The sequence below is a fragment of the Onychostoma macrolepis genome, chromosome 18, assembly GCF_012432095.1.
Source record: "Onychostoma macrolepis isolate SWU-2019 chromosome 18, ASM1243209v1, whole genome shotgun sequence".
Classification (NCBI taxonomy): domain Eukaryota; kingdom Metazoa; phylum Chordata; class Actinopteri; order Cypriniformes; family Cyprinidae; genus Onychostoma; species Onychostoma macrolepis.
Genome location: NC_081172.1, coordinates 18,709,438 through 18,781,526, shown reverse-complemented (window position 1 = coordinate 18,781,526; position 72,089 = coordinate 18,709,438). Strand labels below are relative to the sequence as shown.

The following is a 72,089-nucleotide window of genomic DNA, read 5'->3' as shown; positions in this document are numbered from 1 at the left end:
AGCGATCGTGAACGGCTACCGCCGCCTCGGGAACCTTGTGAGCGCCACCGCCGCTTGACGATCGTGAGCGCCACCGCCGCTGGGATCCTGTGAGGATCGTGGCGGCCACCGCCGCTTGGGATCCTGTGAGGATCGTGAGTGGCCACCGCCGCTGGGATCCTGTGAGGATCGTGGCGGCCACCGCCGCTTGGGATCCTGTGAGGATCGTGGCGGCCACCGCCGCTTGGGATCCTGTGAGGATCGTGAGTGGCCACCGCCGCTTGAAGCGATCGTGAACGGCCACCGCCGCTGACGATCGTGAACGCCACCGCCGCTGACGATCGTGAACGCCACCGCCGCTGGGATCCTGTGAGATCGTGGCGGCCACCGCCGCTGGGATCCTGTGAGGATCGTGAGTGGCCACCGCCGCTTGGGATCCTGTGAGATCGTGGCGGCCACCGCCGCTTGGGATCCTGTGAGATCGTGGCGGCCACCGCCGCTTGGGATCCTGTGAGGATCGTGAGTGGCCACCGCCGCCTCGGGAACCTTGTGAGCGCCACCGCCGCTTGGGATCCTGTGAGGATCGTGAGTGGCCACCGCCGCCGGACGATCGTGAACTGCCACCGCCGCTGACGATCGTGAACGCCACCGCCGCTTGAAGCGATCGTGAACGCCACCGCCGCTTGGGATCCTGTGAGATCGTGGCGGCCACCGCCGCTTGGGATCCTGTGAGGATCGTGAGCGCCACCGCCGCTGGGATCCTGTGAGATCGTGGCGGCCACCGCCGCTTGAAGCGATCGTGAACGCCACCGCCGCTTGAAGCGATCGTGAACGCCACCGCCGCTTGAAGCGATCGTGAACGCCACCGCCGCTGGGATCCTGTGAGGATCGTGAGCGCCACCGCCGCTTGGGATCCTGTGAGATCGTGGCGGCCACCGCCGCTTGGGATCCTGTGAGATCGTGGCGGCCACCGCCGCTTGGGATCCTGTGAGATCGTGGCGGCCACCGCCGCCTCGGGAACCTTGTGAGCGCCACCGCCGCTGGGATCCTGTGAGATCGTGGCGGCCACCGCCGCTTGGGATCCTGTGAGATCGTGGCGGCCACCGCCGCTGACGATCGTGAACGCCACCGCCGCTTGGGATCCTGTGAGGATCGTGAGTGGCCACCGCCGCTTGGGATCCTGTGAGGATCGTGAGCGCCACCGCCGCTGACGATCGTGAACTGCCACCGCCGCTTGAAGCGAACAATTATTTCACCAGACAGAGTAGCGGAGTGAGGTGTATAAATAGTCCATGGTGATGGGGAACAGCTGGGAGTGTGATGAGTGGCAGGTGTGTGGAGTAACGGCAATTGAGTCCGGGAAGACGGGAAGTGGCGACCTCTGGTGGTGAGAGGGATCATTGCGGACCCGGACTCATGACAATAGTAAGACAGAAACTCACCTGTTCCCCACTCATGTTGGTCTGCTGTATTCCCTGAAAAGGTAAAGAGGTGTTTCGGGTCTCGAGAGACTAGCGTAAATTGACCAACAGCGCCATCTGCTGTTTTTGGATTGCATTTGTGAGAAAATCTGTTTGCACACATGAGAAAATCTGCCTGCACGCATTTGTGAGAAAATCTGCCTGCACGCATTTGTGAGAAAATCAAGTCACATTTCGTCATAAAAAGGCAAATGAGTCTCACAGTTGTAACACACAATACATATTTGTTCATACCTCTCTCAAATAGAGTTTTGTATTTGCAAATCAGTTTGCGTTTGTTTGAAAGTCGAGTTTTTCTTTGCAAAGCAGATTGTGTTTATTTGCAAAACGCTGGATTTGTTTGTTGAATATTGGCACAAAATTACTAAAACCCTAACTACTAAAAGAGGTGTTTCCAGAAGTCAAAGATCCTCTTTTGGCTACTATTAATCCATCATTGTCATTAGGATATGTTCACAAAACCTTCAAATTGGCTGTTATTAAAAAAAAACATTACAAATCTTACTGTTTAAATAATTTGACTGGTAGTGTATGTATTGTCACCACGTTTGCTTTGTCTTTGTCCGTTCATTGTGTTGCTCACGTCTGTTTTGTGTTTTCTCATGCAGTTTCTGCTGTCTCCGGTTTTCCTGGGTTCCAGTTTCCTGCCACTGTTTTGGATATTTTGGATATTGCACCCACGATGTCTTGACTCTTCTGTTATTTATTTATTTGTTTGTTCCTAATAAACTGTTTAACTGCACTCGCAAGTGAATCTCAAGTTATTTTATGTGATAGTTGTAGCGGGGCTGACGAGACGTGAGACGTGCGGATCCATGTGCAAGTTTTTATTAGGCAGAGACGTGGTCGTACAGGCAGGGTTGAAACAATGGCAAACAGGTATGGCAGAGACAAGACAAAGAGTAATCCTAGGGCAAGCAAAGGTCGACGATCGGCAACAGTATCCAGTGGGCAAGGCAGAGAGATAATCCAGGGAACACGGGCTAGAATCCAATGGGGTGCAATCAGAGTCCAAACGGCAAGGCAAGGGTTAATCCAGGGAAACACGGGCTAGAACAAACACGGGAAAACACAAACCAAACAGGCAGGGGAAAACAACAGGGGCTCTGTAGAGTAGCTACGGCTATGGAAGCGGTAAACGCATACAATACTCGGCAGAGAGGCAGAGAAAGTCCAAGGCTTATAAAGCGTGTGTGAACAGTATGTGCGTGGGATCAGGTGTGCGTGTGATTAGTGCAATGAGTGATTGGTGACAGCTGTGATCAGTGTTGGATGATGGGAAATGGAGTCCATGTGGTGTGTGGTGTGAAAGTCCATGTGGTGAGCGAGTGACCTCTGGTGGTGAATGGACGGAAGTGCAGACCAGATTCGTGACAATAGTTATATGTGTCACACTACGGACTGTCCAGCAGAGGGAAACAGCGAGCACAAAGCCTTCTACAACATTCTCCTGAGTTCCTGTTCATTATTAGTTAAATGATATCACCTGTGCCTGGCTTGTTAGAGTGTGTGTGTATATAAGACCTGCATTTGTTTGTAACTTTGCTCAGTCTAGAAACTCTTCTGTCTAGGCAAACTTTGGTTAATGCATGGTCTCTTGGGATCCAGGCTTGGATTATTTAGAAGGACTTTTTGCCTACAAGTCACTGTGGATTTGTACCTTCCTCAGCCCAGCTTATGATGCCTGATTGTTGTGTTTTCAAGAAGGACTTTAAGTAAAGACTGTTTGCTTTCCTCAAATCCTGCCTCTTGTAATTCTCTGCAATTTGGGTCCACACTGCTCTATAGTACAGTGGTTAGTGCTTTGATGTTTCAACACACTCTGCTTTCAAGTTCTGGTTGTGACAGCAAGACTGAGCCATAACGATGGACCCAGCAGAGGCTGAAGAGATTCATGGAGTCATCAACAAACAAGGAGCCTTGATTGGATCACATGAGACACAGCTTCAGAGGCTAAAAGAGGCTGTGACTCAGATTGCAGATACTCTGCAACAACTTCAAGCACTCTTGCCTCGAGAACAGGTGGTAGCGCCAGCTCCAGACCTTTCACCATCAGTAGTACCAATGTCTCCGGAACCCAAGATCCCAGCACCTCAGCGCTATGATTGTAAACCTGGTACCTGTAAGGGTTTCCTGACTCAAGTTTCTCTCGTCTTTGAACTTCAACCCTCCACCTTTGCTTCTGAGAAGGCCAAGATTGCGTACATAATTTCCCTGTTGTGTGATCGTGCACTGGATTGGGCCTCAGCCCTTTGGAGACAACAGTCTCTTATTTGTTCAAATCTACAGGTGTTCACAGACACTCTTCAGCAGGTGTTTGATCATCCAGTCAGTGGTCGTGAGGCGGCAAGAAGGTTACTAGAGCTACGTCAGGGGCATCAGGCTGTGGCTGATTATGCCATTGAATTTCGTACTCTGGCATCTGAGAGTAAATGGGACTCAGAGGCTCTAGTTTCAACTTTCTATCGTGGCCTTTCTGAAGATGTAAAAGATGAACTAGCCAGTAGAGACGGGTTCAAGTTTGGAAGAACTTATAACTTTGGCCATTCGTATTGATAACCGTGTTCGTGAAAGGAGAAGAGAACGTTGCACTCCTCGAGTTATGCCCATGTTAGCATCTCCAAACATCCCTGAAATGATCCATCTTAACCAGCAGACAGAGGAAGAACCAATGCAGCTGGGAAGGACTCGCCTGTCACCTAAGGAAAGAGAGAGACGCATGAGAGAAGGTCGTTGTTTCTATTGTGGGGTGTCTGGTCACATGCGTGCCTCCTGTCCTGAATTGGCGTTAAAAGCCAAGGCTCACTAGGGGGTGTGGGGACCCTAGTGAGTGGGTCTGCCCAGATTGACACTCCTCACTCCCTTTTACTTTTGCCAGCTACCCTTACTTGGGGGGATACTAAGGAGAGGATGATTACATTGAAGGCTTTTGTGGACTCAGGAGCAGCTGATAATTTTTTGGATATTGAACTGGCAAAGAAGTTGTGTATCCCCTATGAGATTTGTCCTTCATCTTGGAAAGTTGAAGCCCTGGATGGCAGACCTATTGGGTCTGGAGTGGTCAAGTTTAGAACAGTCCCTCTTCGGTTAACTATTGAAGATAACCACCATGAAACAATCTCCTTTTATCTTATTGAATCTTCTAAAGAACCCTTGATTCTGGGTTACCCCTGGTTGCGGCTTCACAATCCTCAGTTTTCTTGGGCCTCAGGAACTCTTTTTTGTTGGGGATCTGCGTGTAAGGACTCCTGTACCTCTCCTGCTTCCTTTGTGGTTGGGAGTAAAGAAATTCTGGCAGTAGTCGACGAGGTGAGTGCTTGTTCCTTGAATCAACTGGAATTGACATCTATACCTCCTGAATATTATGATTTGAGAGAAGTTTTTAGCAGACAAAGTGCTACTAGGTTACCGCCCCATAGACCATATGATTGTGCTATTGATCTTCTTTCTGGCACACTCCCTCCTAGAGGTCATTTATATTCTCTCTCGGCCCCTGAAACTAAGGCCATGAATGAATATATTCAGGAGGCTTTACGGACTGGCTTTATTCGCCCCTCAACTTCACCAGCTAGTGCTGGCTTCTTTTTTGTCACCAAGAAAGATGGTAGCCTTAGGCCTTGCATAGACTATCGTGGGCTTAATAAAATAACTATCAAGAATCGCTACCCTCTTCCGCTTATGTCATCTGCTTTTGAATTGCTTCAGAAAGCTAAGATTTTTTCAAAGTTAGATCTGCGAAGTGCATACAATTTGGTGCGCATTAAGGAGGGTGACGAATGGAAGACCGCTTTCAGTACCTCGACTGGCCACTGGGAATACAGAGTTATGCCCTTTGGGTTAGCAAATGCCCCAGCAGTGTTTCAGGCCTTTATCAATGATGTCTTGAGGGAGATGTTAAATCATTTTGTGTTTGTCTATTTAGATGACATATTAATCTTCTCAGACTCTCTACAGGAACACATTGATCATGTCCAACAAGTTCTGAAGAGGCTACTTGAGAATGATCTCTTCGTAAAGCTAGAAAAGTGTGAGTTTCATGTTCCCCAAGTCTCATTCTTAGGCTATGTTGTCTCTCAAGAAGGCATCCAGATGGAACCAAGGAAGGTATCTGCCATTACCAATTGGCCCCTGCCCAAAACACTGAAGCAGGTACAGAGATTTCTTGGCTTTGCCAACTTTTATAGGAGGTTTATTTACAACTTCAGTACAATTGCAGTACCCATTTCTGCTCTTGCTAAGGGTTCACCCACTCGTATTCAATGGACTGATGAAGCTCTGGAGTCCTTTGACCGATTAAAGAAATTGTTCTCTTCTGCCCCAATTTTGTTACACCCAGACCCTGAATTACCTTTTATTGTTGAAGTGGACGCATCTGAAGTGGGAGTAGGAGCAGTTCTCTCTCAGAGATCAATCATTGATAATAAAGTTCATCCATGCTCCTTCTTTTCCAGAAGCCTGTCTTCAGCTGAAAGAAATTATGATGTGGGTAACCGAGAACTTTTAGCAGTAAAACTTGCACTAGAAGAGTGGCGCCACTGGTTGGAGGGGTCTAAGCATCCATTCATTGTGTGGACAGACCACAAGAACTTATCCTATTTACAGCAGGCAAAGCGCCTTAACCCTCGGCAGGCTAGGTGGGCCCTCTTTTTACCCGTTTTAATTTTGTGATTTCTTACAGACCTGGATCTAAGAATGTTAAGGCTGATGCCCTGTCACGCCAGTATGATTGTGCCCAGACTAATCATTCTCCAGAATTCATCATTCCCAAAGATCGAATTCTGGCACCTATTCGTCGGTCCATTGAAGATTCTGTGCGTGAAGCCCTACGTGATGCATATATTCCAGATGATGTTCCAACAGGATGCTTGTTTGTTCCCAAGGAAACTAGATCTGAAGTTCTTCAATGGCGACACACCTCTCCTCTTGCTGGACACTCAGGGATGGACAGGATTTTGGATTTTGTTCAACGCCGATTTTGGTGGCCAGAGATATCAAGAGATGTTCGATCTTTTGTGCAGGCCTGCCCAGTTTGCGCTCAGCAGAAGTCTTCTAATCAGCGTCCTGCCGGTCTTTTACACCCCTGCCTATCCCACAGCGTCCCTGGTCCCATATATCCATGGATTTTATTACTGGCTTGCCAGTATCTGAAGGTAACTCCGTTGTTTTGGTGGTGGTGGACCGTTTTTCTAAAGCTGCACACTTCATTGCTTTGCCTAAACTTCCTTCTGCTAAAGAAACCGCTGAGATTGTTCTTCAAAATGTAGTAAGGATCCATGGAATACCAGTGGATATTGTTACTGATCGGGGTCCTCAGTTTATGTCTCGTTACTGGAGGGCTTTCTGGTCTCTATTTGGCTCCTCTGTCAGTCTCTCTTCAGGTTTCCACCCCCAGTCAAATGGTCAAACAGAACGGGTAAATCAGGAACTTGAGAAATATCTTCGCTGTTTTACATCTCATCAGCCATCCTCCTGGAGCCAGTTCTTGGTTTGGGCAGAGATTGCACATAACACCTTACGTAGCTCCTCTACTGGGTTATCTCCATTCAAGTGTCAATGTGGGTTTGAGCCACCCTTGTTCTTCAGTCAAGAAGTAGAGGTAGGAGTCCCTAATGCTAAAAGGTTCATTGAACGTTGCAAAAGGACATGGAAAAGAGCTCACTTGGCCTTGAAACATGCTTCAACTCGATACAAGAAGCAAGCTGATAAGAGAAGGAGGGTGACTCCATACTTTAGAATAGGACAAAGGGTCTGGCTTTCTGCTAAGGACTTGCCTTTAAGAGTTGAATCCAGAAAATTTGCCCCGAGATTTGTTGGCCCATTCAAAATCACCAGAAGAGTCAACCCTGTTACATATCAGCTTGCCTTACCTAGATCTATGAGTGTAAGACCTACCTTTCATGTATCTCAATTGAAACCTGTAATAACCTCTCCTTTGTCTTCTCCAGCTCCTGTCCCTCCCCCTCCTCGCATTATAGAAGGTGGTCCCACGTATACAGTGAGGAGGCTGTTGGATTCAAGACGGCGTGGCCGAGGTTTTCATTATTTGGTTGTTTGGGAGGGATATGGGCCTGAGGAGCGTACCTGGGTGCCAGCACGACACATCTTGGACCCAGACTTGATTCAATCATTTCATCGCCTGCATCCTGACCGTCCTGGGCCGTCTGGAGCCGGCCGTAAAGGGGAGGGCCCTGTCACACTACGGACTGTCCAGCAGAGGGAAACAGCGAGCACAAAGCCTTCTACAACATTCTCCTGAGTTCCTGTTCATTATTAGTTAAATTATATCACCTGTGCCTGGCTTGTTAGAGTGTGTGTGTATATAAGACCTGCATTTGTTTGTAACTTTGCTCAGTCTAGAAACTCTTCTGTCTAGGCAAACTTTGGTTAATGCATGGTCTCTTGGGATCCAGGCTTGGATTATTTAGAAGGACTTTTTGCCTACAAGTCACTGTGGATTTGTACCTTCCTCAGCCCAGCTTATGATGCCTGACTGTTGTGTTTTCAAGAAGGACTTTAAGTAAAGACTGTTTGCTTTCCTCAAATCCTGCCTCTTGTAATTCTCTGCAATTTGGGTCCACACTGCTCTATAGTACAGTGGTTAGTGCTTTGATGTTTCAAAACACTCTGCTGTCAAGTTCTGGTTGTGACAATATGTATACACATTTCTTTTTTCCTCACATTCTGTCTTGTAGCAATTCTCTCTGTCACACACCTGACTCAATGGCTCATTATGGAGCTCATTATGCGGGCCTTTGTCTTCTCAGGTGTAAGTCACAGCATAATCCAGTATAGGTCACGCTCTCTCGCATAGACCCTTTCTACTCAAAAAGTGACTTAGACAATTTAAAACAATATATTGTTTTCTCTGAATGAGTGAGTTAAATTATTTTCAGATCATTTTGAAGCAAATATTCTAGGCTACAAGATCCAGTTCTCAAAAGTGTTTTATGGCCTTATTTCAGTTACTTTAAAATTTTAGTTTTTTTCTAACCACGCATAAACATTGTTTTCTCAAAAACACAATCACGTACGTACATGCTGCTCACATATTATTGTAGCCCAGTTTGTGCTGAATACGGTGCTTTTAGACTTTAGCCATTAAAATGTTTATAAGCAACTGAAAAAAGCACAAATGTCAGGGCATGTCAAAACTTCTCCGGGGCCCCAAAACATCCTCAGACCCCAGAGGGTTAAAGAGGATTATCGCTCTTTTGCGTGGGTTCGAGATCCGTTTGTGTGCACAGCAAACGAGCTATCAATTGATATGCAGGAACAGCTTATTGAGCTGAAGAGTGACAGTAGACTGAAGGAATTCTTTAGCTCCTGCCCTCTTTCGTCATTCTGGGCAGCATTGATGCAGGAATATCCTGAACTCTGTGACGTCGCCTTGAAGATTCTCCTTCCTTTCGCGTCGACATATTTGTGTGAGGCAGGATTCTCAAAAATGACTGCACTCAAAACTAAATACCACAATTGTGCACAAATCGAGGATGATTTGAGGCTATGTTTATCAAACATTGAGCCAAGAATTGAGGATCTTTGCAAGGCAAAGCAGGCTCAGGTCTCACATTAACATCACCTACCTGCAAGCTTCTGTAAAAAATTACTATTACTATTAGGCCTAGTAATAATAACAATAATAAAGCATAAATTAATATCAGAGGTCTGGTTTCAGTTGGGGGGCCCCAACTGCAATGAACCAGCTTTGGGGGGGCCCAGCTTGCAAAAGGTTGAGAACCCCTGATCTAGGTGTCCTGGTCTCCGCTGACGATCAGGGCTGTAGATATCATCTCTTGGTGCTGATCCACCATCTGATCGGATACGGACTGAGAAACAGAATAGGAAAGAAACAGACAAATATAGATGCCATTCTACTTACGATGCAACGAGTTCATCGTGTGTTATGGGGAGTGTTCCCGGTTCCGGTTGATCTAATTAATGCAGCCTAACAATCCTTTAACGGATTTGAATAATAGAAGCGTAGTAGTGTGTTATGTGTAAGCCAGGCTAAAGAGATGGGTCTTTAATCTAGATTTAAACTGACAGAGTGTGTCTGCCTCCCGAACAGTGTTAGGTAGACTGTTCCAGAGTTTGGGTGCTAAATAGGAAAAGGATCTGCCGCCTGCAGTCGATTTTGATATTCTAGGTATTATCAAACGGCCGGAGTTTTGAGAAAGCAGTGGACGTGGAGGACTATAGTGTGATAAGAGCTCGCTCAAGTACTGAGGAGCTAAGCCATTCAGGGCTTTATAAGTAGTTAACAAGATTTTAAAATCTATCCGATGTTTGATAGGGAGCCAGTGCAGTGTTGATAGGGTCTAAATCCTTACTGTATATCCTCACAGATACCATTTTTCTCTAAGAACGAATATAATTCTGAGGATACTACCTTATCTAGTATCTTTGACAGAAAAGGGATATTGGATATCGGTCTGTAATTAACTAGCTTTTTGGGGTCAAGTTGTGTTCTTTTAAATGAGAGGCTTAATGAGAAAATGTGATGAGTTGTGCAGCAGTAATAACGTAACAAAAACATATAAAATTTCAAGCAAAATGATCATATTTATTCAAGCATTTAACATTTATAAGTTTAATTAAATGTCAGTAATGAACTGCATAAATTATAGCGATCACGAAGGTCCTATTTCCCAACTGCGTACAGTAAGATTTAGTTGATACAGTATCAACTCCCCATCAGTAGTAGCTGGCGCAGTTGTGAAACTTAGAGAACAAGTTTTGTTATGTTGAGTTTGTGAGAAAAATAAGTCGTGATAACTAGAAAACAACTTTTGTTATGTTGAGATCACGAGAAAACAAGAAGAAAAAAAAATGCATGGTATAACTTCCGTTGTAATAAAGAGTGCATAACCTGCCTCAAGATCTTTTACTGTTTGCACTCCGATTGAGGCACATAAACAAACAGACAGTGCAAATCTGCACGTATTTACCTATTTACCACCTATATCTTATTGCTATCTAATAATAGAGCACCTGCCTCAAGATCTCTCAGTCTGTTTACACTCCAATTGATGCATGTAACAAAACAAAAAATGCTGCTACTCTTACTCTGCCTGCCCTAGATGAGTCTTCACACCAACGATCTAGGCACAGCTGTCACAGAACATGCCACGGCCAAAGTGAATTAATATTAAAAATCATGTGCATCAATCGCAGTGTCAGGTGGCTGTACACAGTGAGAGATCTTGAGACTTGTGCGACGCTTTGGTGCCACGGCCCATGGGACGCGTGCTCCATAACAGATTAAAACTGTTAAAATATGAAATTATATATATATATATATATATATATATATATATACACACACTTTATTTGAAGGTCATTTAACTAGTTGCTAATTAACATGCATATTAATAGAATATTAGCCATTTATTAGTAGTAATTAAGCACATATTAATGCCTTATTCTACATGACCTTATTCTACATCCCTAATCCTACCCAATACCTAAACTTAACAACTACCTTAACTATTAATAAGGAGCAAATTAGGAATTTATTGAGGGAAAAGTCGTAGTTAATAGTTAATATGTGTTCCCTATTCTAAAGTGTTACCATATATATATATGAGGTGGAAAATGGATAAATAAATATAGATTGGCACTGAAATATATTGAGGCAGGTGTGACACGCTCTTTTACAGATTAAAAGAAAGGAATAAAATGTACTGTCTGTTTCGTCTGTTTACTCATCGCATCAATCGGAGTGAGAGAAGTTGAGACAGGTGAAAAGCGTTTCGTTAATAGTGAATATTGACCTATTGTGCGTACCGCATTTGGAGTAAAAAAGACAGAATTAATTATCGTGCCAAGAAGGTTGTCTGTTCATTCACACTGATTGACAGCTGCCTTTAGCGGAGCCTTTATCGATTACCTTTACCTTTGATTACCCCATTAATCAAAGCGTTCAGCACGATCGTCTGTGAGTGATGTCACCTCCCAATACAAACACGCCCCCTCGTATAGTCCCGCCCCCTCACATTGATTGACAGCTTTCCGTTTGGACATCGTAAATTCAAATGCAAAAGGAATTGTGATTTCATTTGAATTTTGGCAGGTTACATGCGCAACGCAGAGAAAGTGAAAAAGCAAATGTGGTAATTAATATTGCTATTTAAATATGACTGGCTCATAACTCGTAAGACATGGGAAATACAGTTGCAAATGGACTTTGCTTTTTCATTTGAAATGTGGCAGTCAATGTGCGTTCGCAAGATGCAAGATTTGCAAATGCATTTGGATTATGTCCCAATTTACGCTCCCACATGTGGAAAACGCAATTGAAAATACAATTTGCAATTGCTTTTGAAAATTGTCCGGAAAATCCTTCCATACACTTCTGTGGCCAGCGGTTTAGACATTAATGGCTGTGTGTTGAGTTATTTTGAGGGGACAGGAAATTTACACTGTTATACAAGCTGTACACTCACTACTTTACATTGTAGCAAAGTGTAATTTCTTCAGTGTTATCACATGGAAAGATATAATAAAATATTTACAAAAATGTGAGGGGTGTACTCACTTCTGTGAGATACTGTAAATATAGGAGAGTGATTAAAAATGCAAATTTTAGAAGAAAATTTCAGATGGCACTTTAGAGGCTTTTGCATCTGAACTCTTCATATACAGTTTATATATATATATATATATATATATATATATATATATATATATTGGACCTGTTTTGTCATGTGTTTCAGTTCCTGTTTTACCTTATTTGGTCTTTGGTCCACCCCTTGTTTAGTTTGATTATTAGTTGATTGTCTGCACCTGTCTGTCCCTCGTTATCCTGTGTTTATAAGCCCCAGTCTGTTCAGTTAGTGTTTGTTGGGTCTACTTGTTTTCTACGTGTGTTGCTCAAGCTTCTGTTGTGATTATTCCCAGTGTTTCCTTGATTAAAGACTGTCAAACATTTCCTCGTGCCTCCAGCGTGCTCCCTGAACAGCGTACTGTGACAGAAGACCCGACCGAATAAAGCTATCTCCGTGTGCTAACTCCATTTTTGTTTCCGTTTTTTTCGTCAGTGTTTTTGTTTCCATTGTGTGTTCCCTCATGGATGCCCTCCTTCGCCCGTAATATCTCCTCCTGCTCGAGCAGGGGGAGAGATCGCTCGAGGACCATACGAGACTGTTCCTGCTCTTAGCTAACACCACCAGCTACCCGGACGACGCACTCTGTGCGTTCTACGACGCCAGTCTAAACATCACGTGCAGAATGCCGTCATCCGAAGATGGTCCTCGAGCGGATTTCGCTGCATCAGACCCAGACCCAGACCCAGTCCCTGTGGTGCGGTGCGGAGCATCAGCCCGAGCCCACCGATGACAGAGAGCCCATTACCGCCACGATAAACGAGCCAGTGCAATGCCGAGCGACTGAGCAGAGGATCGCCTCGGAAGTAGAGCCCAACCCATCAGACCAGGTGCATGAGCTGGCTGCAACGCCCATCGCGAGGGAGAAAGCCACGGACAGTGTGAGCGCGGAGAGGACCTCCGCCCCCTGCACCGTGGCTGAGGGTGAGCTTATGATGGACCTGGATAGAGAAGAGGTGGAAAAATACTTGATTGACTGGGAGGCTGACCTGCTTCCTCTACTCCGTCCTTCCTCTGAGCCATCTGTGACCCCTGTTCCCATATCCAGTCCAGAGAGGGCTGTGGTTTCCACGTCCTGCCCGGAGAGGGCTCCGGTTCCCTTGTCCAGCCCAGAGGGGGCCCCCCATCCTGAGCTTAGCCCTGAATGCCCCGAGGCTCACAAATACCTGCCCTCCCACCTGCTCTTGCCTCCTCCTCCGCTGTCGTCTGTCAGCCCCTCTGCTCGCCTTAGCCCACCATCTGTACGGTGCGAGCTCTGTCTGCCATCCTCCAGCATCGCCGTGGCTGGAGTATCCAAGCATGGTGTGTATTATGGCATCCAGAGAGTAAAATTTTTGTCTCATCTGACCAGACTATATTCTCCCAGTATTTCACAGGCTTGTCTAAATGTTGTGCAGCAAAGTTTAAACGAGATTCAACATGCTTTTTTTTTTTACAGGCCACGGTGGTTGAGTGTATTACTTATTGTTTTCTTTCAAACAAATATGCATGCTAATTCCAGGTCTTTCTGAATCTCTCAACAAGTGATCCTTGGCTCTTGGACAACTATTCTGATAATTATTTTTACTCCTTTGTCAGAAATCTTGCGAGGAGCACCTGGTCGTGGCTGGTTTATAGTGAAATGATGTTCTTTCCACTTCCAGATTATTGTCCCAACAGTGCTCACCGGAACATTCAGAAGTATAGAAATCCTTCTGTAACCAATGCCATCAATATGTTTTGCAACAATAAGGTTGCGAAGGTCTTGAGAAAGCTCTTTGATTTTACCCATCATGAAATGTTTCTTGTGTGGCACATTGGTCATGAGAAACCTTTTTATAGGCTATCAGTTGGGACTGAACCAATTAATATTAATTTCCACTGACAAGGGGCAGGATTGCTTTCTAATTACTTATAGATTTAAGCTGCTGTTTTGGCTTTTAATGCCTTTTCGCACCTCCCTTTCTTTATGTGTTCAATACTTTCCCCCCTGTGTTATTCCATTTTATTACACTGATCTTAATTTCTGAACTTTTTCAGAAAGTTTTGCCTCTTTGTCGCCATCTCTGTTTGAAAACCTTGAATAGCAGCTCCGTGTGGAATTATCTTCCATGCGTGGAGTTGTGAGTCGGCACAGCTCCAGCGCGGATGAATCTAATGTTTTGAGGAGTATGTGTGTCAGTCTATCAGTCACTGGTGTGGAGACTGTACTCAGAAATCACAGATTATAGCCTACGTCTTGGAATATATGACCCAAATAAGAATTGTCACCATATATTGCCATCTGAACAAGTAAGCAACAAGTCTGCCATATTTGTTCTGACCAGCTGAGGAAAAAAGCATTACAATAAATTATGCTACCAATGGTGATTAAATCTAAAGATCGGTTAGCTCATATCACATATAACCGTGCAAATTATTATTATTGTTATACTTTATTCTCAAATTATTAATGTTAACAACATCAGCATTGTGTGACTATGAGTATAGTGTGTATTAGTGTAAAGATTCAGTTCAGGCGAGCATAGTGAGAACCCAAGTGCAGTTTATTTACAAAGTGATCTAAAATTCAAACATAATCCGAAATTTGACTTGACTTGACTTGAACAGACTTGACCTGAACAGACTTGACTTGGCATGAACAAACTAGATTCACCGACAGCGGGTTACAACTTCAAGACACGACAAGGAACAAAGGCAATGACATGGCTACTTATAGCAAACGAGAGTCACATGACATGAACAAACCAATGGAAAACAAGACACATGACTAAGACAACCAATGAGAACATGACACAAAGAATAAGAGAACCAATGGCATGAACACATGAGGGCAAGGGAAGCATGACACTAACAGCATGAAACAACTACAAAATAAAAGACATGAAAACAAGAACATGAAACAGAACCCCAAAACCTCACGTTACAATTAGCGTGTAGATTTTGATTTCTGTACAGTCTAATCTCTAATTGTCATACCATTCAAATTTCATATTAAGAAATTATTTTAACCCAAAAAGCAAACTATTCTCCATTCAAACTAGTTTTCTTTAAAATACAAATCTTGTGTAATCCCAGGCTATTTGTAATCAGAAGAACATTTAAAACTGGAATATAATTTAATTTAATTCACATGTGTTTCATAAACACATAATCCTTTCTGGATTACAATCCACCATCAAAATGATACATTTAATTATTCTAGCTGCTGTGAGAAAAGACTAAATGATCCGCCATCTGCAGGATCCTCACATGCGATAGCCTAGTAGCTGGGACAACTTCTTTATGTTTACAGACGTGATGTAATAACGCAGCAGCATGCTTGAATTTCCCGCGAAATCCTACCCATACCACTCAAATTAGAAAACATTATTATAAGCTTAGCGTTGTGAATCGGGCTAAAGTAAGGCGATAGTATTGAACACTGGCTGGTTATGTACTTACTCAGATATTGATTTTGGATCATTTTTAACCCAAAAAAGTTACGGACTGCAGTTTTAAGTTCTTAGTAGTAGCCATTGTACGTACATGAAATAAAATGTACTTACCATGTAACTAAGTTATGGAACAGCCTGTACTTACAGTTTGTAATTATGCAGATGTAATAGGCAGCTACTGTTACACATATGTAACAGACCCAGTCTATTATAATGCTACTTATGTAACCAAAAGATTGTTACATATGTGTTGCAGACTTTATACAACATAATTATAAATGTAAGTACACAGATATAAGCTACTTAAAATAAAGTGTATTAAGATTGTACTTAAGTGTACTTCATGTGTATCTATATTGTCCACCTTATCCAGCTGCACCTTAGTTTGATTTAACCCACCAGTACACAGCTTAAATACATGTAATACCTTTATAATTACAGAATATTACACAGGCATAAGCTACTTAAAATAAAGTGTATCAAGATTGTACTTAAGTGTACTTCATGTGTATCTACACTGTACACCTTATCCAGCTGCACCTTAGTTTGATTTAACCCACCAGTACACAGCTTAAATACATGTAATACCTTTCTAATTACATTGAAATTACAGAATATTACACAGGCATACACTGTAAAAAATTGCTGTAGTTTCTACAGCAAAATTTTACAGAATTTTACTGTTTAAACATTTTACAAGATGTAGCTGTAATATTAATGTAGTCGAAATATTACGAGAATGAAGTCGAAACACTACGAGAATAAAATCAAAATTACGAGAATAAAGTCGAAACACTACGAGAATAAAGTCGAAATATTACGAGAATAAAGTCGAAATGTTTTGAGAATAAAGATTATATAGTTATAATATTTTGAGATAGGCTATTCTAGCCTTTTGCGCATGCAAATGGAATGGATTGGGAGCACCGGGATATTCCAAATCTCAGTTTTCAAAATCTGTCAGTTTTATAGCGAAATACAAACAATATGTAGGCTATATTGCAATAATGTGTTTGTCAAGCGGCATGTGAGTCAATCATCTTTCCGATTACAATAACGAACGACGAGACATTTTCATTATAAATTAAGCTAAACTGTTTTTTTTTATGCCTTATGATGTTCCTTCAATTTATATCTTGCTATAAACTTGAAATAAAGAGCAAAAACACATTTATAATTTGTATTTCGTTATAAAACTGGCAGAATTTGAAAGCTGAGATGTGTGTAAAAGCAACAAAGCACAAAATTGTTGCGATTACTGGTGGCTGGCACGCTACAAATAATGAATGGAAGACGTTAAATATTATGTCCTCATTTACAGTATACCATGAATAAAACAGTTTGTGAATAGTCACTTAACGTTTACAGCAGAAAAGACAACAACGTATGTTAACAAATTTGAGTCCACTTCAACCTTTAGAACGTTTTATTGCTGTTTAATTAAACAGGCTACATGTGAGCAATGAAAGTTTGGGACGTTTTTGGAATTTTCACAATAATTTAATGAATTTATTCACATAATACAGCGATCTGTCACGCCACATTAAAGATCTTGAAAATCACATTATTGTAAGACACATAATTTGTGTTTCGTTATAAAACTGATTTTGAAAGCTGAGACTTTGTTTTATATTAAAGGCACTAAAAGCACAAAGCGTAAGCTATTGCTATTGGGTGGCTGGCGCACTACAAATAATGAATGCAATGGAAGACATGAAATATTATTTCCAAGCATACTGTCCCCGCGAGTATGACACATGATATGATTTCTGCTAATAATCGCACAAATATTTGTAGTGTATTAAAAAAGGGTTAAATAAGAGAGCTACAGCGCCCCCCAAAGGAATATCGATTGAGTGTGTGAGCTGATGTTAAGATAAACAGTTGTTCCTGTTCAGTCTGTTAATAAATATCATATTATTGATATTAAGCTGTTTCCGCAAGTCCTTAAAATTGACATCCCAGTAAGATGATGCAGCCGCTGGACACAACAATATTCAAATCAATTCCGGTGGCCTGGCAACTTCTCCCGTGCTCTCAATGCGGGCAATTTGCATGCGCAATATAGACTATACTCTCAAAATATTTTAAGTTTAATTTGACTCGATTGACTCACTCATTAAGTTATTTGCTACCACCTAATGGCGGTTTAGTTTCACGTTTAAAAAGTATCATTGCATTTTTACAACGTTTCTTATTTGTAATTTCAAAAATTTATGTAAAACATTAATGTCATAACACAGTTGTAATTTTGCATTATAAATTATTTAATTTGATTGGTGGTACAGTTCTACAATGTATTGTTATAATTGAATTTGTTAATCAAATGTAAGAGTTTATTTTAAAATATATGCCTTTTTGGGTGTTAATTTTGGTCTCATTTATGTAAATGCATTTTTTTTTAAATCACAAGATAATTTTCATTATTTCTTGTAGGTGCAAAGAATAGCAGGTGATGTGGAGAAATGTTTGATGCTTCAAGACTCTCTGAAGCTGATTATATTAGGTGATGTATTAATTCTGTTGTAAATCATTTGATAAACTTGTATTTTAGATTACATTTTATATTGAAATACTGTATTGTAAGTTACATTATTGCTTATATTTATTCATTTCAGGTGCACCCAGTTGCTTTTGACTAGGCCTATTCGAGGGTCACATGGTTGTGAATTCATACCTCAACTTTGCGGCTGGATTTTCAGTCTTATTACAACTTCAGTCTGGCGTCCCGGGACCAGGCGTCTTTTGCACACTTGAGTTAATTTCAAAGGTAACATGTTTTACTTGAGTAATTTCATTTGTGAAAAAGCTTACTTATTTAGTTTAAGTACTGATAAATGCTGATTGTATTGTATAAGTGGCATTTTTACATTTATATTATTGAGCTAGTTTCATTAGTTCATACTGAACTTTATTCTAAAGCTTCTGCTTGTTTTTATGTGCAGATGTTTTGTTGCAATCACAACACTCACTGGATACAAGACAGATATACAGAGGCAAAACAAGTGGAAAGGTCTCAGAGAAGAGGGACAACCCTCATGTGTGTGCTTATCTCAGAAAGTTGATGGACTTTCAGTATGTATTTATTAAATTGCCTTTTGCAGGAATATTCTAAATTTAATATAGCATAATGTTGATTCCAGCATTTTATTTTAATCCTTAATCCTATTTGCAACATACTTTGACTTGGTCAACCAACTTTGACTTGGTTTTTATTCATTTGTAAATGTATTAAGATAGTTATCATGATAATTCATTTAAATCAGTATTTTACAGTTTACTGTTAAAATTATTCTTTGCAGCATTTTCATTGTTAAATTATTACAACATCATCTTGGATTTAGGAGTATTTACAGAATTTTATTGGCAACTTTTGTTGCCAGGTAAATACTGTACTTTAGTGAGATTACAAAATATTGCTGTAAAATATATTTACAGGATTTTATTGGCAACTTTTGTTGCCAGGTAAATACTGTACTTTCGTGAGATTACAAAATATTGCTGTAATATAAACTACAAGTTTAATTCAATGTTACTGTAAAAAAATACTACAAATTACTGTATTTCACATACAGCAATTAACTGCAATTTGCTTTGCAGTATTATACTGTAATCCATTTTACAGCAATTAACATCATTTTTACAAGATTTTATTGGCAACTTTTTTGCCAGTAACATCCTGTAAATTCTACGGTACATTTTTTTACAGTGTAGGCTACTTTAAATAAAATGTATCAAGATTTTACTTAAATGTACAAGTAGCTGTGTAACAGACTCGGCCTGTTACATATATGTAACAGTAGCTGCCTATTACATCTACATAATTACAAACTGTAATTACAGGCTGTTCCATAACGTAGTTACATGGTAAGTACATTTTATTTCATATAAGTACAACGGCTACTACTAAGTACTTAATTAGGTAATTACTCTGTATTATGACACCTTAAAATAAAGTGTTGCCCTTATTTGTTGTGCTTTCTTTGTATGTATGGATTACTTGGATTGTTAACGACATTTGGAGAAAATTTCATGTCAACAGCACCTTTAGAAGTATATTTACTGATAAAAATGGTGACGTGTTCAATACATATTTTACCCACTGTATATATATATATATATATATATATATATATATATATATACTAGGGGTGGCACGGTACACAGATGCCACGGTTCGGTACGTACCTCGGTTCGGGGGTCACGGTTCGATACGATTTCGGTACAACAGGGGAAAAAAAAAGAAATATACTATGCTCAGTTTCTTTTCATTTATTTTAAACAGACAGTAGTGCAAATTACAATTTTTTCCATCTAGATGTGAAAATACTAAATATTATTACATGTTATATATATAAAATCTGTTTTGTTTTCATTGTGAGTGTACACAAATAAAAGACCTTTATACAGTGATTATTAATAAGACAATAAGTGTTTAAAGTTGATTCTGCTGGTATAAGGAAACAGTTGAGTAATCGCGCCGGAACACACACACACACATCAGATCCAGCATTGCTAACTTGACAGCGCAGTTGGTACTTTATCAAAATAAAATACAGTGAACCAAACATCAGCACGCGCGCCTCTGTGTCACCGTTGGAACACGACTGAAGTACAAAGCCTATAATTTACATAATAAATAATAGTTTAGCATTCAGATATGTTACATCGCAAATATGGAAATATTATGGAATATTTGGATTTGTGCCGAATGAGAGAGGTAGGCTACACGATCACAAAGCTCCATTTCGCAAACAGTTGAGTGCGTAAGCCTTTAAAGTATACTCCCTTGTCAGTATATGTGAGAGACACGTTCAGAATCAGCACATGGTCACTGTCTAGGGGGCTTTGTTTTCAAGTGCGCAACTCATGGCATTCACTGTTCTTCTGCTGGCGGTTATCAAACAGCGTTGCATTACTGCGGGCGCCCCCTTCTGGATTGGGGTGAATTGCCTGTATTCGTCGTAAGGCCTCATGCACCGAACCGAGATGCCCGTACTGTGACGGTTCGGGACGAATACATGTACCGTGCCACCCCTAATATATACATACATACATTAAATTAAATTAAATTCAAGTTTATTTCTATAGCGCTTTTAACAATGCAAATCCTTGCAAAGCAGCTTTACAGAAAATTATATTTAGTCATTTTTAATAATAGCTTATCAGTGGTGACTATCTCAAGTTGTTGTCCATATGGCAGAAATGTACGGTAAAAATCAAGCAATTAGTTAATGTCATGTAATGCAAATGTTGGTAGTTTTGTATGTTGTCTGAGGGTTGGCATCATCTGAGGTCCTCTGGGGGGTTGACATCATCCCTTCTCAGGTGTTTGGTCATCTCAGGTCTTTGTAAGGGCTGGATCCAGACTGAAGCTTGTGTGACAGAAACAGAGAAGGTAATAGAGAAAAATTAGCATAGCTGCTGTTCCAACTAAGCAAAAAATGATGTGTTCAACCCAAGCAAAAGAAAGAAATGTGCATTTGATCAGATGTAACTGAACTACAAGGTTATGAGATACATTATGTGAATGCTTGGCTAAAGAGGTGTGTCTTTAATCTAGATTTAAACAGAGAGAGTGTGTCTGAACCCCGAATGTTATCAGAAAGGCTATTCCTACGGTGGCCGAGAGAGCTCAACGCGCTGCAACTTCAGAAAACACATGCAAATAGAAAAATTACCAGCAAATCAAGAAAACATCTTCTTCAGTTTGACAGCAGGTGGTGCAAATGCTCACAACACAACCAAATAAAGAATTTTATTTGCAGCGCGTTTCTTTGTTTGGTTGTGTTGTGAGTATTTGCAGTGCGTTTCTTTATTTGGTTGTGTTGTGAGAATTTGCAGCGCACGTGTTGTCAAATTGATGAAGTTGTTTTCTTAATTTGCAGGCGTTTTTTTCTATTTGCGGTGCGTTTCTTTATTTGGTTGTGTTGTGAGCATTTGCAGCGCGCATATTGTCAAATTGATGAAGTTGTTTTCTTAATTTGCAGGTGTTTTTTCTATTTGCAGCGCATTGAGCTCTCTCGGCCACCGTATATTCCAGAGTTTGGGAGCCAAATGTGACTTTAGTGGACTTTGCTATCCTAGGTACTACCAAGAGTTTTGCGACCTTAGGGAGCGGGATGGATTGTAGCATGACAGAAGACTAGTTAGATACGCAGGAGCTAAACCATTTAGGGCCTTAAAAGTAAGTAGTTATATTCCGTAACCGATATGGATCTTAACAGGTAGCCAGTGCAGAGAATGTAAAACTGGGGTCATATTTTCTTGACCTGGTAAGGACTCTAGCATCTGATACATAAATACCTACATACATATGTATGTGTATATCTATATCTATATATATATATATATACTGTATATATATATATTGTCACAGTCACCAGTTGAGCTGCACTGCATTTCCCAGCATGCCTCTTGCCACTCACCTGCACTCTGTAGTAAATCACTCACACCTGACCTCTATCAGTGAATCCTCCTCACCTGTTACTCCATCCATACGCTCATTGTCTGGTCTCTAAGGTGCTATGCTACGCACCAGTCTCCTACCTGTGTTTACCTACCTCCAAGCTCTCCCGTTCATCTGCTCCACGTGCTCCATTGTTCCCATGGATCACCTACAAAGAGAAAGAGGATCGTCATGTTTTCCAGATAAGAACCCAACACCCTAAACGCTCCTGGGATACTTGCCTTGAAACTGTTGTCTAGTTTTCACCTGCCTACCATTTAAATAAACCTGCTGTTGTATTCACCAGCCTTTGTGTATCCCTGTGTGTTTGGTGACAGAAGACCAGACCTTTCAACATGCCAGCAGGCATCTCGGTAACTCCGATCCATAGATACAACCCAAGTAATGTTCCTGCTCAGAATCTCAGCTCAGTGAGGATACTAGCTCCAGACTCCAGTCTCCGACCTGTTTCAGTCCCAAGATCCGTCTCAGTCCCCAGCCCCGCTGACGCAAGCCCGCCGCCATCCACGACTCACTCAAGCCTGCCGGCCGCTCAATTCACCCCTAACCAAAGGTGGAATATGAGGAGGAAAAGTCTTCTCTCTCACCTCCAAATCGGCTACAGCCCAAAAGTCTGCTCCAGTCTCGGCTCCAACCCCTGACCAGAGTCCAGTGCAAGCTCCAGCCCCTGAGTCTATCCCCGAGGAGGCTCCAGTTCCTCAGTTTAGCCCACGGAGGGCTCCAGTTCCTCAGTTTATCCCAGAGGAGGTTCCAGTTCCTCAGTTTATCCCAGAGGAGGTTCCTGTTCCTCAATTTTGGAGGGCTCCAGTTCCTCAGTTTTGGAGGGCTCCAGTTCCTCAGTTTACCCCCGAGGAGGTTCCAGTTCCACAGTTTAGCCCTGAGGAGGTTCCTGAGGAAGTTCACTATAAGACAACACTCCATCCATACACTCATTGTCTGGTCTCTAAGCTGATATGCTACGCACCAGTGTTTACCTACCTCCAAGCTCTTCCGTCGATCTGCTTCACATGCTCCTCCACTACAACACTCCATTGTTCCCACGGATCACCTACAAAGAGAAAGAGGATAGTCAAGTTTTCCAGATGAGAATCCAACACCCTAAATGCTCCTGGGATACTTGCCTTGAGACTGTTGTCTAGTTTTCACCTGCCTACCATTTCAATAAACCTGTTGTATTCACCAGCCTTTGCGTATCCCCGTGTGTTTGGTGACATACACATATGTTCTGTAAATTAACATCGAGCAAACCCAAATTCAATATCTAGGAATATACTGCCATCTAGAGGGAAATCTACCTGTCTAATTGTCTGATCTATCTACAATATTATATGTAAAATGGGAGCCTAATTTTACCATTAGTCAACAGTTGTATGAGCTCATCAGTAATGCAATGGCAGCCAAGACTAAAACAAGTGACACATTTAAGTTGCCATTCATCAAACTATAAATTAAATATAAAAGGTCTCTCCTGATTTCCTGGGAGATCCACTTGGCACCAAGGTGTTTTTTTTTTTTAAGCAACACCCACACAGTCTTTATAAATATCTAGCTGGCCCTCATGTGGGTAGAAGGAGATAGATAGAGATGTGGATCACTCTTAAAATGTGCTTATATCTGTCCTTTAACTGTATCTCAGCTTCAGTCCTTAGTTCAGGCATCTGTCAGCTCCAGGGACACTTCAAGTTGAACGGGATGTTCCAGGATGGAGATCTTATAATTGGAGGCCTGTTTGAAGTTCATTTCCTCACAGTGTTCCCAGAGCTGAGCTTCAGAAAAGAGCCAGAACCTCCATACTGTGAGCAGTGAGTCAATGCCAATGACACCTATAAAAGATCAAATGAAGAAAACTAAATTAAAAAGTTGTTTGACTTTTGTAATTAACAATTTATTTTCTTTTTTCTTTTTTTTTTTTTTTAGTCATTCGCTTAGTTGCTTCATTTAGAGCAGCTTTTTGGCAGACAGCTGCATCAAAATCAGTTTCTGTAAATTCAATTAAGAGTATATAATTTACCTAAGGAGGATCTCTTCAAAAAAAAAAAAAAAAAACAACAACAACAAAAAAAAACTATAACGTCATATATTTTCTTGATTTTTTATAGGTTTGATATGGCAAGTTTCCAGCAGGCTCAAACTATGGTCTTTGCAATAGATGAGATCAATAAGAATCCAAACCTGCTTCCTAACATCACTCTTGGTTACTATCTTTATGACAACTGTGTAAAGTTGGGAGTGGCATTCAGAGCTGCCACAGCTCTGGTTAGTGGGACAGAGGAGTCCTTCTCCAATGTAAACTGTGCCGGCCCACCACCAGTAATTGCTGTTGTGGGGGATCCTGGATCTACTCACTCAATTGCAATCTCCAGTGTACTGGGGCTGTTTAGAGTGCCTATGGTAAGTGTGAATATAAACTTTTCAAGATTAATAATAATAACTGTAAAGCGTGTATTGATACAGTGTTGTTATTGTTTGATTTTAAATTTAATTTTAATATGTAAAACTTTAAAGACTGCATAAACTATTTATTTCTCAACTGTATGTGTGAGAAATCTCATAATGCACAGAAAAGTTATTTGTTCATCTGTGCCTCTTCTATAAGGTTAGCTACTTTGCAACCTGCTCCTGTTTGAGTGACAGGAAAAAGTACCCCTCTTTCTTCAGAACGATCCCTAGTGATGCTTTCCAAGTGCGGGCAATGGTTCAGATCTTAAAGCATTTTGGATGGACCTGGGTTGGTCTGCTCTACAGTGATGACGACTACGGCATCCATGCCTCTCAGTCATTCCACCAAGATGTGCAGCTATTTGGAGGGTGTGTTGACTTTTCTGAAATGCTACCTCGTGATAATAACCGTAGAGATATTCACAATATATTGGCAGTGATTCAGGCCTCTACAGCAAGAGTGGTGGTGGTGTTCTCCACAGAAGCCTACTTGTTACCATTGATGGATGAGGTGGCAATGCAAAATGTAATAGGCAGGCAGTGGATTGCAAGTGAAGCTTGGGCCACCTCACCGGTCTTTCACACTCAGCGTCTCCTGCCCTTTCTGGGGGGCACACTGGGCATTGCTATCAGGCGTGGAGAGATCCAGGGACTTCGTAAGTTCCTGTATTACCTTCGTCCTGACAGCAATCCAAGGAACAATATGGTAAGAATCTTCTGGGAGAACATGTTTGGGTGCAATTTTGAGACTGGAGGCAGAAAAACAGAGGTAGAGGGGGAAAGAAAGGTGTGTACAGGGAAAGAAGATCTGAGCAGCACAGACACACCATACACTGATGTATCAGAGCTGAGGGCCTCTTATAATGCATATAAAGCAGTTTATGCCCTGGCACATGCACTTCATGACCTGATGCAGTGTGAGGAGGGGAGAGGACCATTCTGTGGGAACAGCTGTGCTGATATATTCAACCTTCAGCCCTGGCAGGTACAGAAAAAATAAATAAATTCTACATGTTTATTCACAATATAGAAATAGATATCACACCTGTCCTGTCTGTAACCTGTATAGGTAGTCTATTACCTACAGAAAGTGAACTTCACCACAAGTTTTGGGGATCGTGTGTCATTTGATGATAATGGAGATGCTCTGGCCATATATGATGTGATGAACTGGCAGCCAAATTCAGATGGTGCGATAAGGGTCAGCACAGTTGGTGTGGTGAATGAAGGGGCTACAGAAGGGAGGGTGCTCACACTGGATGAGGATGCAATATTCTGGAACTTTGAAAACAAAAAAGTAAATAATATTTTAATTTAATCCTTTCAAAACTACGGTTATATTATATCATATATTCATACTTGATTTGGTTATTATGAAGTCTTATATGCACTGAATCAACACACACACACACACACACACACACAGGTTTCCATAGGGACATTATATAGACCTAATTATTTTTATACTATGCAGCTGCACTATTTATCGCCTAAACGTAACCCTACCCTTAAACCTACCCCTCACAAAAGCCCATAAGCTGTTTTCCTCATAGGAAACAAAAAAATGTCACCACAAGGTCAAAACTTAATGGTATTACAATCCTTGTGGACACACACACACTACTAATAAGAATGACAACAGATGTTGTACCCCTTAGCCCCCACGTTCTGTGTGCAGTGAGAGCTGCCCCCCTGGCACCAGAACAGCCAGGAAAAAAGGCCTTCCTATCTGCTGTTTTGACTGCCTGCCATGTGGAGATGGAGAGATTTCTAATTCAACAGGTAGAAATTTATTCCAAAATTTTAATATAACATGAAAGAGAATTTTCTCTTAAACTTTGTTTTATCACAGATGCTATTGAGTGCACACCATGTCCAGATGAGTTCTGGTCCAATCCAAATAAAGATCAGTGTGTCCCAAAAGAAATAGAGTTTCTATCCTATGAGGAACCTCTGGGCATCTCTCTGACCACTGCTTCCCTACTCGGCTCATTCTTCTGTGCTCTTGTGATGGTCATCTTCTCTCTTCATCGTAACACTCCTGTTGTACGCGCCAACAATTCAGAGCTTAGCTTCCTGCTGCTGTTGTCACTCAAACTGTGTTTTCTGTGTGTGCTGCTGTTCATTGGCCAGCCGCAGTTATGGACGTGTCAGTTAAGACATGCTGCATTTGGCATAAGCTTTGTCTTGTGCGTCTCCAGCATCCTGGTCAAGACTATGGTGGTAATAGCCGTGTTTAAGTCATCCCGGCCTGAAGGTAAAAATGCAATGAAATGGTTTGGAGCAGCTCAACAAAGAGGCACAGTCATGGCACTAACTGCCCTCCAGGTTGTGATTTGCACAGTCTGGTTAACTACTGCATCCCCAACACCCTATAAAAACAGTCAGTATATTACCTCTAAAATAGTATATGAATGTGCTGTTGGTTCAGTGGCTGGTTTTTCTATGCTTCTGGGATACATCGGCCTCCTGGCAGCAGTAAGCTTCCTGATAGCCTTCCTGGCAAGAAACCTTCCAGATAATTTTAATGAAGCTAAATTCATTACATTCAGTATGCTGATCTTCTGTACTGTGTGGATTGCATTTGTTCCAGCATATGTGAGCTCACCAGGGAAATATGCAGTGACTGTGGAGATTTTTGCCATTTTAGCTTCTAGTTTTGGATTACTAGTGGCCATTTTTGCCCCAAAGTGCTACATCATTCTTTTACATCCAGAGAGAAACACTAAAAAAGCCATAATGGGAAGAGCCACTCAAAAGAAATAGCTTGACAACATGACATTTTCACAAATAAAAATAAATAAACCTGTGAACTCTGATAATTATATTTTAGTCTTCAATCTGTATCTTCTGCTTGTATAAATATTTACAAGCCTATTTATTGCCCATTTTGTATATATGATTGTTTAGCAATATATGCCTATTATTTAGCATTATGTATTTATCAGAAATAAATAAGAAGGTTCCTTCTGGCAATTACCTCAAGTTGTACTCACTGCAGAATGAAATGACTTCCAGCTCCACCTCTCTGGATCTAATGGGGTGGAGGGATAGAGTTGTGGGTAGGGTTAGGGTGTGGTTGGATATTCTATAAGGCATAAATTACATTCAGCTACATGTAATCCACATATTTGCTCTGCAGTGGTGATCTTGCTTTTCATTGGCCACATTTAGACCCCAAAATTTTTGTGATCTGATTGCTCAAACCATATTTGTAGATACTCAAAAAAGTATGTGACTACATTTTCCGTGTAAACACTAATACTTCCTAGACAGCATCAAATAATCTACTCACCTATCTCTGCCAAAACAGGCCTTTAGCAGTGAAATGGTTTCGTAAAGATTTTTTTTCATTATCCACAACTACTACAACTCAGAGTTTCCCAATCCCAGTCCTCGCAAAAACAGACATGGGAGAGACTACAACGCTAAGAGAAACATGTAAAATATGCATGGGGGTGGGGGGTTAGGGGGACTAGAATTGGGAGCCGCTGTTTTAGAACACACAATAAAAGAAAATATAAAAAAAACCCTGTTGGTTACAGGTATCGCTTGTGAGTTAGTGAAGCTTTTACGCCAAAAGGGGCAGTTAGGGCCATGGCTGTGCCTCATGGGCAGCACGCCAAAATATACAGTAGCACTCGCACTTTTGTGTCCCAAGTTCAAGTCCTGGCTTGTGGACCTTTCCTAATCAACAACCCCCCACCACCACCACCAGCTCTCTCTCTCTTTGCCACTTTTCTTTTTAGCAAGATTCTACACCAGGCATCCTCAAATCTGGCCTACTCCTGCAGAATTTCTCTAACCCTAATCAAACACACCTGAGCATGCTAATCAGATTCTTCAGCCCTATTTGGACGGGACTAGTTTTACAGGGGGTCGTTAGAGAAATGTATATTTCACAGACGTACTTGGTGATTTTAATCCTGTCCGAATCTGCCATGTCTGTGTTTTTCTCACACAACCTCTGTAATAATTCCAGAGCAAATTACCTACTGTTTTTCAGCAAACTCAGTGATCCTCTGAGAAAACTAATCCAGTCCGAATGCGAATGTCTGTGATTTCCAGTGATATTTTTTTTCACAACGCGTTTCCTTGTGTGTTTTGGCCAACATGAATTACCGTAGTAGCTCTTACCGCACGCACGTTTGATATATTTGCAAAAAAACAATAACAATAATAAAATCAAGAGCCAGATCACGTTAACTGTTAAGACAGGCAATTGTAATATCAGCGTCAGGTAAAATTACTCACATTCATTTCTGCACTCAATTACATAATGTTTTAATTACATATGTAGGCCAACCTTTATGGAAATTACATAAAGGTTTACTACAAATAAATAACTAAAGTAAAACTATAGTAACCACTAAAGTTTTGCTATACTAGCCATATAGATTCACCATGGTATTTGTAGTAAAACTGATTAAGGCTACTAATGGTAATCAATCCGAATGACTATACGCAATGCACGCATACAGAGCGTGTGATCTCTGAAACGCCCTGATGTACAAAACAGCCCCTCCCACCTCTGTAATAAACACGCAGATGTTAGTCTCGTCCGAATTGGTACGTGAAAATTGCAGACGTCAGGTGATAAGAATCGAAACTCAAATGTAGTTTAGAAAACTAGAATAGGGCTTTCAAGATCATTAGAAAATCACAGGTAGGTGAGTTTGATCAGGGTTGGAGCTAAACTCTGCAGCAGATTGGCTCTCCAGGGAAAGATTTGAGGAATCCTGCTCTTCACTGTCTAATCAAAAATGGCAAAAAACAAACAAACAAATCTTTAAAAACTAGTTTTTATTTTAATAAAATTGTCATGTATAACTTAATAAATAATTAATATAATTAAATGTTTTGAGGCCATTTTTGTTTACTGTTTTACAATAATTACATTTCTAACTGTTAAATCTGGGACCTGAAGCAATACAGTATCACAGCATCCTACTGGTAGAATGTGATAGAGTGGAAATATATAACAAAGTGTTAAAGTGTAAGCAACAAAAGTGTATGAGTGTCATCTAGAGGACATTTTGAGAAAGACATTGAAAATATGTTGTCTCAATAAGTCAAGCTCTGTGAGAAAGTACAACAACATCTTTATAAGCTATTTTATTTCTGTTGAGGAAGAATTCATTTTACCTTAGTTCATGAGTTCATTTTATGTCACCCTATAGCAAATATTATGCTATTATTATACAACATTATATGACATCAATGTGTATAGTGCTTATAAGCAAGCAGACACCAACCAAGTGAACATAAAGTACATGGACCAAACACAGAAAATTGTGTGTGTCAAACGCACTCACCTTAAATATCCTCAACCACAACTAGCTGAGATTTAGCAGATTGGTTGGTTTGAATTGTCATTACCAAAACAGGTTGCAAATTTCAAGCAGAACTGTCCAATTTCTGTGCTACTACCGTCACCAGATGGATTCACAGAAATACGTTTTCACACTTTTCTGTGAAATCAACCTAAGATCATTTACATATATGTGACTATACATATTAAGATAGTAAGTCAAATATTCTAACATTAAAAATACACATTTCATCTGAAACCTAACTACAACTAATTTAAAATAAATTACGCTAATTAAAGAAAAGGATAATTGAGGGAATAAAATAAAGACACCTTCATTTCCAGGCATGGGCACTTGGCACCGCCTGCTCTCTAAAAGTAACACCCCCACAACCTTCATCATAAATTAGTGAGAAGAACAAGTGAGTGGGTCATAAAATAAGAGAGATGTGGACCACTCTAATCATCTGCCTGTATCTTTCCTTTAAATTTATTTCTGCAGCTTCAATCCTCCGATCAGGTACCTGTCAGCTTCAGGGACGCTTCAGGCTGAATGGAATGTACCAGGCTGGAGATGTCATACTCGGAGGCCTGTTTGAGGTTCACTTCCTCACAGTGTTTCCAGAGCTGAGCTTCAGAACAGAGCCGAAGCCACCATACTGTGAGCAGTGAGTCTAGAGTGGATAAGTATAGCTATACAAGGATATACAAGCTATACAATGTTTATTGATAATGTGAATTTGCTCAAATTATGTTTCACTTATTGTTTTGTATTACCTTTTTAGAATTGTTAAATATCAACATTTATTCTACTTTTTCTTAGATTTGATATGGCAAGTTTCCAGCAGGCACAAACCATGGTTTTTGCTATAGATGAGATCAATAAGAATCCAAACCTGCTGCCTAACATCACTCTTGGTTACCATCTTTATGACAACTGTGTCATGCTAGGAATGGCATTCCGGGCTGCCTTATCACTGGTTAGTGGAACAGAGGAGTCCTTCTCTAACCTCAACTGCACTGGCCCTCCTCCAGTGATTGGGATTGTTGGGGATTCAAATTCCACTCCTTCTATAGCAATTTCCAGTGTTCTTGGGCTATTTCGAGTACCTATAGTAAGATTAAATGAAATTACTAATACATTGTATTTACATTTTCTGTACTTTTCAGTACGTTTCTGTAAACTAATTTTCATTAGGAGCAGAATCTTTCTATTGCTTAAAATTATGTTTGTATGTAAATAATAGTTCTGCAGCTCTGTCTTTCTTTTTCTTGCTCTTTGTCTCTCCTGTTGCTTTTACCTTATTAGGTTAGCTACTTTGCCACCTGTTCCTGTTTGAGTAACAGAAAAAAATACCCCTCTTTCTTCAGAACAATCCCCAGTGATACTTTCCAAGTGAGGGCAATGATCAAGATTTTAAAACATTTTGGATGGACCTGGGTTGGTCTTGTCTACAGTGATGATGACTATGGCAATCACGCTGCTCAAGCCTTCCTCCAGGATGTGCAGGTGTTTGGAGGGTGTGTTGCTTTTTCTGAAATCTTGCCTCTAGATAACAAACACAAAGATATTCAGCATACAGTGGGAGTGATACAAGCCTCTACAGCGAGAGTGGTGGTGGTGTTCTCCACTTCAACATATCTGTTGCCTTTGATGGATGAAGTGGTATTGCAGAATGTAACAGACAGACAATGGATTGCAAGTGAAGCCTGGGCTACTTCACCTGTATTTCACACTCAGCGTCTTTTGCCCTTCCTAGGGGGCACACTGGGCATTGCCATTAGGCGTGGAGAGATCCAAGGACTTCATGAATTTCTACTACATCTCCGTCCTAATGATGATCAGAGAAACAATATGGTGAGAATATTCTGGGAGAACATGTTTAAGTGCAGATTTAACATTGGAGGAAGAGGAGAAAAAATGTGTTCAGGGCAAGAGGATCTGAGCAACACAGATACAGCATACACTGATGTTTCAGAGCTGAGGGCCTCATATAATGTGTATAAAACAGTTTATGCCCTGGCACATGCGCTCCATGACCTGATGCAGTGTGAGGAGGGGAGAGGACCATTCAGTGGGAACAGTTGTGCAGATATAACTAACTTACAGCCCTGGCAAGTAAGGCACAAATATATAGTGCAGTTTTAAATCACATAAAAGAAAGAACTACTGTATACACAAAATTAAAATAAGTAGCACAACATATAACATCTATCCTGTCTACAAACTGTACAGCTGGTTCACTACCTACAGAAAGTGAACTTCACCACAAGTTTTGGGGATCTTGTGTCATTTGATGAGAATGGAGATGCTCTGGCAATCTATGATGTTATGAACTGGCAGCCGAGCTCTGATGGGTCAATCAATGTCCGCACAGTTGGTGTGGTAGATGAAGGGGCGGCAACAGGAAAGGTGCTCACACTGGATGAGGAAGCATTATACTGGAACTTTGAGACAAAAAAAGTAATTAACATTACATGAATCATCTTTTTTGCAGATACATAGTCTAAATACTAGTCAAAGACAAATGAGAATAAATTAATGGAAAGACCAAGCTTGTTATCATGTAAAACAGATGACAAATACATGACAGATGATGCCTCTTTCAGCCCCCACGGTCTGTGTGCAGTGAGAGCTGCTCCCCAGGAACCAGACAAGCCAGGAGGAAGGGCCTTCCTCTCTGCTGCTTTGACTGCTTGCCATGTGCCGATGGAGAAATTTCGAATACAACCGGTGATGACATTACTGACAGTAAAATGATAATAATAATAATAATAATAATAATAATTTCCTATTCTAACAAATGTCATTTGAATTATTTCCTCTCTCGTGTGCTTTCTCTCTCTTCTTCTTCTTTTTTTGCCCCTTCAATTTATGTCTCTCTCACAGATGCTAATGAGTGTACAATATGTCCAGATGATTTCTGGTCCAATCCAGATAAAGACAGGTGTGTTCCTAAAGAAGAAGAGTTTTTATCATATGAGGATCCTCTGGGCATCTCTCTGACCACTGCCTCTTTGCTTGGCACCTGCTTCTGTGCTCTTGTGATGGCCATCTTTGCTCATCACCGTAACACTCCCATAGTACGCGCCAACAATTCAGAACTCAGCTTCCTGTTGCTGTTATCACTCAAACTGTGTTTTTTGTGTGTGCTGCTGTTCATTGGCCGGCCACAGTTGTGGACGTGTCAGTTAAGACATGCTGTGTTTGGCATAAGCTTTGTCCTATGCATCTCCAGCATCCTGGTCAAGACTATGGTGGTAATAGCTGTATTCAATTCATCTCGACCAGAGGGTAAAGTTGCGATGAAATGGTTTGGGACAGCACAGCAAAGAAGCACAGTTATGGTCTTAACAGCCCTCCAGGTGGCAATATGCATTGTCTGGCTATCAAATGCTTCTCCAACACCCCATAAAAATAGCCAGTATGTCAGCTCCAAAATAGTATATGAATGTGCCATTGGTTCAGTGGCTGGGTTTGCAGTGCTTCTGGGCTACATTGGCTTCCTAGCAGCAGTAAGTTTCCTGTTAGCTTTCCTGGCAAGGAACCTTCCAGATCATTTTAATGAAGCAAAGTTCATCACTTTTAGCATGTTGATCTTCTGCGTTGTGTGGATTGCATTTGTTCCAGCATATGTGAGCTCACCAGGGAAATATGCAGTGGCCGTGGAGATATTTGCCATCCTAGCTTCTAGTTTTGGATTACTGGTGGCTATATTTGCTCCAAAGTGCTACATCATCCTTTTACATCCAGAGAAAAACACTAAAAAAAACATAATGGGAAGAGAAACACAAAATAAGTAGTTCTACATTACTGTGATATAAAATTGCGAATTCTAATTTGACTGACTCTCATCGTTTTGATTTTCATCTTCATAAACAAATAAGCAAAACCTTTTGCAATGTCTACTGTTTTGTAGTAGATCTTTACTTATTAACATATAATTTATCAATAAAAAAGGTTATTTGTCAATAGTGTAGCTGCAACGCTGGTGAACTCAGAAATGAGGGAGAGTAGGAATCATGTATAGTGAGATTGTTAACACAATAAAAATACAACACCAGACTAGGGGCCTGTTCTTCGTACGTTGCTAACTCAGTTAGCTGGATTTGATTGTTGCCGATTTCACTTGATCTTGGATCGTTTGGTTCTTCAAAGCTGATCCCGGAGTTGCTGTCATAGTAACAGGTCCATAAGTTTAAACCTGCTCAGGAGCAGGCTTATTTAACGTAAACAGGATTAGATTGCATCTTTTTAAACAGAATTGATACTTAAAATATGTCCCAACCACTGCTACTTTATTACAAGATTATCCTACTGATCCAGGGACAATAATTTAAAATAATAATAATTTAAAAATGTATTTAAAAATAATATAATAATGTTGTGTAGTCTATAATATAGACACAGACGGTTTTACTCTCTGAAAGATTTATTCGCCATAAAACATTTACTTCATAATTGTATTAGAGTCTTACACACATGCTATTCAGATAATGTAGAGCTGTGCTTTAATTTGAGTGGTGACAGATATTATGGGAGTGGCTTGATGGAGCGCAGGAGACGCAGATAACTTGATCTTGACCCTTAAGAAACTTTAATTAATGCTGTTACGTAACAAATTCGTTTCAAAGATAAAATTAATTGAATTGTTAATTACTACATCGAAATGAAAATGTAAAGCCTGTACAAGAAATTGTGAATATAAATAATTGGGAATCATGTAAAAAAAATTAAATAAATGAAATGTGCACTGTTTTTATTTTATCTATTCTAACATTTATGTAGTTTCCTTACAAAGTTTTTCGTCCGGTGTCTTTTTTTAATTATATGATGACATTATCGATACATCTGCCCTTTTAAACCAACCCATGAACACACAATTATCTCAGATAGCTCAATCCAGCCATGATAATCATCAACAACAGGTGCGTTCGAAGAACCAAATTAGCCAGATCATGATTAGCGCGATGATATCATCTTGGATGTGTCATTTGATCTCGGATGTAATAAGCAACATACAAAGAACGGGCCCCAGGACAATAACAGAAAACCAAGGAACATGACTGAGGACATCAACAATACAACCATTCATGGACAAGATTTGACAAAGAACACATGAAACCCTGGGGTTTAAATATACAAAAGGTAATTGGCAAAGAAAACACGCCTGGGAACAATCAGAGAACTAATCAGCCAGAAAAATATAAATTGACTATGAAATGGGGCACCAGATAGGAAGACAGGTAATGTGTCACAGCAGTGATGTATGAAGCACTGCTTATACAGAAGACAATAAGCTGTCTCAAGCACTGAGTCTTTAAGCAACAAAGTATTAAAGCAATAAAGGTAAATGGAATGCAACACTTAAACCCACAAGGGGTAATCAATGTACAGTGAAAAGGCAAAAATCGGATTGCTTGACATATTTTGGCACAGCTAAATCTAGAATAAATGTGATAAAGAAAGCATTACATTTACCTTTCTCATACATGTTGACACATTGTTACAACACTAGTTTTATGTTTTAAAACAAATTATTTAAAAAACTATTTGTATTTCTTGAAAATTGTTGCTTCAATTAATGTTTTGCAAGATAGAACCTTATAATTCCAAGCGGAAAATGACTTTTTAGAATTAGAAGGTTCTATCTGCATTTGACCTGTTCCAAAAATCCCCATTTAAAAATTTGAGAGGATTTTGATATTGTACATTTAGAATACATTTAGAGTCTCTGTCATTTTCATGTAGGAAAGAGACTTGTTCCCCATATCATTTTTGCTATATGGAATGCAAAAACTTTGAAGCTCAATATCTCAAAACCACTCAGAATGCAGATAGAACCTTATAATTCCAAGGCGACAAAATATCTCTGAAGTATATTCCCATTCATATTCACAATTTTGAGCACTCCAGGGTGATTACGAACATGAAATTATCCAGCCATGGCTTCCTGTTTCACATAAATATAAATAGGAGGGAAAACAAAGCCCAAGTTACCTTAATCATCCATCACAATAAGAAAAAAAAAAACCCAAAGAATATATTTCTGATGTGCAGCAAAAGATAATTGAGCTTCACAAATTAGTGAAGTGGCTTTAAGAAAAGAGCTAGAGCAGTGAAAATTCCCATTTCCACCATCAGGGCAATAATTAAGTATTCCCAATCAACATAAAATGTTGCGAAACTGCCTGGAAGAGGACGTGTGTCTATATCGTCCTAATGCACGGTGAGAAGGAGAGTTTGAGTGGCTAAAGACTCTCCGAGGACCACAGCTGGAGAATTGCAGAAAATAGTTGAGTCTCGGGGGCAGAAAACCTTACAAAAAATTGTCAAACAGCACCTACATCACCACATGTTGTTTGGGAGGGTTTCAAGAAAAATTATCCTAGCTCATCCAAAAACAAACTCCAGCATAATCAGTTATCAGACACAACTGGAACTTCAAATGGGACTGGCTTCTATGGTCAGATGAAATTAAAAAAATGAGCTTTTTAGCAGCAAACACAAGATGGGTTTGGTGAACACAGGGATAAAAAGTACCCCATGTGTACAATGAAATATACTGCTGTATTTTTGATGTTGTGGGCCTATATTTCTGCTGGAGGTCCTGGGCATCTTGTTTAGATACATGGCATCATGGATTCTATCAAATACCAACAGATAATAAATCAATAAGTGACTGATAAGTGACCGTACAATAATCCAAACACAAACCTCAAAAACAACACAAAAATGGGTCACTGAGCACAAAACCAAGCTTCTGCTATGGCCATTCCAGTCTTCGGACCTGAACCCTATTGCAAATGAGTGGGGTGAACTGAGGAGAAGAAGCACCAACATGGAGCTGGGAATCTAAAGGGTCTGGAGTGATTCTGGATGAAGGAGCGGTCTCTGATCTCTTGTCAGGTGTTTTCTAACCCTTTATCAGGCATTATAGGAGAAAATTTAGAACTGTTAAACTAGCAAATGGAGATTTCAAAAAGTATTGAATAAAAGGGTGACATTAATTGTGGCCTATGTGTATTAGAGAAAAACATTTATTTCATAATGATATTTCCCCCATTTTAAATTCTTATTATCCAATGAAAGGTTAGATTTTTGTGATTTTTTTAAAATAAAAGATCAAAAGGATTAACAATGCAGATTAATTTTCACAGCCTTATATGATCATTTTTACCGAGGGTGCCGATAGTTTTGGCCATGACTGTATACACACACGCACATACACATATATACATACAGTACATATATACACATATACAGTATATGCACAGTGTTGGGAAGGTTACTTTGGAAATGTATTACAAATATTACAGATTTGTATTACAGATTAAAAGTTACCCTGTCTAAAATGTAATAAGTAGTGTAACTATTTCAATTACTTTATTAAAGTAATGTAACTGATTACATTTTATTACTTTTCAAAATTTTAGATGATTAAATATCAACTGTTAATCATTTTAAAACATGTAAAGCAGGCAGGGTTAATCTTACAGTAGTATTCAACAGTGATTACTGTCACTTTCGAAATCCTTCATGTCTTGAATGAAGATTATAATAATTTAATTTTAAAACACAGCCACCACAAAATCATAATTACTTTGAGATCATTCTGAGGTTAAATACAGATTTAAAACATTTAATAGCTATGATACTGATTTTGAAATCAAATCTTTGCATAGTTATGACAGGAAACATTGGCATCCAACAATGGCTGAAAAAAAAAAAAAAAAACTGTTAATCTTAAAAAATAAAGCATATACATAAACCCGAATAGGAAATCGAATTATCGAATAAGCATGTGTCCTATTCTGTGTCCTAAACTCCTGAAACATTGGTGTCTCATTTTATGAAAGAAATAAATTACATTTGTATGTGGGTGTGGGTGTGTGTAAAAAATAAAAATAAAAAATAAATAAAAATCAGATGTAACCCTCTTTTGTAATCGTTAACATTTTCATAAGTAACTGTAATTTAATTAAACATTTTTTTCTCAATAACTGTAAGATTACAATTACATTTATTTTGTAATTAAATTATGTAATTTAGTTACATGTAACTAGTTACCTCCCAACACTGTGTGTGTGTGTGTGTGTGTATATATATATATACAGGTCCGTAGCCAGCTTATTGAAAGGGGGGGTTCTTTTTTTTTTTCAAAAAGTGGACCTTTTTGCAGTTTTTCTCCTTCTTTTGTATTTAATTATGAGGTTCAAATACTTCATTTTGGTGACCTTTTATGCACAAATTTGTGCTGGATTAGCTTGTCTGCTGGTATCTTAACGAGCAGGCTTTTTGATGCACCTAAAATATTTACTGCATTGTTGTCAAATTGCTTCCTCATGTAACACCTTTGTCAGTCCATACACAGTTCATAAATTTAAAGACCACACTAACAACAGAATAGATTTAATGAACTTTACTGAAATATTAATAATAATTCTTCTCATCATCATTTCTTGACTCTCTGTCAATGCCTCTTTGCTTGTTGCTGTATTTGTCTTGACACTTATGGATTTAGTACACTGGTCAGTTCCAGTCTTCTTGGGTGCAATTTGGAGAATATGTTCACAGCTTCATCCAGGATCATTAACGCTACAGACATAACAGTCTCACAGGGTTTATCACTTCATTTGTACTGACACTTCACACAATTGCTAGCAATGTGGTAAATCATGGTAAATCACGCTAGAAACATGGTAAATCATAGTAAATAATACTACAGACCTGCAAACTCAAAAGTGCTGAAAAAGGTGACATGTTTACGAAGTAATTTGTTGTAGGGGTGTCTGGGGCATTGTCCCCCATGAGACTATGTTTATGATTTTAACCAAATTAAGCATTTTGGTGCATTCTGACAAGAAACATTTTGCTTCAATACATTTATTTAAAAAATAAATAAAAAGAAAACATTTATTGACACAATTTGATTCAATATTGATTAAGTTGTGGCCTATCAAGAGATTTTTATTTTTTTTATTTTTGCCTATCACTACCAGAGGAGTGGAGTCCAGAGGCGGCAGATGGTAGATGACTGACCAAGGTGGAGCCAGAGGGATGAGGGAGCCTGGTGGAGCCATTGAAATGACGGGCCATGGTGGAGACGAGGGAGCTAGAAGCCAAGGCAGCGCCAATGGATCGAAGGACCGAGGTGGAATCCAGAACTCGGAGGCTGGAGGCAGAGACAGGGGATGCTCACGCCTAGGCGGAGCTGGAGTCTGGAAGTCCCGAGGCGGATCAGAGCGCCCAAATGGTGCTGACTGAGGGTGAGCTGAGGAACTGACAGGCACCAGCAGAGATAGGGCTGAGGAACTGGCTAGTTTTAGAGGTTTGAGAGGGAGGCTGGGTGAGAGCTTAGGAATCACAGGGAGCTTAGGAGATGCAAGAGAGCTGGACGGAACCAGCGGAGACCCAGGAGACGCAGAAGAGCTGGACAGAACCAGTGAAGACTCAGGAGACGTAGGGGACAATGGAGGTTTAGGGGAACTGGGAACAACCTCTCTAAACCAGTTAAACAAGTCCTCTTGAAAAATGTCCATTAGTTCCACAAAATAGCTTCCAGAGGCCAGTTGTAGCTCACCTTCAGCATGAGTGTGGGCGGGGCAAAAAATGCATGGACAAGTAGTTATCAATGATTGGTTTGTTTGAGTTACCAGTGATTATCTGAGTTATTTTGCAGTTCATCTAAATAAAAATAAGTTAATAAAATGTCTATTATTTCATCAGAACTTTTTTCTTAACTATAACTACCATCGAAGTAAAGACCATAATTGGTAATTTCTAAAAGAGATAGTTCCCCCAAAAATGAGAATTCCCTGTTAATATACAGGTGCATCTCAATAAATTAGAACGTTGTGGGAAAGTTCATTTATTTCAGTAATTCAACTCAAATTGTGAAACTTGTGTATTAAATAAATTCAATGCACACAGACTGAAGTAGTTTAAGTCTTTGGTTCTTTTAATTGTGATGATTTTGACTCACATTTAACAAAAACTCACCAATTCACAATCTCAACAAACTAGAATATGGTGACATGCCAATCAGCTAATCAACTCAAAACACCTGCAAAGGTTTCCTGAGCCTTAAAAATGGTCTCTCAGTTTGGTTCACTAGGTTACACAATCATGGGGAAGACTGCTGATCTGACAGTTGTCCATAAGACAATCATTGACACCCTTCACAAGGTGGGTAAGCCACAAACATTCATTGCCAAAGAAGCTGGCTGTTCACAGAGTGCTGTATCCAAGCATGTTAACAGAAAGTTGAGTGGAAGGGAAAAGTCTGGAAGAAAAAGATGCACAACCAACCGAGATAACCGCAGCCTTATGAGGATTGTCAAGCAAAATCGATTCAAGAATTTGGGTGAACTTCACAAGGAATGGACTGAGGCTGGGGTCAAGGCATCAAGAGCCACCACACACAGACGTGTCAAAGAATTTGGCTACAGTTGTCGTATTCCTCTTGTTAAGCCACTCCTGAACCACAGACAACGTCAGAGGCGTCTTACCTGGGCTAAGGAGAAGAAGAACTGGACTGTTGCCCAGTGGTCCAAAGTCCTCTTTTCAGATGAGAGCAAGTTTTGTATTTCATTTGGAAACCAAGGTCCTAGAGTCTGGAGGAAGGGTGGAGAAGCTCATAGCCCAAGTTGCTTGAAGTCCAGTGTTAAGTTTCCACAGTCTGTGATGATTTGGGGTGCAAAGTCATCTGCTGGTGTTGGTCCATTGTGTTTTTTGAAAACCAAAGTCACTGCACCCGTTTACCAAGAAATTTTGGAGCACTTCATGCTTCCTTCTGCTGACCAGTTTTTTAAAGATGCTGATTTCATTTTCCAGCAGGATTTGGCACCTGCCCACACTGCCAAAAGCATCAAAAGTTGGTTAAATGACCATGGTGTTAGTGTGCTTGACTGGCCAGCAAACTCACCAGACCTGAACCCCATAGAGAATCTACCAAGTATTGAGTACATATACAGTAAATTAGCATACTTTCCAGAAGGCCAACAATTCACTAAAAATGTTTTTTTTTTTTTTTTGGTCTTATGAAGCATTCTAATTTGTTGAGATGGTTGGTTTTTGTTAAATGTGAGCCAAAATCATCACAATTAAAAGAACCAAGAGTTAAACTACTTCAGTCTGTGTGCATTGAATTTATTTAATACACAAGTTTCACAATTTGAGTTGAATTACTGAAATAAATAAAATTTTCCACGACATTCTAATTTATTGAGATGCACCTGTACTCACTCTCTGGCCATCCAATATGTAGGTGACTTTTCTTTTTTTTTTTTTTTCAGTAGAACAGTAAATAAGATTTTTAGTGGGGAGGGGAAAAAAAATATATCCATGGCTGCTGGCAATATATTAAGGTCTTATGAAGTGAATAATAATACAAGTAATGTTCCATTTGCACAGACCTTTTCGTATGGCCTAAATATATCATCAGAAGTCAAGCTAAAGATCATCTCTACTGTTCTGCTGAAGAAAAAAAAAGTCATCTACATCTTGAATGGCCTGAGGGTGAGTAAATTAACAGCAAATTTTAATTTTTGGGTGTACTATCACTGTAACATAAATTAGCAACATAAATGATAAAGGGATGGGAAGGTGACATTCCCATTTCAAGGGATGCCCATTTGGCACCACCTATCCTTTGAAAGCAACACCCCCACAACCTTCATCATAAATTAGTGAGTGAAGTGGGTGAGTGAGTCAGAAACATAGAGATGTGTATGACTCTAAACATCTGCATTTATCTGTCCCTTAACTATTTCTCTGCAGCTTCTATCCTCAGACCAGGTACTTGTCAACTCCAGGGACTCTTCAGACTGAACAAGGATGGAGATTTTATACTTGGAGGCCTGTTTGAAGTTTACTTATTCACAGTGTTCCCAGCGCTGAGCTTCAGAACTGAGCCAGATACACCATACTGTGAAAAGTAAGTGGGATGAAAATAACAGCATAACTAGAAAAGAACATAGAGAGATTTTTTTTGTTTGTTTGTTTGTTTTTTTTGTTTTATTAATGCTTAAAGTTCTTTTTATATCTGTTAATTTATTCAAACAATGTGTTGACAGCTGTAAAAACTATTTGCAATGCAATAATGCCTTCAGTCTTTTAGTTATTATTGCTCTTGTATCACTTAATAAAAACTTAATAGGAACATCTTGCCGTTCCTTAGATTTAACATGGAAAGCTTCCAGCATGCACAGACTATGGCTTTTGCAACCTGGTCTCACAGAATTCCGAGTAATGACCACGGACCCTTAACTCCGAATCTGTGGTGGCATCACGGAATCGCCGGAAATTCTGTGATGGGCTCACAGAAGTGATACCAATGTAAGTCAGTGACAGGCATCAGCCGTGCTCCCCGCACGGATCCATTACACGGAATTCTGTGAGACCAGGTTGTAAATTATATATTGGGTAACAACATTGACATTATTGCATATATGTTGTGGTGTGATTTTTCAATTTTCAATGTAAACAGCCACAACAGTTTTATTTATATTACATTACACATTTATGAGCACGTAACCCAACCCCTGCCCCTAAACCTACCATTTGTCAATAAAACAGAAGATACAACAGACAGACACAACTAAGTCATAATTTATTCAAAAAGTATTAATGTTCCAAGTCTTCCGAGGCAAAACGATTGATTTGTGACAGGAATAGATGCGATCGCCGTCTCCGTCTGCCGTAAAGCTCTTCCCATGTGCTGCAGTCTCTGTGCGTAAATTAAAAAAATGCCACCAGAAGAAGCCTTACGTCAGCTTTGGTTGTGAAATGCCATTGGCTCTTGCGTGTCTCGTGATCGATTGCGTCATACTGTTGTGACAGGCTATTGGTTCTTGTATGTCTCGTGACCGTTTGCGTCATGCTACGGGATGGGAGTATCTTTTTGAATGAGATGTGAGTGTGTTAACGGAGCGGGATCATTTTCAGTGATTAAAACCTTGTATTTTACTCTCTTCTTCGCATAAAGACTTCGTATGGCTTCAGAAGACTTGGAATGCAACACTATTTGTTTGTAATGCATTTATGCTGCTTGTTTATGGTCATTTTGCAATAAATACCTGTGACTGCACTTATATTTACCTGCCCAGTCAGCAAACAAATTTGGCCCAGATTTGGCATGCATCTGGCACAGCTGGCATTCATCCGGCACTGGCATACAGCATGTGGGCCAAACATGGCCCGGGTTTGGCAGAGATGGTACCGGGTTTAAGACGGCACACAAGACATGGGCCAGATGTCAAATGTAGTATTTGGCCCAGATGTCAAATATAGATATGTGGGCCACATATTAACGATCTTGACCCACATTTAAAATCCATTTCAAATATTTTTGACTAAAATCCCAATGTTTTCCCATACAGAAAGGTAATATATTCACATATATGTGAAACACTGTTAAATATATTGAAATACATTTTGAAAATATATTTTTTTAAAATGCATAACATAAAGCTCATATTGTGTGTTTAATTGTGTTTACATGTGAAATTATATTCATGCCTCATATGATATTATATTATGTTATATTATAGAATAGTATATCCTGTTGTTTTATTTATATACAACTGACTTCAAACAATGTTTTGCATTCACTGCTTTCATATTCTCATTCAATTTACAGTTTGATGTAGGCCTACTAAACAATACATGATGAAATTTCAGGACATTGTATTTGACTTTTGTACTATTTATGTAAATGCGTAACGTTGATGTGTTTTAGGCCATGTTGGCCAATCAGAACCCACATAGCAAGCACACTCGGGCCGATTCTGGCTGAAATGCAGCACTGTCGGCTCAGTCACGACGTCGGTGAGAAGATAATGGGCCAGAGCCGCGCCGACTCTACAAAACACTTCTGGCTGACAGACTGCTTTTTCTCTCTGGGCCGATCTCGGCTGAAAGCTGTTGTACGTGCGGCAAGTCCGCACTCGTGTAGTTGTGTGTCTCTACCTTCGGCCCGAGTTGGTTTTGTCTCCGGCGGCAGCTGCTAGAATGAAGATCAGCCGCTGAGAGAGAGATTTGGCGGTTAATCCTGAGGAGATTTCGGCGGGCACAGTTCTCAAGAGGAATTATCTTCAGCTGCAAACTGGTAAGTTATTTAATGATCAATCTAGTGTTGTTTGATGTTTAAATGCCACGAAGAGTATAGGTTTTAGATGGTTTCTGTTAGGTTTGCGATGATAATAGCGTCAGAAAAACCGTTCGGTCCGGATATATTGAGTGTTGATGAGTAACGTTAGGCCTAACTACTAAATTTAATAGTACATAAAAGTCAAATAAAATGTCCTGAAATTTCATCATGTATTGTAACACACAGCAGCTCAGAATTTCTGTAAAAAAAAAAAATAAATAATAATAATAATGTCAGATTACATAAAAATTTAATAGTAACTACTATAAGTAACTACGTTAGGCCTAACTGTCAGGCGCCGTCTTCAGGAAAACAATATGTAATTTTTTAATATGAAAAACCGATGAGCTGTATCCAGTGCACGATTATGTTAGGTAATTAAATTTTAATGAGTTAAATTATATTTTGTTTGCTAGAATTCATTCGATTCGTCTTTTTCAACGAGTGATTGCTATTGAATCATAGGAGTCGGACTGCGCTGGTGGCGCCATAAACATCATACGAGTGACTCTCTGATTCGATTCACTTAACCATTCAAATGAGTCATTTGTTTGTGAATCAAACTGAGCACGCTGTTGTAGCATTACACCTGCTAAGACAATCCAGTATGTGCAATCTGAATTTAATAATAATATTTATTTTGTGGTAACACTGCCGTGTGGGAAGCTCTGACAGAGAAAAACACTATAGACACGTAAGAGAAAGCCATAAAATGTAAGTGCATCATCTTTTGTTCTTCAATAGAGGCCTAATCTGTCTGCTGCACTTGAGCAGGTTCAGTTTGTAGAGTGAATGAAAACTTTTGAAGCATTGATATGCCGTGTGATGTGATTAAAATCATACTTAGTTTACTGTGGTGGGGATTATTAGGAGCAAACAAATTTATATATAGTGTTCAGATTAAATTTTTATGTAATCTGACATTATTATTATTATTATTATTTTTTTTTTTTTTACAGAAATTCTGAGCTGCTGCATGAACATTCATCAAACTTATAAGGTGCGAACTCTGGGTCTGGTTCTAATGATTGTAAAAAACTGTAATGCTTAAGATTAAATAATTACCTTACAATATATATTTATACATATTTCAAGGCTGCAATTTGGAAAAAACTTTCAAGCCAATGCTGCTGAAATGGAGGTCAAGGGGACTGAAGAGGTGGCTCCAGCTGATCAGAAGTGAGGACTTCAGGAGGCAGACACACTCTGTGAGTTTAAAAGACCCATCTCTTTAACCTTCCATACACATGACACACTATCACATCTCTATAATTCAAATCTATTAAAGGATCTTTATGCTGCACCAAGTAGGGTAAGCAGCAACACTTCCTATAATATCTAATGTACTTGTTAATTTGTAAGAATAATGGCATCAATGCTTATATTAGTTGCTTATATACTGTCTCACCCTTATCCCTAGGTTACAGTAATCAGCTGATCCAGCCGTATCCAGACCAGATGGTGAACCTGCTCCCAGGAACGACCACAACACATCCCTGACTGTCAGCGGAGACCATGTCAGCTAGATGACAGATCCCGGTGAAGACCTCACTGATGGCCCCAGCACAGATCCTCAGCAAAGACTACGAGAACCAGACAAGCCCTCTGCACAGACCCTTTTTACCAGCTTCACCTGCTAGCGTGATATTACTTCATGCAGAAGAAGTTGGATGAAATATTCTGAATGATATCAATCCACAATCTGACTTGTGATGCAGCCTGTAATAATCGCACCACATTCACTGCTTGGCCAGACGAGACTGTTTCCTGACTGAGCCGGGTCTTGTTTGGGTTCCTTGTCACTGTTGCCTTTTGTCTTGCTTGGTTGAAGACGCCTAATATTCAGCAATATTACTGACTTGACTGCACTGACACCATTTGATAAGAACTGAACTGAATTATGACACATAATGTTTTATATATGAAGAGTTTATTTGCAAAACAGATAACTCAGTTTTAAATATTTTTAAAAATCATGTTTTTTGTTATCGTGTTTTTGTTTTGTGTTAGTTAGCTAGTATTTATTAGTTATTCTTTGCCTAATCAAAATAACCTGAATGCAGTTTGATTGAGATTAATTGGAATGCACAATGAAAAACATGATTTTTAAAAATTGTTAAAACGGTTATCCGTTTCTGCAAATGAACTCTTCTTCATATATAAAATATACAGTAAATATAATTTAGTTGTTACTTTGTGGTTTAAAAAGTGTGAATGTTTATACTGTAGTGCATTTGTTCATATATATTTATATTAAAGTATTTGGTAATTTTATAATTAAAGCCTTTTAATGTTTTTAAATGGTTGTATTTGTGTTTCACTGCTGAATTACATTTAGCAGTTTCTGGGCCACATTCGGCCCGGGGACCAAGCCGAATCTCAGCCAGATCTGGCTTAAAGTGTCTGGGCCAGACCTGGGCCACATAAAATAATAGAAGTCACTCTACAGTATGCGGGCCAGATCTGGGCCACGTCAATAAATAAGAGTCATTTTACAGGGCGTGGGCCGCATCTGGGCCAGAGGAAATAGTTTGAGTCGGTTTTCAGTGTGTGTGCCAGTTTCGGGCCGGGGACCCAGCCAGAACTGGGCCAGAAGCTAAGCAAGGTTGTGGCCCAGAGATGGGCCAGACAAATTTTGCTATCTGGGAAGCCTGACAAAGTTTCAATTAGGCGGAGATAACAGCGCAGACTCCGACGTCACAAGCCAAAAACTCTGGTTTTGCTGTCTACACCATAACATTGCAACCGGAGTTTTTCTAAATCTTCACCCTGGCAGGAGTTTTCAAAATGTTCGGTTTCAGTGACGTGGTGCAGTGTTTGCATGAGGACGAATGGCCAAACTGCATTGAAAAAGCTGCTGTTTTGAAAATAACCGCGTTCGTGTGGACGGCCAATGAGCGCGTGTTGAGCATTCAAATCGCATTTAAACTGAAGCGGAGGAGCTTACCATGGTAACAGGGCGTCAACTCACTCAGCTGACAAGAAGCAAGAGGCTGTCTCTCTGCTGTTTTCACTGCTTTCAGGTAAGTTTAGTCCCTAAAGTTACACAAATAATACATACAACTGTTCCTGACACTTTCTTACATGTTACTGACACGTTTCTGTTGAATCTTTACTTTACAGGAGTGGTTTAGTGTCTTCATAAAGACCGTTAGCATCACAACCGTTAACTATGGAGGCTAACAATTAGAGGTAAGGTAACTTATACATTTGAGCTCTTATTAATGAACGTTTGAGCTTTTAAGCACCTTTTATGTGTAGATGAGCAGCTTTGATAGTTATGTAAATGTTTTGCTGATACTTTATCAATAGATAAATGGAAGTCACTATAAGCTAATTAATTTAAGTCTGCACTGTGGGGGTCAATCGGTGACGTCACTTACATGAACTAATGGGCTGAAACTATTTCAAACACATTTTGAACTTTCATTGCAAATAAATATTGATAAATTGTACTGTGATTTCAGGAGCGTCAGAAAAAAATACCTAAAGCAGGGGAAGTTACAAGAAAATTTGTAATGAGAGCTGCTGACAGAGATACAGGAAACACAGGTGATCTGATAAATCTTATTAAATAACTTTATATGAATTTTTCACAATATATTTCAACCATATCATCATGCATCTGTAAAACCTAAAAATATGAATTCTGGTATCTTAAGATTTTTTGTATGTTTTGTATATTATTATTATTATTATTATTGCATTTCACCTCTGCTGTAGTTTGTTTATTTCTAATAATCCTGACATTATATACTACATTTTGTTGGCTATGTGACATATTGTTCCTATTCTTCCATGCTGATGGCTGTGCTGCAGAGCTGGAGCGGAGCGGATCTCCTGTGGAAGAACATCTCCAAAGCGCCATAAACCATCTGACTAGTAAGTAAAACCTCAAACATTCAAAAGTTTGTCGAATATTTAAAAAAATATATCAAATATTTCCCAGACAGCAAGCAGGGTCGGCCCAGATCCGGCCCACATCTGGCCCGCATGGATTTCACACGGGCCAGATGTGGGCCGGATCTGGCCGACACTATGTTGCTGTCTGGGTTCCTGTATGTCCTACAAGGCCATCTTGTTTAACTGTGCTCTGAGGACACTTCATACAGGACGCAACAACCTACAGAGGGGTCAATCATAATTCAAAAAAGACACAGATGATAATAAAAAAGTTCTTTGAAATTAAAATGAATAACGGTAAGACAGAACCAGTACTGTGAACACACCTCACTTCAAACTGTAACAGTCTGTATATTATTTTCTAAACTTTAAATGTAGTGAAATTTTTGTTCAAGCAGACTTTATTGCTCGTGGAAACCTCACACAAGCCTGAAAGATACTTAAAACTTAAAATATTATTTGCACTCTCGAAGACTGTTCACCAAAGACTAAATTTCAGTCCAGCAGAATTTTCTGCACACTTCACCACCGAAGCCAAAATGAGCATTGTGAACGTAAGAGCCTCACACTACATTGTTTGTTTGAATTGTATTTCAGGGCAGTTCGTGAAGACGGATAACCTGGACAGAAGTCGGTTCCAGATCCAGGCTCCACACCAGACTTCTCACTCACAAGGATTGCTGTCTACTAGATATGTGTACTCTTCAGACTTAGGTTCATGCAGATATTATTCAGGGACATGAACACTTGAATACTGCAAAAATAGAGAAACTACTTTATTTAAGAATTTTGTGTTAATTGCGTGAACATTAAACAAATATATATTTATTTTACTGTTTTTTTTGTTTTGTATTCCAAAGCACCTAAAAGCCAATTCACACTGCCATACTCCAGCAGGGTGAACACACTGACCAAGCAAAACAAATAAGCATGTTTTTATAGTTTTTGTGAAAGTGTGAACTGACAATGCTGTATGTTAGGTGTGAGATTCATTCAACTTGGTTTGCTGATTAAACATGATTAAATATTTGTTCAGAATATTGTCGTTGTTGTGACTATTCATCTGGGAGGGGTGTGTATCAAGTGGCTTGGTTATGGTTTTGTTGAGGCTGACATGTGGAACCCATCTGGTCCAGCGTATAGGACCAGAACAGGGCCAGCTATGGTCATACGGGTATGGTCATACAGGACCTCAGATGTGTGTTTTATATTGTTCAGAAGTGGGTAGGTTTAGGGTAGGGGTGGGTTAGGTACTCCAGTGAAAGTATAAATTTATATACAAATATAACTGCATCGGAGTCACTCTTTTTACAGTACGTGGTGCACGTCAATTGAGGCAGTGCTGGTGTTGAACCTGTGGATCCGTGCGTGGACCATGGCTGATGCCTGTCACTGACTTACATTGGTATCACTTCTGTGAGCCCGTCACAGAATTTTCTGCGATTCCGTGATGCCACCACAGATTCGGAGTTAAGGGTCCGTGGTCATTACACGTAGTTCTGTGAGACCAGGTTGGGCTATAAATGAGATCAATAAGAATCCAAACTTGCTGCCTAACATCACTCTTGGTTACCATCTTTATGACAACTGTGTGATGCTAGGAATGGCATTCCGGGCTGCCATACCCCTGGCTAGTGGAACAGAGGAGTCCATCTCCAACCTCAACTGCACTGGCCCTCCTCCAGTCATTGGAATTGTTGGGGATTCAAATTCAACTTCATCCATAGCAATTTCCAGTGTTCTGGGGTTCGTGTACCTATAGTAAGACAGGATGAAAAAAAATAAAATTTAAAAAATTTAAATTCAAATAAAAAATACACTTTTCAGTTACACTTTTTTTTGTTGTTCATTTTACCATATGTTCTGAATCTGTTTTTTTTTTTTTTTCTTACACTTTCTTTTGCATCTGCATGTCCCCATTACTCTGTCCCATGCCTTTTCTTCTCTCTTTTTTTAATGATTAGATAAGTCACTACGCCACCTGCTCCTGTTTGAGTGACAAAACAAAGTATCCCTCTTTCTTCAGAACTATCCCCAGTGATGCCTTCCAGGTGCAGAATATGGTTATAGCATTTTGGATGGACATTGGTTGGTTTCCTCTACAGTGATGATGATTACGGCATCTATGCTTCTTTGTCCTTCAAGCAGGAAATGCAATTCTGAAATCCTTCCCAATGATAACAACCCCATAAATATTCAACATATAATGGGAATGATTCAGTCCTCTATAGCTAGAGTGGTGGTTGTTTTTTCTACTTCATCCTATCTGCTGCCTTTGATGGATGAGGTGGTTTTGCAAAAATTGACAGGCAGACAGTGGATTGCCAGGGAAGCTTGGGCCACTGCACCCTGATTTCAAACTCCACATTTACTACCCTTCTTGAGGGGCACATTGGGCATCGTCATCTGGCATGGGGAGATACAGGGACTTTCTGTTATATCTCCGTCCTAGCAATGATCCAAAAAAACAATATGTTGAGAATCTTCTGGGAGAACATGTTTGTGTGCAGTTTTGAAACAGATATAGATGGAGAACAAATTAAAAAAGTGTGTACAGAACATGAGGATTTGAGTGCCTCAGACACGCCATGCACTGATGTTTCAGGGTTGAGAGCAGCTTATAATGTCTACAAGGCAGTTTATGCCCTGGCACATGCACTTCATGACCTGATGCAGTGTGAGGGGAGAGGACCATTTAGTGGGAACAACTGTGCCGACATAATCAGCCTAAAACCCTGGCAGGTAAGACCCACATTGTGTAGTTCAGTGGTCTCAAACTCAATTCCTGGAGGGCCACAGCTCTGCAGAGTTTTGCTCTAACCAGCTCCAAATCACACCTGCTTGGAAGCTTCTAGTAATCCTGAAGACCTTGATTAGCTGGATCAGCTTTGTTTGATTAGGGTTGGAGCAAAACTGTGCAGAGCTGTGGCCCTCCAGGAATTGAGTTTGAGACCAATGGTGTAGATCAGGCATCCTCAAATCTGGCCTACTCCTGCAGAGTTTAGCTCTAACCCTAATCAAACACACCTGAGCATGCTAATCAGAGTCTTCAAGATCATTAGAAAATCACAGGTAGGTGAGTTTGATCAGGGTTGGAGCTAAACTGGAAAGATTTGAGGAACCCTGGTGTAGATTCTCTCCAGGCATATAGAAGAGCTGACTATGAAAAGCAAAATATGCACTCTATAATTACAGATAAATATGCAACACATTTTCCATCTACAACCCGTACAGCTTGTCCACTACCTAAAGAAAGTGAACTTCACCACAGGCTTTGGGGATCAAGTGTCATTTGATAAGAATGGAGATGCTTTGGCTATCTATGATGTGTTGAACTGGCATCCTAGCTCTGACAGAACAGTAAGGCTCCAAGCATTTGGTGTAGTAAATGAAGGTTAAGCAACAGGGATGGTGCTCACACTGGATGATGTTGCAATATGTGACCCTGGACCACAAAACCAGTCTTGAGTGTCAATTTTTCAAAATTGAGATGTATACATAATCTGAAAGATGAATAAATAAGCTTCCCATTGATGAATGGTTTGTTAGGATCTGACAACATTTGGCCGATATACAACTATTTGAAAATCTGGAATCTGAGGGTGCAAAACAATCTAAATATTGAGAAAATCACCTTTAAACTTGTCCAAATGAAGTTCTTAGCATTGCATATAACTAATCAAAAATGAAGTTTTTGATATATTTATGGTAAGAAATTTACAAGATATCTTCATGGAACATGATCATTATTTAATATCCTAATGATTTTTGGCATAAAAGAAAAATCGATAATTTTGACCCATACAATGTATTTTTGGCTATTGCTACAAATATAACCCAGCGACTTAAGACTGGTTTTGTGGTCCAGGGTCACATATACAGGTGCTGGTCATATAATTAGAATATCATCAAAAAGTTGATTTATTTCACTAATTCCATTCAAAAAGTGAAACTTGTATATTATATTCATTCATTACACACAGACTGATATATTTCAAATGTTTATTTCTTTTAATTTTGATGGTTAGAGCGTACAGATCATGAAAGTCAAAAATCAGTATCTCAAAATATTAGAATATTACTTAAGACCAATACAAAGAAAGGATTTTTAGAAATCTTGGCCAACTGAAAAGTATGAAAATTAAAAGTATGAGCATGTACAGCATGTACAATACTTAGTTGGGGTTCCTTTTGCCTGAATTACTGCAGCAATGCGGCGTGACATGGAGTCGATCAGTCTGTGGCACTGCTCAGGTGTTATGAGAGCCCAGGTTGCTCTGATAGTGGCCTTCAGCTCTTCTGCATTGTTGGGTCTGGTGTCTCTCATCTTCCTCTTGACAATACCCCATAGTTTCTCTATGGGGTTCAGGTCAGGCGAGTTTGCTGGCCAATCAAGCACAGTAACACTATGGTCATTGAACCAGCTTTTGGTACCTTTGGCAGCGTGGACAGGTGCCAAGTCCTGCTGGAAAATGAAATCAGCATCTCCATAAAGCTTGCCAACAGAAGGAAGCATGAAGTGCTCTAAAATTTCCTGGTAGATGGCTGCGTTGACTGTGGACATCAGAAAACACAGTGGACCAACACCAGCAGATGACATGGCAGCCCAAATCATCACTGACTGTGGAAACTTCACACTGGACTTCAAGCAACATGGATTCTGTGCCTCTCCACTCTTCCTCCAGACTCTGGGACCTTGATTTCCAAATGAAATGTAAAATTTACTTTCATCTGAAAAGAGGACTTTGGACCACTGAGCAACAGTGCAGTTCTTTTTCTCCACAGCCCAGTTAAGATGCTTCTGGCGTTGTCTCTGGTTCAGAAGTGGCTTGGTAGGCCTTTTCCTGAAGACGTCTGAGCGTGGTGACTCTTGATGCAATGACTCCAGCTTCAGTTCTCTCCTTGTGAAGCTCTCACAAGTGTTTGAATCGGCTTTGCTTGACTGTATTCTCAAGCTTGCGGTCATCCCTGTTGCTTGTGCACCTTTTCCTACCCAAATTCTTCCTTCCAGTCAACTTTGCATTTAATATGCTTTGATACAGCACTCTGTAAACAGCCACACCTTTCAGTAATGACCTTCTGTGACTTACCCTCTTTGTGGAGGGTGTCAATGTTCGTCTTCTGGATCATTGCCAAGTCAGCAGTCTTCCCCATTATTGTGGTTTCAAAGAACAAGAGATACCCAGAATTTATACTGTAGGGATGGTCATTTATTCAAACTCAAATGTAAATATTCTAATATTTTGAGATACTGAATTTTGACTTTCATGAGCTATAAGCTCTAATCATCAAAATTAAAAGAAATAAACATTTGAAATATATCAGTCTGTGTGTAATGAATGAATATAATATACAAGTTTCACTTTTTGAATGGAATTAGTGAAATAAATCAACTTTTTGATGATATTCTAATTATATGACCAGCACCTGTATATGGTAAACTGCGCTGTCGTTTCAAACGACGTTTGTCAGCTTTTTGAATTAAGTTACCGAATTAAAATTATTTTTAACGAGCAACGCTTATCTTATATTAACATTAGGTTAACTAATGTGATATTTTGTTCAGGTGTTAGTAGTTAATGTTGGCCAGTTGCCTATTGAGAAAATAAAATTGTATGTTAGTTAAACAAGTTTTATGGCTAGCTGCCTTTTCTAGTTTTAGAATTAGTTTGTTATAGTTTTTAATGGAATTTAAGGTTTACTGCATTTTTTTATTTGTGTTTTAAAGGCAACTGCAATGAAGCATCAAGAAAGACATGGAGCAGCACCAGCCACCCTGAGACTGATAATGGTAAGAGAACAACTGTGGTTTTGAGAGGTTTGTGTATTCTATATGGAGTTTGACATTTCTGTCACTAACAAAGTGGATGGTGAGCAAAGGTGGTGGCCACGTTTTGGAGCACGTTTGTCTTTTTTTCCCCATTATGTTTCTATTGCCTAAAGATTCTTTGTGAGGATAAATCCAGAGGACACAACATAATACACTGCAAAACATCCTAAGACAGGAGAAATGGTGAAGATGCACTGTTCCAGCATTGGAAAACTATATTTTTAAGCGTTATACATGCAGTGTTTTCAATAAAGAATTTGATATGTTGTAATTATTGTGTCTGTTTTAATTGAGTGCCAGTAGTACCTATGTAGAGTAATAATAAAATGAATTATATATAAAGAATAATCAAGTCTAATTAAATCTATATTAAAATGAATGAATTACAGTAGTATACTGATGAATTGAATATGCTTACTGATTTTTTACAGTAATTTGCTGTAAAACAGTGCAGTTTGCTACTGTAAATCTTTATTACAGTAACGAAGTTACTGTACAAACCCTTTGAAATGTCTAACAGTGCACTCACCCGAGCAAATATCATAATTAGCCATTTGATAACTGTCATTAATATAACAACGTTCTCTAATTGACGGTTCGCAAAGAGCTTGATTGACAGGCGATCTGACAAATCAGAACGCGATACTCAAGATACTTTCACGTTTTATTCTACGACATAAAACACACCAGTTACACCCCACTAGTGATTTTTTAAAACTGTTATGTTTCTTAAAAAAGACGGTTGCTAAATGGGACTACAGACGCTGTCGGAGACATTAAACGTCATCACGCCGGACAGTTTATCAATTTAGTATTTTGCAATTGTAGTATAATTTGTAATACAATTTATTTTAGAATAACCAATGAATAGTTTCCCGCATTTTATATTGTTGTTCGACAATGTTTTTTTTTTGCTTTGCCCCGAAATGCGACACATGTCTTCGGCTGGAAGAAGCTCCTTTTATCGCTTTCCTACTGATACAGACTCTGATTTCGTACCATAAGGTAAACTCATATTACGATTATTACATGTAAACACCACATTTACCGGCTTTACTTGGTGAAAGTTAAACTTTAATGATGCATAGTGCTTAAAGCCACATTAAAATGAAATGTTTAAGGCAGCATGAAGCTGTTAGAAAGCATATAGATATAGGATTTCATAGAAGCAAGGATAAAATAACATTTTGTGTATCCACCCTAACAAAATAATAGCTGAAATGTGGTACTTTGTTCACTAAAATTAGTTTAATCTTACCATATCCAAAAACTCGCTCACTCTGCTGTTATTTAAAAGATTAAATACGCGGGGATACGTTTTAAATTAAAATATTCATATTAATCAAGTCTTTATTCACTTTTAATGCACCTTATTTCGAAATGTACAGAAATACGTGCTTTAAATGTCTTTTAGTCCTTTATTTAATTTATTCACTATACTATTTATTACTAATGTCTCATTTCAGTTTTAGTTTTGCATTTATTCCAGTTTATATGAAATGGTTCATGTAGCGTGGATTAAAATTCATATACAGAGTAAATCCTTCACTGAACATGCTAAAAATAAGTTTGAAATAGTTGTCGGGAGCGCGCTGGTGGTGACGCTGAAGGCAAGCGACCGTGGTGCTGTAGTTCATTTATAGCCTAAGTTTAGCTTTTCAGTTCTGGCGCTTTTATTTCGGCTTCAAAATTCATCAAAGTTATATTATTTTGTGAAGATTATCTTGATGGACAAAACGTGTAAGTTTCATGAACTATGATTGAACACAGAGCTTATTTTTTGCGATTTTCCAAAAGCCTATGGAAAAATCCCATTGGCTTTTTGTCGAGGGAACCAGTTTCATGCTAACAGCCGATCTGCCTACAAAGTGACGTCATAGTTCCCCCACTCTATTGACCTATCGGTAAGCCCCGCCCCCCTTAGTTACTGTTGCTCCCTCAGACAAACAAACAGAGTTGCTCACTGTCTTACAATGACAGCTGCAGTGTGAAAACCTTGTCCCACAATGTTTTTGCACAATTTTGGACACAGAAGGCCACTGAATGGGAATTAAATATTCCATGGAGGGATTTAAAAATAAAAATATTTTAAAATAAATACGGTGGGTAACTCAAAGGAGGGTTTATAGATCACAATGCAAGCAGGATAAGTCTCATATTACGGTCAGTCATCACAATCTCGGATGACAACATGCAGGATCAACACTGTTCATGTATCGCAGGGTATGATTAAATTAATGTACATTTAACCATGCGAATTGCAAAAGCCCATTCCAAATCATCAGTCCTCATTCTGCTGGACCTATCTGCCGCTTTTGACACTGTCAATCATCAGATACTCCTGTCCACCCTCTCATCACTGGGCATCTCTGGCATTCCACTTCGCTGGTTTGAATCCTATCTCACTGGTAGGTCTTTCAGGGTGGCCTGGGGAGGTGAGGTATCCAAAGCACATACACTGGTCACTGGGGTTCCTCAGGGATCAGTTCTTGGACCCCTCCTCTTCTCCACATACACTACATCACTGGGTCCCATCATACAGGCACATGGATTCTCATACCATTGCTACGCTGATGACACACAGCTCTACCTCTCTTTTCAACCAGATGATCCAACGGTAACTGCAAGGATCTCAGGTTGCCTGGCGGACATCTCGGCATGGATGAAAGAACATCACCTGCAGCTCAACCTGGCAAAGACTGAGCTTCTTGTCCTCCCTGCCACTCCGACTCTACAGCATGACTTCACGATCCAGTTAGGTTCATCAACAATAACCCCATCAACTTCGGTCAGAAATCTTGGTGTAATCTTTGATGATCAGCTGACCTTCAAAGACCACATTACAAAACTGCTCGATCTTGCAGGTTTGCACTATATAACATCAGAAAGATCAGGCCCTTTCTGACAGAGCATGCTGCACAACTTCTTGTCCAGGCCCTTGTCATTTCTAGGCTGGACTATTGCAATGCTCTTCTGGCTGGACTTCCGTCTAATACAGTCAAACCTCTACAAATGATTCAGAATGCAGCGGCACGACTGGTCTTCAACGAGCCCAAAAGAGCCCATGTTACACCTCTCTTTATCTCCCTGCACTGGCTACCAATCACGGCTCGCATCAAGTTCAAGACACTGATGCTTGCATATAGAACAACCACTGGCTCAGCACCCGTTTACTTGCACTCTCTATTAACAAACTACATCCCTCCAGAAATCTGAGATCTGCTAGTGAGCGGCGCCTCGTGATACCATCACAGAGGCGCAAAATCACTCTCTAGATCATTCTCATTCACCATTCCTGGCTGGTGGAACGATCTTCCCACCTCTATCCGGAATGCTGGATCCCTGTCAATCTTCAAGCAACAACTGAAAACTCATCTCTTTCGACAGCACTTGACTTCATCCTAAACTTAAAAAAAAAAAAAAAAAAATTATCTTTACTTATTCCTTCCTTTGGTAGTTTGTATTTATTTGAACAATGTCTGAGACTTGGTGTTGCAAGCACTTTGTATGTCTGATTGCCTTTTCAAGATTAATCGCTCGATGTATTCCCCAATTGTAAGTCGCTTTGGATAAAAGCGTCTGCTAAATGACTAAATGTAAATGTAAATGTAACCAATTTAATATGGAGAGGCACTGAAATGTAGACCTTCGTTTATGTGTTTTTGACCTACACTGTACAAGACGCGAGAACAGTCAGCTATTTAGGTTTGTACATTAGCATGGACTCACTAACTTTAACGTTAGCTAGCTTTAGCCAGAGATACCTTGCTAAAGCACTAGATAACATTAACGTTCTGCTTGAGCAGATGAAAATTGTAACTTAATGAGTGTATGACAACCAGAAAATGAACGTTTTTGTATTGGGGTTGAATACTTAGGGATATTTTGCTCTGTTTTGTTTTGATTCAGGAAATGTAATAAAAAAAAATTATATTGCCCATCCTCTCAGGATACCTGGAATCAGTGTTACAAGTACCCCAGGCACATCATTTTTCCATTTTTGAAGCATAAACCACATAAAACCGATGCAAGCTTCGGATCTTTCAATGTTTCTCTATGGCGCTGAAACCTAAAGATGTCCGAGTTCCGCGCCCCGTGCAACTGATACTCGACTGCCATTGGCTAGTCTGCGTTCGAGGGGAGGGGCTTACCGATAGGTCAATTGTATATAGCAGTGGGATCGTAAAAAGCATGTGCTTATTACGCTGCATGCAGCTGAAATCGACCGGACACTCAGCACAGCTAAAAAAAAAAAAAACATCAACCGTAGATTTAAACAAAAGTGACATTGAAATTACGCTGCTGAATATAGCAAACCCCGGTTGAAATGCATACACAAGAAAGCTTATTTCATTTAATCTGTTTTCATGTCTGTTACTATCAGTGATTACATGCTCTAGACTGCATTTTGGTCCAGCTGTATAAACACAGATGTAAATGCTGCTGCTAATATGCTTAATATTTCACTTCTGCATACGATGCAAACTGCTAACATGACACTTATTTTAGCCTTGTTTATGGTTGCTAAGTTTTTAATTCAATTAGGCAGATCATACAATACACACAGCAATGTGGATTAAAAGAGCATTCACTTATCTTAGATGTTGATTTCAGATGTTTCTGAAGTGCACTGCTACTGCTACGGCAAACACTAGCCAAGTATTTGAATGTTGAGCAGCAAGCTCATTGGCAACCAATACAAGAGAGAACCAATCAGCTGTGCCACGTGATAATGATGTAATTATGTCGTATTGAGTTATGGCATAACTTTGTATTTATTAGTTTAAAATACAACAAATGGAACATACTGCCTATTTTTGACATCACGAAATATGCATATGGTAGTCATTTAGTTTGATTATTAGTTTGATATATATATATATATATATATATATATATATACAATATATATATATACCTTTTTTAGTTCCAAGTTTTGTAGCTCAGTATCTCTAAATAAGCATTGAAATGTACTGTAAATATCTACAATAAACTTGTTTTGTTTTTCAGCTAACAACCCACAATGTAAACACCTAAATAATTTTACCATTCCTTAATATACATTACAAAAATAAATTATTAAAGAATGGGAAGGTGACATCATGATTTCCAGAGATGCCCACTTAGCACCTCCTGCTCTTTTAAGCAACACCCCACACAGCTGTCATCATAAATTAGCAGCCAGAATGTGTGAGTGGGTCAGAAAGAGAGAGATGTGGATCACTGTAAACATCTGCCTGTATCTGTCTTTTAAATGCATCTCTGCAGCTTCAATCCACAGATCAGGTACTTGTCAGCTCCAGGGACGCTTCAAGTTAAATGGAATGTACCAGGATGGAGACGTTATACTTGGAGGCCTGTTTGAGGTTCATTTTTTCACTGTGTTCCCAGAGCTGAGCTTCAGAACTGAGCCAGAACCACCATACTGTGAAAAGTGAGTCTGGAGCCAGAATGCCTTCTCAACTATAAAATATGAAAGAGACAGATTAAAATAAATAAACAAATAAATAATAATAATAATAATAATAGTAACAATAAATAAAAAATTTAAAAATGACAGAGAAATATGACCATTTTTGTTGAATGATATGCAATGTGATGCTATCTTGACCAAAAAAATCTGTATTGAAACCTCTTCATATTTAACCAAATGTGTACCATAGGAGGATTCCATGATTGATGAGTGATCTCATTCATATTTGGAATGTATTCATGCTTATTTTATATGTAATATCTTTTCTCTATCATGTTATAAACATTGTTTTATTTTTTATTTTTTTCCCTTAGATTTGATATGGAAAGCTTCCAGCAGGCACAGACCATGGTTTTTGCTGTAGACGAGATCAATAAGAATCCAAATCTGCTGCCTAATGTCACTCTTGGTTACCATCTTTATGACAACTGTGTGATGCTAGGAATGGCATTCCGTGCTGCCGTATCCCTAGTTAGTGGAACAGAAGAGAGATTTTCCAACCTCAACTGCACTGGCCCTTCTCCAGTGATTGGGATTGTGGGTGATCCAGGTTCAACTCCATCCATTGCAATTTCCAGTGTTCTGGGGCTGTTTCGAGTACCTATAGTAAGATGGGATGAAAAAAAGTAAAAATGCACTATATGCATATTTTTGTACTGTTCAATTTCATTTGTTCTTTTTAGTCATATATATCCTGAACCAATTTCTTCCAGCACATTTTTCTCATCTCCACGAGTATGTAGATCATAATTCCATTTTTCTGTCTCATGCCTTCTCTCTCCACATCTTTGCTAATTAGGTTAGTCACTATGCCACGTGCTCCTGTTTGAGTGACAGGAAAAAGTACCCCTCTTTCTTTAGAACAATCCCCAGTGATGCCTTCCAGGTGCGGGCTATGGTTCAGATCTTAAGGCATTTTGGATGGACCTGGGTTGGACTCCTCTACAGTGATGACGACTACGGCATCTATGCTTCTGTGTCCTTTAAGCAGGAAACACAGCTGTTTGGAGGTTGTGTTGCCTTTTCTGAAATCCTGCCCCATGATAACAACCCAAAAGACATTCGGCGTATAATAGGAGTGATTCAGGCCTCTACAGCTAGAGTGGTGGTTGTTTTTTCTACTTCATCTTATCTGATGACTTTGATGGATGAGGTGGTATTGCATAACCTGACAGGCAGACAGTGGATTGCAAGTGAAGCATGGGCTACCTCACCTGTGTTTCACAATTCACGTTTCCTGCCCTTTTTAGGGGGCACACTGGGCATTGCCATCAGACGTGGAGAGATCCAAGGACTTCAAGAGTTTTTGCTACGTCTTTGTCCCAGCAATGATCCAAGAAATAATATGTTGAAGATCTTCTGGGAAAACATATTCAGGTGCAGTTTTAAAACTGGGGGTACGGCGATAGATGGAGAGCAATTGAAAAAGGTGTGTACAGGACAGGAGGATCTGAGCACCACAAACACACCATACACTGATGTCTCAGGGCTGAGAGCAGCTTATAATGTCTATAAGGCAGTTTATGCCCTGGCACATGCACTTCATGACCTAATGCAGTGTGAGGAGGGTAGTGGACCATTTAGTGGGAACAGATGTGCCGACATAACCAACCTAAATCCGTGGCAGGTAAGGCCCATAGGTATAGTGCAGATTCTATCCAGGCATATAGAAGAGCTAAATGGAAAAGCAAAATATGTGCTCTACATAGACTCATATATCAGATATCTTAATTAAATTGATATTGTCCCAATTATATTATTGATATTTTGGTAATCAAAAAAGATACATTTATATGTGATAACATTTGAAAGCATAACTATTCAATTTTTAAGAAACAGTCATTCACACATTTTTATAACAGAATTTTAAAAATTTAAATTAAAATATTGCAGTCATGCATGAATGACAATGTGTGAACGCATATTTGTCATGTTTGACTTTTAAACGTGTTTTGTCTAAACTGTACAGCTGGTTCACTACCTACAGAAAGTGAACTTCACCACAGGCTTTGGGGATCATGTGTCATTTGATAAGAATGGAGATGCTCTGGCTATTTATGACGTATTGAACTGGCAGCCAAACTCTGACGGATCAATACAGGTCTACACAGTTGGTGTAGTAAATGAAGGGGCAGGGAATGGGAAGGTGCTTTCACTGAACGAGGATGCGTTATACTGGAACGTTCAGTTTAAAAAAGTAATCATGTTCAGTAATTTATTAAATTATTATTCTTATACTGTATATATTAAAGGCATGTTACATTCATTCAGAATGAAACTACTACACTATATTAAGCATTCACTCTATCATTGTGTGCTAATAAATAACAGCATATGTTGTCCGCTGACAGCCCCCACGGTCTGTGTGCAGTGAGAGCTGCCCCCCAGGCACCAGACAAGCCAGGAGGAAGGGTCTGCCTGTCTGTTGTTTTGACTGCCTGCCATGCAGAGATGGAGAGATTTCTAACACAACAGGTGAGGAGATTATTGTTGGCAAAATTGAAACTGAATAAAACTTGAAACTAATTTATTTAATAACTGTCTACTTTTTTACTTTCTTCTAAACTTAAATCTTTTTATTTATCTATCTATTTATTTTACTTACAGATGCAATTGAGTGTACTGCATGTCCAGATGAGTTCTGGTCCAATCCAGATAAGGACCAGTGTGTCCCTAAAGAAGTAGAGTTTCTTTCCTATGAGGATCCTCTGGGCATCTCTCTGACTACTGCTTCCCTGCTTGGCACCTGCATCTGTGCTCTTGTAATGGTTATCTTTGCTCATCACCGTAACACTCCCATAGTACGAGCCAACAATTCAGAGCTCAGCTTTCTGCTTCTGTTGTCACTTAAACTGTGTTTCCTGTGTGTGCTGCTGTTCATTGGCCGGCCACAGTTGTGGACATGTCAGTTAAGACATGCTGTGTTTGGTATAAGCTTTGTCCTGTGCGTCTCCAGCATCCTTGTTAAGACCATGGTGGTAATAGCTGTATTCAAGTCATCTCGGCCAGAAGGCAAAGGTGCGATGAAATGGTTTGGAGCAGCTCAACAAAGATGCACAGTTCTGGTCCTAACAGCCCTCCAGGTTGTGATATGTGCAGTCTGGCTATCAACTGCCTCTCCAACACCACATAAAAACAACCAGTATACTCGATCTAAAATAGTATATGAATGTGCTATAGGCTCAGTGGCTGGTTTTTCTATGCTGCTGGGATACATTGGACTGTTGGCAGCAGTAAGCTTCCTTTTAGCCTTCCTGGCAAGAAATCTACCAGATAATTTTAATGAAGCAAAGTTTATCACTTTTAGCATGTTGATCTTCTGTGCTGTGTGGATTGCGTTTGTTCCAGCATATGTGAGCTCACCAGGGAAATATGCAGTGGCTGTAGAGATATTTGCTATCCTAGCTTCTAGTTTTGGGTTACTGGTGGCCATATTTGCCCCTAAGTGCTACATCATTCTTTTACATCCAGAAAGGAACACTAAAAAAGCCATCATGGGTAGAGAAACACAAACGAAATAGTTTTACATTATTCTGTACTCTAATCATTTTGGGGTTCACCACTGTAAACAAAGAAGTAAAACATGTAAATGCCTGTTGTTTTGTAGTATTACCATTATTATTATTAAAATACAAGTTATTCTTTCACTTGCTTTAAAATTAGACTATTTATGTATATTGTATACAATTACATCCTTTATACTTTATCCTTGTAAAATTGTAACACTTACATTTACAATTTGTCCATAATATATTGAGTATACATATATCTCCACGTTTATCAAATGTATTTTACACTTGATTTAATAAATGATTGAGGAGAAGACTGATTAGAGAGAGAGAGAGAGAGAGAGAGAAATCAATAAGGTTCCCATGTGATTCATTTAAAATGCTAAATTCCTATGAGAAATGCTTTGAACTGTACAAGATAACAACTTAACATCATTAAATACATTCATTCATTCATTCTGGACAAAATTATATACGATAATCAGCTCCCAACAATGTAATGGGTATTGGGAAAGGCCCTTTGCCATTTCATGAGGTTACGGGACAGAAACCATTCCAGTAGAGCAGGGGTGTACAGCTCTGGGCTCATATTCATGAAAAATCTTAGTGCTAAGAGTTGCTTCTAGTAACACAATTCTAAGAAAATTCTTCTATAAGCAAAGTGATCACACAAACAAGTACAGCACTTTCAGAACCTTATTATGTCGCTGTTTATTTCCTATAAAATATGTTCAAATGTGTGTGTGTGTGTGTGTTTGTGTGTGAGAGAGAGAGAGAGAGAGAGAGAGAGAGTACGGTAAAACGGAAAAAAATATGCCTGTAATTATAAAAGAACCTATTCTTAAAAGCGCTCTTTTATTTACTTCTTGGACAACCAACCAATCACAGTCTTCAAAAGACAGTATCATAGCAAAGGGGTCAGCCCCGCCTCCTCACTAAGATAAAAACTTTTGTCTTTTGCTCGTTCAGAGTTGCTCTCAGATTGGTCCTGAATCACTTTTAAGCTAAGAGTCCTGGGGCCGTATGTATAAAACTTCTCAGAATTCCTCTTAAGAATAGTCTTAAGCTTGGACTTAAGAGTAAACAAATTCTTAGTTACAAGTAGGACATTTCTAAGAGTAGGAGACTTTTATAAAGAAGCTAATAGCAACTTTCAGTAAAATCTAAGACTGATTCTTAAGTGTTGACTGAGGTGACACTTAAGTGTTGTAAACTAAGGACTACAATGATGTCAACACAAAATGGCTGACCTCGAACCTCTGAATCAGCCAATAGTGAGCCACAGCAGCACAACACCAATCATTTAATGTAACTACATTAAAATAATAGAATTAAGACACTGAAATATTTTAATATTTGAATGTATATTTTTAAATGCTTTGCATTGTGCAAAATTATCACAAATTATTACTGATGCTTTATTTTCTATTGGTATGTCTCCTCGTTTACAGTTGGAGCAATGATGTGAACATGAGTTCCATCAGTGGCTCCGACAACTCCAGGAAAGCCCACAATCCTCAAAAAAGTGGCTTAATTTTGCAATATGGTTTGGCGGTCAGTTGGAAAGTCAATAAACTGCCATATAGTAGTGGCCAAAAGTGATGTCCGGCCTAGGAAATTTGACATCTTCACCTTTAATTAAAAAAAAAAAAGGTTCAAGATTTTGTAAGCATATTGCATAGTTGCTTAGAGTCAGTTGTTTTATATGTGATAATAATGCAAGGAAACATGCCAAATTGTGCGGTCATCATTTTCGGCCATGCTGTCATACAAATAATTTATGAACACATGCAAAAACAAGAGGACCAATGAAATGTAAATAACTTATATTGTAGACAGTGTGTCAATGTTGCCAATTTAGTGATTTTGTCACTAGATTTAGTGACTTCCTCATCCCTTTAGAGACTTTTTTCAAAAGCCTAGCAACAAAATCAATTCCTTGGACATATATACATTACAGGCCGTTGTATTTGATTAGGGTTGGAGCTCAACTCTGCTACTCTAATTCTTATGTTGATTCAGCAGAAAGGAAAATAATGTCTAAGAATTAAGGGGAACTGAGGAACTGTGTATGTGTAGAATGAATTTAGGACTACCGTCAGGAGTGTTGATTAAACAGGAAAGGGTCAAGCAGATGGTAAGATACAAGAGAGAAGAATGAAAGAAAAATAACAAGTGAATCATTGACAAAGAGCTTCTTGTATTCTCTGTAAATATTGTGCATTTTAATTGTTTAACAATGAGATTCTCTGCTTAGAGGGTCTGTGTTACTGTTCGTTGTTCAATTTTTCAGTTCTTTGCCCTGCAGCATCAAAATTAACCAGGTAAAAATTGGCTTAATTTTCTTTTCTTTCTTTTTTTCTTCAAATACCTCACAAATGGATAATTGTCTCTCTGTTTAATTTTCGATTCTACAAGTTTAGGAGGTTGCATCTGAATAAGATAAGAAAATCATTATTTTGATTTTCCATTTTTTGTGTTTTGCGCTTGCAGATGGTCCGCACCATTACCGCCGGGGGAGGGGAGCAATAATTTATTGGCTACGTCAGAACTCATTAACTGTGACTACGTGTTAACATTTACATTTATATTTAGTCATTTAGCAGATGGTATGGAGCGAATTTTGTGCCAATCTTCATCAAACAAATCCAGTGTTTTGCAAATAAACACAATCTGCTTTGCAAAGAAAACTGGTCTTTCAAACAAACGCAAACTGATTTGTAAATACAAAATTATTTGAGAGAAAATGCAGAGGTATGGACAAATATGTATTGTGTGTTACAACTGTGAGACTCATTTACCTTTTTATGACGAAATGTGACTTGATTTTCTCACAAATGCGTGCAGGCAGATTTTCTCACATGTGTGCAAACAGATTTTCTCACAAATGCAATCCAAAAACAGCAGATGGCGCTATTGGTCAATTTACGCTAGTCTCTCGAGACCCGAAACACCTCTTTACCTTTTCAGGGAATAGAGCAGACCAACATGAGTGGGGAACAGGTGAGTTTCTGTCTTACTATATCTATAATTAACCATTTAGCCTAGGTGTTTTCACAAAGCGTCCCAACTACAATGTTATTGAAATTCACAATTAGTGCTGTAAAGTTGTTAACATGATTGATTAGTTCAAAAATCAGTAGTGACATGGCTAAACATTTAACTAGGCAGACTTTCTCTATAAAAACTGATCCATTCTCTGTATCTCTTATCCTCTGTTGGATCGCAGGATATAAAATGTATTGGCTACATATGTTGATACAATTGTTCAACATTCAAAAAAATGCAGGGGTATAACAATAAATTGTCACAATATATTGTAATACTAAATGCAGATATATTTTGGATAGCGACAACTGTGTACCAAAAATTAATTTTATTTTTACGTTAGGTCAAGTAAGATTTATTGTCATTCTGCTATATATGTTGAGACATAGCCTACAGTGAAGAGAAATGTTGTAGGCTACCTCTGCAGTAAAAGTTTAAACAAGTATAAAACTATACATAGACAACCTACTGAAAGGAATAGGCTAAACTAATTACAAATAGGATACTATAATCAAACTAGTTTAAGTTCAGATGAGTTTTATTGTGATTCAGCTATATAAATGTCGATATCCCTTTCGAAAATTAACCATGGTATTACTAAATAAATACCATGGTATTTGCAGAAAAGCTGCCATTACAGAAATGGTAACCTGCAAAAAAAAAAAAAAAAAAAAACATGGTTACCACACTTTATAGTTTATTATCATATTTATGTTTATATATAGCATACAGTAGTTTATACACACACCTTGTACGACATTTAAAACTAAAAGTGGCCTGTAAGGAGATATTTCATATTTCAACCAATATTTTACTCTGAATACTGTTTGGAAAAGTCCAACTCAAAATATGTAGCTTTTTATATATAGTCGAGCAACATTTTAACTCATGAAGTTAAGAATAGAAGGCTACTGTCAGGAATTATATTAGTGACTCTTCAAAATGCAAACGTTCGTCATCCGAGTCACTCCGAGAAGAGTCCTCGCTGTCCAAAGTGTGTCTTCACCCGTGTAGCGTGCCATCGTCCAACACGCAGAAAAAGAAAGTAGGCTGAATTCTATGATGAAGCTTGACATTTTGATGCCATTTTTCAGGGGCATCTACATGTTTACCTGGATGATCTCAGATCATTAACATGTGAACAGAGTGCTCAGTGTGAGGCGGGATCACATTACAGGAGAAACGGTACCTCTCCAAACTTTCAGACAGATTATATAGGCCTAATCAGAGAATATTTGTTTTCAATTTGAATTGGTTTATTTAGAAGTAGACATGTCAAGCTTTCTATACATATATGTATCATGCATATGAGGCACATATTCACTGAGATTCAGGCTGTTTTATTAATGTGCCAGTGAAGAAAATTCCCAGTGACGGCAGAGAACGCATCCTGTGTTTTCTTTATTTTACAAAAGCACATTGTTCTGTTGTTATTAAGACTATACATAAATAAAAGTAGAACCTTTGCAGTTTAAAACTATGCAATACTCGTATCTGTATTTTTAGTTATTTTCGTGGTCATCATGAAAACGTGACAAAACCCATGGTCTTGGACCCCAAAGATTATTTTGAATCATTCCATTGTTAAAATCCTTCTGCATTACCGGTAAACCACTGTTTATTAAAATGCTGAATTTAGTATTATATCAGCGTGAACTTGATCCTTCTCCCCAATTCACAGGACAAGAGTGACACCAGAAGATGAATATTCATCGTTTTGCTTAGCTAAAAAATTACATAATTATTTTAGACACAAATGATTGCACAGTGTTATAACATTTTAAAAGTTTTAGATATTGCACTAAATAATGTATTTCATTTTTTTTTGTTAATAATTAATGACCTCTTGGGTGATATTACTATATCTGATACTAAATTAAATTGTCTAAGCTTTCATTTTTGGTACACAGTATTGTCGCTATCCATAATACATTTGCATTTTAAAATTACTATATATTGTGACACAATATATTGTTTAACATTCAAAATATATTGTTATACCCCTGAAATGTTTTGAATGTTAAACAATTGTATCAACATATGCCAATATATTCTATATCCCGCAATCCAACAGAGGATAAGAGATACAGAGAATGGATCAGTTTTTATAGAGAAAGACTGCCTAGTTAAATGTTTAGCCATGTCACTACTGATTTTTGAACTAATCGATCATGTTAACAACTTTACATTAATTTCACTAACATTGTAGTGGGGACGCTTTGTGAAAACACCTAGGCTAAATGGTTAATTATAGATATAGTAAGACAGAAACTCACCTGTTCCCCACTCATGTTGGTCTGCTGTATTCCCTGAAAAGGTAAAGAGGTGTTTCGGGTCTCGAGAGACTAGCGTAAATTGACTAACAGCGCCATCTGCTGTTTTTGAATTTCATTTGTGAGAAAATCTGTTTGCACACATGAGAAAATCTGCCTGCACGTATTTGTGAGAAAATCAAGTCACATTTCGTCATAAAAAGGCAAATGAGTCTCACAGTTGTAACACACAATACATATTTGTCCATACCTCTGCATTTTCTCTCAAATAGAGTTTTGTATTTGCAAAACAGTTTGCGTTTGTTTGAAAGTCGAGTTTTTCTTTGCAAAGCAGATTATGTTTATTTGCAAAACGCTGGATTTGTTTGTTGAATATTGGCACAAAATTCGCTCCATACAGATGCTTTTATCCAAAGCGAATTACAAATGTTGTTAATAGAAGCAATTAAAACCAACAAAAGAACCATAATATGCAAGTGCTATGACAAGTCTTGGTTAGCAAGTTTATACAACCCAAATTCCTGAAATGTTGGGACGTTTTTTAAATTTGAATAAAATGAAAACTAAAAGACTTTCAAATCACATGAGCCAATATTTTATTCACAATAGAACATAGAGAACATAACAAATGTTTAAACGGAGAAATGTTACACTTTTATCCACTAAATGAGCTTGTGGAAGATTGTGGAATACTTTAAAAACGTTCCTCAATGTGAAATTGCAAGGGCTTTGCAAATCTCATCATCTACAGTGCATAACATCATCAAAAGATTCAGAGAAACTGGAGAAATCTCTGTGCGTAAGGGACAAGGCCAAATACCTTTGTTTGATGCCCGTGGTCTTTGGGCCTTCAGACGACACTGCATCACTCATCGGCATGATTTTGTCATTGACATTACTATATGGGCCCAGGAATACTTCCAGAAACCACTGTCGGTAAACAAAATCTGCCGTGCCATCTGCAGATGCCAACTAAAGCTCTATCATGCAAAAAGGAAGCCATATGTGAACATGGTCCAGAAGCGCTGTCATGTCCTGTGGGCCATGGCTCATTTAAAATGGACTGTTTCAAAGTGGAAGAGTGTTCTATGGTCAGACGAGTCCAAATTTGACATTCTTGTTGGAAATCACGGACGCCGTGTCCTCCGGGCTAAACAGGAGGGAGATCTTCCAGCGTGTTATCAGCATTCAGTTCAAAAGTCAGCATCTCTGGTATGGGGGTGCATAAGTGCATACGGTATGGGCAGCTTGCATGTTTTGGAAGGCACTATGAATGCTGAAAGCAACATATGCTCCCCTCCAAAAGACATCTATTTCAGGGAAGGCCTTGTGTATTTCAGCAGGACAATGCAAAATCACATACTGCAGCTATCACAACAGCATGGCTTTGTAGTAGAAGAGTCTGGGTGCTGAACTGGCCTGCCTGCAGTCCAGATCTTTCACCTATAGAAAACATTATGCGCATCATTATACGAAAAATACATCAAAGACAACCACAAACTCTTCAGCAGCTGAAAACCTATATCAGGTAAGAATGGGACCAAATTCCAACGCCAAAATTCCAGAAACTCATAACCTCAATGCCCAGACATCTTCAAACTGTTTTGAAAAAAAGATTAGATGCTACACCATGGTAAACATGCCCCTGTCCCAAATATTTTGAGACCTGTAGCAGGCATCAAATTTGAAATGAGCTAATTTTGTGCATAAAATTGTAAAATTTCTCAGTTTAAACATTTGTTATGTTATATATGTTCTATTTTGAATAAAATATTGGCTCATGTGATTTGAAATTCTTTTAGTTTTCATTTTATTCAAATTTAAAAAACATTCCAACATTTCTGAATTGGTTATATATATATATATATATATATATATATATATATATATATATATATATGTTTATATTTATATATAGGAGCTCATAAAAGACCCTACCGCAGTGAGGGCAGCACTGCCAAGCTCAGAGAAGTAGATTGACCACAGATGGGTCATCAGGAATGGGATCCAGCTTAGAAGGGGATCACGTCTTCCAACAGGGAACAGCAGGCTCCCACCATAGAGGCAACTAATCAGGGAGGCGACAAGGATAGGCCTAATAACTCGGTAGCGGTGCTCTCAGCTTTCAGGCTGAGGCAGGCCCTCATAGCTAATACTGGGAGCGGTAGGCTTATAGCTAACCCTTGCAGTGAGGTTAGCACTTCTTAGCTCGACCCGTAGGCAGCATTAGACTAGAAGGGGCAGTCTAACAGGGCCCGATGAGAGACTGTCAGCTGAACACAGTCCCATTCTCTCTGATTTAACCAAGCTTGAAAGAACCTGCAGAAACAATGGGACTTAATGATCCACTCATGCACAAAGAACTACTGCTCCTCAGAGCCAAAGCACTTAAGTCAAGTCAAGTCACCTTTATTTATATAGCGCTTTTACAATACAGATTGTGTCAAAGCACTTAACAGTATCAAATTGGAGGATAGAGTGTCAGTAATGTATAATGATAAGATTAAACACTCAATTTTCAATTTTCAGTTAAAGTCATTTCATTATTGAATTCAGAGATGTCATTGTCTAGCTCAGTTTAGTTTAAATAGTATCTGTGCAATCAAATCGGCGATAATCGCTAGAAATTAAGTGTCCCCAACTGAGCAAGCCAGAGGCGACAGCGGCAAGGAACCAAAACTCCCTCTGTGACAGAATGGAGAAAAAAAAACCTTGGGAGAAACCAGGCTCAGTCGGGGGGCCAGATCTCCTCTGACCAGACGAAACACGCAGTTCAAAAGTTTATATTTCTATTTTAATTTTGTTGCAATTTCTAACAATAGTAGTATTATGTAGTTAGGTATTTTATTATATTTGAGTTATTTTGTTATTTTTGGTTGATATATCTGGGGATATATCTCTGGGGGTCATCTGGGTGTCCTGGTCTCCGCTGACGATCAGGGCTGTAGACATCATCTCTTGGTGCTGATCCACCATCTGATCGGATACGGACTGAGAAACAGACTAGGAAAGAAACAGACAAATATTAGCGTAGATGCCATTCAACTTACGATGTAACGAGTACATTGTGTGTTATGGGGAGTGTTCCCGGTTCCGGTTGATCTAATTAATGCAGCCTAACAATCCTTTAACGGATTTGAATAATAGAAGCGTATTAATGTGTTATGTGTAAGCCAGGCTAAAGAGATGGGTCTTTAATCTAGATTTAAACTGACAGAGTGTGTCTGCCTCCCGAACAGTGTTAGGTAGACTGTTCCAGAGTTTGGGTGCTAAATAGGAATAGGATCTGCCGCCCGCAATCGATTTTGATATTCTAGGTATTATCAAACGGCCGGAGTTTTGAGAACGCAGCGGACGTGGAGGACTATAATGCGATAAGAGCTCGCTCAAGTACTGAGGAGCTAAACCATTCAGGGCTTTATAAGTAATTAACAAGATTTTAAAATCTATCCGATGCTTGAAAGGGAGCCAGTGCAGTGTTGACAGAACCGGGCTAATATGGTCATATTTCCTGGTTCTAGTAAGGACTTAAGAAGGGTTTCCGCAGAGAAGGAAACATGTCTCACTCGTACCTCAGAGAAAGCAGTGTATTCAAGACCACTCCACAGAGGGGTGACTCACTGGTTCAACCATAAGGGCAGTGTGAAAGAGAGGTCCAAAAAGGGCTCAACAGCTTATCAAAACTGCAGAGTTTCGGAGCAGAATGAGATCGCTCAATGCCACAGCGAGAGGAACTCTACAGAATATGTGCATAATGGTGAGTGGATGTCTCAAAGCTCAGGAAGCCCCTCGGGGCGAGACATGAGTAACTTTCCCTGCCTGGGGCAGCTTCTCAAAGCAATCACCCAGCCGAGACATCAGGGAGCATGTCACAAAGTATTACACTCCGAAAAATGTTCAACCTGAAAGTAACCTCAATGAAAGTCTCACAGGTCTTTGAGGTTGCAGAGCTATACTGGGACCTGATACTCATAGGTGAGGAGCATCAGCTCAACCTAGAGACGCAGAAACAACAGTCCTAGTAGCACTGCAGGGAATGAATACTCACTCTGGGTGCAGCAGGTACGCAGTTAACCCTCTGCAGTGAGGAGAGCACTGCCAAGCTCGACCATAAGGGTAGTGTTATTAACAGAGCTGAAACTGGGAGCAGCAGGCTCATATACAACCCTCCATAGTGAGGGGAGCACTACCAAACTCAGCC

General features: G+C 39.3%; 3 protein-coding genes, 2 long non-coding RNA genes and 1 pseudogene across 5 annotated transcripts; all 6 read left to right on the top strand.

The window, feature by feature from the left end:
- The first annotated feature begins 23,533 nt into the window (after window positions 1-23,533).
- LOC131524456 (extracellular calcium-sensing receptor-like) lies at window positions 23,534-27,154 on the top strand. Its single transcript, XM_058751593.1, has 6 exons — window positions 23,534-23,751; window positions 24,049-24,340; window positions 24,546-25,373; window positions 25,458-25,685; window positions 26,047-26,170; window positions 26,241-27,154. The coding sequence occupies exons 1-6, from the start codon at window positions 23,534-23,536 to the stop codon at window positions 27,152-27,154; spliced, it is 2,604 nt and encodes an 867-aa protein (XP_058607576.1).
- A 2,992-nt stretch (window positions 27,155-30,146) lies between these two features.
- LOC131524508 (extracellular calcium-sensing receptor-like) lies at window positions 30,147-33,503 on the top strand. Its single transcript, XM_058751652.1, has 6 exons — window positions 30,147-30,367; window positions 30,523-30,814; window positions 31,009-31,818; window positions 31,936-32,163; window positions 32,310-32,433; window positions 32,590-33,503. The coding sequence occupies exons 1-6, from the start codon at window positions 30,147-30,149 to the stop codon at window positions 33,501-33,503; spliced, it is 2,589 nt and encodes an 862-aa protein (XP_058607635.1).
- A 7,867-nt stretch (window positions 33,504-41,370) lies between these two features.
- LOC131524862 (extracellular calcium-sensing receptor-like) lies at window positions 41,371-58,240 on the top strand (annotated as a pseudogene).
- On the top strand, window positions 43,557-44,973 carry LOC131524776 (uncharacterized). The gene is made up of 3 exons (XR_009267073.1): window positions 43,557-43,810; window positions 44,812-44,852; window positions 44,948-44,973. It is a non-coding gene; the product is annotated as an uncharacterized LOC131524776 (long non-coding RNA).
- Window positions 46,816-48,667, top strand: LOC131524775 (uncharacterized). Its single transcript, XR_009267072.1, has 5 exons — window positions 46,816-46,875; window positions 46,976-47,044; window positions 47,320-47,404; window positions 47,672-47,734; window positions 48,353-48,667. It is a non-coding gene; the product is annotated as an uncharacterized LOC131524775 (long non-coding RNA).
- Window positions 58,241-58,798: 558 nt separating the features above from the next.
- LOC131524468 (extracellular calcium-sensing receptor-like) lies at window positions 58,799-62,579 on the top strand. The gene is made up of 6 exons (XM_058751608.1): window positions 58,799-59,019; window positions 59,373-59,664; window positions 59,858-60,685; window positions 61,028-61,255; window positions 61,410-61,533; window positions 61,666-62,579. The coding sequence occupies exons 1-6, from the start codon at window positions 58,799-58,801 to the stop codon at window positions 62,577-62,579; spliced, it is 2,607 nt and encodes an 868-aa protein (XP_058607591.1).
- Window positions 62,580-72,089: the final 9,510 nt, after the last annotated feature.

What these genes read in the sequence shown, in the direction of transcription:
- LOC131524456 (XM_058751593.1), top strand. Translation starts at nt 23,534, where the DNA reads ATGTGGATCACTCTTAAAATGTGCTTATATCTGTCCTTTAACTGTATC. An exon ending in TCAACCTTCAGCCCTGGCAG is followed by an intron (nt 25,374 to 25,457) that starts GTACAGAAAAAA and finishes TAACCTGTATAG; the next exon opens with GTAGTCTATTACCTACAGAA. An exon ending in GGAACTTTGAAAACAAAAAA is followed by an intron (nt 25,686 to 26,046) that starts GTAAATAATATT and finishes TGTACCCCTTAG; the next exon opens with CCCCCACGTTCTGTGTGCAG.
- LOC131524508 (XM_058751652.1), top strand. Translation starts at nt 30,147, where the DNA reads ATGTGGACCACTCTAATCATCTGCCTGTATCTTTCCTTTAAATTTATT. An exon ending in CTAACTTACAGCCCTGGCAA is followed by an intron (nt 31,819 to 31,935) that starts GTAAGGCACAAA and finishes CAAACTGTACAG; the next exon opens with CTGGTTCACTACCTACAGAA. An exon ending in AGAAATTTCGAATACAACCG is followed by an intron (nt 32,434 to 32,589) that starts GTGATGACATTA and finishes TCTCTCTCACAG; the next exon opens with ATGCTAATGAGTGTACAATA.
- LOC131524468 (XM_058751608.1), top strand. Translation starts at nt 58,799, where the DNA reads ATGTGGATCACTGTAAACATCTGCCTGTATCTGTCTTTTAAATGCATC. An exon ending in CCAACCTAAATCCGTGGCAG is followed by an intron (nt 60,686 to 61,027) that starts GTAAGGCCCATA and finishes TAAACTGTACAG; the next exon opens with CTGGTTCACTACCTACAGAA. An exon ending in AGAGATTTCTAACACAACAG is followed by an intron (nt 61,534 to 61,665) that starts GTGAGGAGATTA and finishes TTTTACTTACAG; the next exon opens with ATGCAATTGAGTGTACTGCA.